The following is a 72,089-nucleotide window of genomic DNA, read 5'->3' on the forward strand; positions in this document are numbered from 1 at the left end:
TACATGACTAAGTCTACAATGCCAAAGGTAGGATTCACTGATATTATCTAATTTAGGGTGTTTACTGAGGGTGTACATTACACTAACATACCGTGATATTATATATATGCCATGTTTTAATTGTCCATGCATAATTATAGTATCATTCATAATGATATTACAAAAATTATTATTTATTATAAACTTGTAATCAATTTTGGCTAAAAGACCTACAGAGATAACATTCATCAAAAAAGAGAGACAATAATGACAATCATTTAACATGACACTACCAGACTCGAAGACAAGCTGCAAAGTTTTCAAGGCTAGAACTAGAACAAGATTTTCATCTCCAACGTTAAGGAACCGCTCGTCCTCTCAAAACTTTCTACTTACCTGCAATCCTTGCAATAAATTACATATATTAATAGAATTTTCAATATCCAATATCCAAATAGTAGTATCACAAATAGAGAAATTATAAGGTGTTATCATATAGGTATCTTGTGAAGCAACCACTTATTTTTTTCTCTTATTTTTAGGTCTATTTGGGTCAAGGGTGGCTATATAAGCAAGATAATTTCTTTTTCAATGACTCAGCTTCTTGCAGAAGAAGCACTCAGTCTGGCTCTTATCAACTTTTGACGGTTTGCTCTATTTAAGATCGATGGCAGAAGAATTTCTGCATCTTTTTCTTCTTTTCTCTCTTAGAGGATTGACGTCCTATAGATGAACCTCCCATTAAATTCACTGGCTCCTTCTGGAGCTGGTGATCATTCTCAAAAGTCTACAGTAATCTTAGTAAATCATGGTAGTTTATCGCAGGCTTCGTCATTCTATAATGACTGAGAAAGGATAGGTAGGATTTCAGTAGCAAATTGAGGATAGCATCTTTGTATAACTGTTCATGCAATGAAAAGTCAAATTTGTTAAGGTGTTCAACCTGCTCAATCATGTAGAATACATGATCGATGACTGAAGCCCCCTCTCGCATATGGACATTAAATACTGTACAAGAGATTTTATGTCTCTCCGCACCTTAGAAGTGCCGAAAGACTCATTCAACATTTGAATGATCTCCTCTAGCTGCGCATCTTCGAACTTATGACTAAATTCGTCATTCATGGCTGTCCTTATCATGCAACGCACAGTCGTACAGTCATTGAGCCACTTCATATAAGTGTCTCTCACGGCACGAGGAGTATTGATTGTAGGTTGTTCAGGTGCCTAATCTATAAGGACGTACAAAATCCTCTTGTGCTCCAAGATGATCTTTAACTTTTGATACCAGCTATCGAAGTTGGATCCGGTGAGTCTGTCGCTATCCAACAACATACGGAGGGATAGTGTGTTGGCCATAACTGAAAGAAAAAATATTAGCCTATTAGTATATGAATTATTTTTGATCTTGAAGATATGGACTTTAACCTAAAGGTCCTCCCACTATTTTTACGAATTGGTAACCTCTACCTCCAACTCGAAGAATTACACTAATTTCTTAGCTCAGCCAATCTTAATGCATCCATAGATAGTTTCATGACTAATTGTTTCTCCAAACAACTTCTAACAATAAGTTTTACCCCAAGCTTCCCTTCAACAGGCGTGTGGCGCCTCCACTAAAAATCCTGATTAAGTCCAACTATTAACATGACACATCAAGTGCATCCAACAAATGGATATCCAGATCCAAATGTGGCTCGACTAACCTAAGCATTGATCTGAAGGTACATCATGATGGTCATATGATGAATGACAATTTCAATATGTAATAGACACCGGACGTGTGGTGCCTCCAATACCTATTTGGAATATTGGACTCATTATCATGCACCTTAATAGGAGGTAATGATCAAGTTATCTCATAACTTTATTACTTTATGGATCTAATAATTTAGAAAATTTGATTTCATTGATCTGAGAATAAGAAAAGAAGTCGACCTGCAAGCTGCAAATCCTCTCACTGACTTCACCAAGTCATGTAAAGAATTAGACATAAGCTGATCTAAAGATATCTAAATCAGTCGCACTAATTCATATTAATGGCATGGGTCTGTACGAATCGATTAGTGACCTAATCAAAACATAATCTACCATGTTGGTCAGGTAAGTGAGATCAGTAGGAGGGATATGCCCTTAACTCACTGTAGACGCATCTAGGTGAATAGCTCCTAATTAAAAATTACTTGATCGAATCTATCAAACTTACTTTAGACACCAACTGATTAACTAGTTTCGATTTGGTTCACCAAAAAATTCAGACTCAATCGCGGAGCCATGATCATGGTCCATTTATTAGGATTAAACACATGGACTTGATCAAACTACAACTATTGAGATTGATTTAGAGAAATACTGACATAATCTAATTCAATACTTAATTAGATTTAATCAATTTCTCTACATGATCCATATGTATTTCTAACCCTAGGTCTACCCATTAGAAGGACCTAATTCATGCTAACCCTTTATCCATCATTTTATGTGGTGTCTTAATGATCTTCAATTCTCAAATCTAGATCATTCAAAACTTAATTCATAATTATGTGAAACGTGTGTTTCAGTCTGTAGAACTATTCTACAAGAGTTTCAAGTGAAGCATACCATATATTTTAATATATGAAAATAAATTTTCATAATATGTTTAACAATTAAACATACATAGGTATGATCTAAACTTTATACATACATCTCATGCATTATGACAATCTTTAGATCAATATCAATTACATCATATATAACATGTAATTCAGATCTAAAATATTTTTATATCTGAATTTTTTCTTATCATAAATTATTTTAGATTTAATCTAAACATATTTATGCTCAAAATAATACATAAAAATCTATTCACTTTTTTTCTTCATAAAATCGAATCACAATGACATCCCTACACGTCATAAGAGAACCCATCGAATAGATAAAAGAGAGATTAATCTCTTCAATCTCTGATGATCGGATAGTCTGGTGATCTCATCAATCTGAGTACTAAGCTACTAAGATCTAAAATCTAATTTCATATATAATTACATCAATATGTAATTATTGACAAAATTATTTTATGTCATGAATATATCCTTGCTCTTATTAATTATGTTCTTTATCTAATCTAATTAGACTTGATGCATCATATACATCATATCAGATCTAAAATATATCTTATACTGATTATAAAATATCAATTTCAGATTTAATATCATATAAAAAATTAATTAGATACAAATATGAATACATAAGGAATAAATTTATGATAAAATCTGTTTTCATGCAGTGCTGAATTCTGATAGAATTTAGATCTAAATATCTATCAAAACAGATCCAATTTAGATCTAAAATAAATTTCACTTCATAAGAGAAATAATAATATTAAAATTTTATTAAAATAAATTTAAAATAAATTTTAATTCATATTGTTATTCCATCAAAAATTCAGCAACAGCAGAATTATGTTATAACAAACCTATAACAACCTAAATCAACTATTGATTAGGTACCTCTAATCCAATCAAAATCAGATCAAAAATTTTATGTAAATAAATTTAAATCAAATTTAATATTTTATAAAAAATTTTAATTATATCTTATATAATTAATCTCAAAAAATTTTATTATGTATATATATATTTCAGACCTACTCTGATACCAATTGAAGGGAAAGAAACTATTTCTGTTCGGAAGGCCCAGGTTGCATCTAAAATTTTTTCTATTCATCTACATGATTAAGGATCAAATTTTTACTTGATCAGCAATGAAATTAGAGATCAAATCTTAAATTATCTGATATAAATCTTTGTGGAGGTCTGGATATACAGATCCTCTACTTCACATGCACGTCAGATGCTGTAGGAAAGCGGGATGAATTTTAATCCAATTATCTTCACAACTCAATCAATCAAGGAATTCGATGTGCTAGTGTGATATCTCACACCAGTAGGTGGGATGTCCAAGATGGATCCACGCCCAAGGGAAGAGGGGTAGCAACAAGAGGAGAGGGCAAGGGGAAAGAAGGGACCTCTCTCTCTTCTCACACCGCTCTCTCTCTTTCTCTCTTCTCTCGATCTGATTTGTTTGCTATGCATCCATTCGTAGAGACCCTCTCTATTTATAGATGATTCTCATGACCCAACAAGTATAGGAGTCTTAACTCAAATCTGATTTGAATCAGTCCAATACTCATTAAAGAAGGATTCCTACATGAGATATAATTGCTATCACATATGACAATCAATTTGCACCCATTCCCTCATCCACATAGGATGCCCTAAATGAGCAAAGCTCCAGGTGTTGGTCAGCCCATAATAGAGAAGAATCTCAGTACAAGTGGGAATACTCATATCTCATCAAAGTTGGATCCGATTCGAATCCAATTCGAAGCTGGTTCAAAATAATTTTGAAAGGCTGTCAATCTCCAACTCTTTAAGACTTTTATACCAAGTCTAACTTAAATTTTGAATCCAATTAAGTCTAATTAATTTAGATCTAATCTAAAATTAATTAGTACTTAAATCTAATCTTTCATATGCTCCATGGATTATAGGTCAGCAACTGTTCATCTCCGGGATCGAATCTGAACCTCATGTGTAGTGCTAGCTAGACATTATCAACTCTTCAATTTCGTTTGATCCATAACTTAATTCTTAAATAAGTTAGCTTATATATTCAATCAAGTCAACTACTTCCAAATTAGACATATAAACATAGATCAATTTCTTCTTATTTTGTCTGACTTGTATGCGTGACTCTATAGGTTCAAACACTAAGCCGGTAGCACAAAAATCAATTTCTGCACTAATCGAGATACTATCTAGCAATAGTTTTCGATATCCAGATAGGTCAAATTATTGTAAAAGATATTTCAGAATGCATACAAATGGTTACCGTATAATTCATCTTTTTTATCCTAAATGGTCTAGGATGGTCTAAAGTTAACTATCAATCGAGATTGCTTTATCTGTATTGTATTTCAACCTTTCAAATCCATCTCATGGATTATCTTGGTTAAGACTTTGCTAAATTAAAATACAGCGATACATCAACTTCAATAATCTGGAGGAGTCAATCCCATCTTGATCCACACACAAACTTCGTAAGTATTTGATAGTACCCAGTAGCCTTCTGTCACTGCATTAGAAATCCAGATAGTCCGATACCAAAGCACAGTGAGTTACTTACAAGTCACTATGATGATCTCAGGTCTGAAGGACTCTTATACCCATGTGTTATGTGAGTAGCTCTTGACAGTAGAATGTTCAGTAGGTGAGCTACTTATTCAGTGACGATGTACTCCTACATCTCACCTGTATGCCATACCAGTGTCACTACACTCCTTGATTAAGAGGATAACCAATTCATATGACACATAATGACCTCCACTCGATAATCGTCATCATCCTGTAATGATATATCATTTGATCGTGAATATGTTTAAGAACTATACGATAAATCTTCTCTTTATCGCACACTAGCATAGTTCTAAGGACTTCATCACAACACAAGAGTTCAAGAAAGATGTTACTTTGTGATGAAAAATATCAGAATAATTTTTATTCAATAGTCAATAATTCATATACAAGGATGAACTCAATCGTCATACGATTGATTTTAAGACATAATTTTTCATAATAAGAACTCCCGAAACACTACGCCGACCTCCTAGTCTGAGCCCGAAAACACACTCGGGCTGAGGAAGGCAAGACCCATCATCGGAGAGAAGAAGGAGAGAAAAATGATGAGAAAAAAAAGTCTTACAATGATGATTGTAGAAAACCGCATCAACTAATAGAAGTAACCTGACCTGGGGCCTATGCGTCAGAAACTTTCATCTACATTTGGCTTTCACAAACTTGGGACTCTGAGAGCCATTGGACGTACTACTGATAAGCAATGAAACACCTTGTGCTTTTATCATCAATAAAATGAGAAACCCGACCGTCAGGTTCAGCCAAATCGAGATTAATCATCAGAACAACACCGAAGACCTCTAGATGCCTCATGCAATTATATCTCATTCTTAGTCTATGGATGAGTCAAGTAGGGGTTGAAGATAACTTCGCATCGATCTCAGATGACACTTCAGAAGAGTCTTCCACAACAACATCGGGGTGACCACTCAAGGCACAAATAGAAAATAAAAGAATATTTTATTAAAAAAAAAATTGTTACAAGATGACTTCAACAGAATGAAGTCCATTGCAGTAAAAGAAGAAAAAAAAGTTAAATACAAAAATAGATCACCACCTTCTGCATCCTCGACCTCTTATTGTCATCTTTCGACGACCTCCTCTACCTTCAGGCTACTTGGCGGGTGACTTGATCCTTTCAGAACCTCGGCCTGTGCCCTTCACCATTGCCATGATCTTTTGTCTCTCCAACCTTTTTGATTTCCACACCAAGAGATGTGGTGGCCATGTGACTGTATGCATCTAGAGAAGCCTCCCAAGCCTTTTAACACAGTTGCTTGGTGTCAATATCTGTTAATGTCAGGAATGCTGTGTCGATGTTCGGAAAGGATTTTTTTATTTTTGCCATACACCTATTGAAGCTCATATCATACATCTAGAAGAAGAGGTCTGTTGCTCAAAATCTAGTTAGAATAGCAGTGAACTTCCTAATCTTATCTTCATTGCCAAAGTAGATGATGTTTCTACAATATAGGCAAGGCTTCTCCAATGTTTGCAAGCACAGGGTAAATGAAAAGGCAATGAAAATGAGTGAGGGACATGGAGAAGATTTTCTTAAGATGTACTTCATTTTCTTTCACAAATCTCTTGTTATAAAGTCTTTAACAAAAGAACGAAGAGAAAAACAAAAATTGGTACAAAAAGATGTCAAACTTTGGAGTCGACCTTTGGTTTGGGTTGGCCTTCTAACAAGTTGGTCCCAAAATCTTCGATCGAAGATGGTGGGATTTTGGCTGGAGTGGGAGAGGTTTCAGTTAGAGTAGAAGCATCGACATCGACAGGAGTGGCCTCAACCATGGCATTAGACCGAACCTCCTCTTCATGTGCCTGGTCGAGAGCAATGTCCACAATGACACTTATGATCGTTGCTTCGACAGTGGCCATGGCATTTGAAGGTTAGACCACCTCTTGTGGAGATACGGCTTCAGGAGCAACAGCATCGTTCTCTTCATCGCCGCTGTCCATCTGCTCACATAGCTTCGAGACAAGGCGACCAACATCAACCTCAAGGTGCAGCTCCTTCATCAAGTTTCGGCACTCTTTGAAGATGATATGGTACGAAGATGTTGTGCCTTCGACCACCTTAACCTTGAAGGTAGCCGATATCCTAAAATCCTCCACTGCCTGGACCCTCATGCACAAACCTTGCTTTCAACTGTGGTGAGGGCTTTGTCAATCTTTGTTTTGTATTGGAGGTGATCGGTCAGATCCCTTTTTTTCTCCTCCCACTTTGCGTTGAGGCTCTCCTCCAAAGACCTCGCTCTCTCTTGACCCTTGAGGTTGAACGCCAGTTGCATTTTGGTACTTTCGACTTCCTTGGAGATGATTTCAAGCTTCAGTTTGGTGGCCGATAGCGCCTCTTCAGCCTCCTTCTACTTCTCCTTCACGTCCTCAGCCTCTCCTTGAAAGATGCCTTAGCTCAACCTTGATCGACTAAGGCTTCCCTTATAACGTTAAGGGAGTTAATCATTTGTACAAGGAAAAAGATGATATAAAAATAAAAAGAAAGAAAGAAAGGTAAAAAAAAGAGAGGAAGAAAAAAGAACAAGAAAGGACAAAGGGGAAGAAGGGCTCACCGCAATGACACTAACAGAACTAGCTTCTAATGCACACTCGATGGTCAAATCCGTCTGTAGTTCTTGATCTGCAGGAAGGATTATGAAGTTGGTCAGCTCTTAAGTAAGCTGACCATTTATAATTGCTAACACATCCTTCTTCACCGTCTTCATCAAAGTGACCATCTCCTCCTACATGATAGGCTGAGGAAGGGGTCGAACAACTTCTGAAGAGGGCCTTAGAGCCACCGTCATTGGGATGATGACTTCAATCTCTTACATGGAGACCTCAAAAATCTTCGACCCTGGCTCTTTGGTGACTCCTCTACTTCGGAAGACTTTGATTGAGATCGGAGGTCGGATACCGTGATCTTCTTTCTCTTTGGGGGCTTGACATCTGGAGGCTAGCCCGATCTCTTTTTCTTCTTCAGTGGCATGGCCGCAAGATTATCAAAGTTGAGCTTCATTTCTACAATAACAAAGACAATGGGGACAAGTTAGCACTCTATGACAAAAAAAGAGAAGAAAGCAATCAAAAGTACAAAGAGAGTAACCTACGTTGGGGACCGACGAGGTTGATGTCCGCATCGAATAAACCCTGCTTGATCAAAAGATTCTTGAACTAGACGATTGGAATTCCAACCAGTTTATTATAATCATCTAAATCTACTTAAGAAGGATCTTTCCTAAAGTTCGACTCTAACAAAGGCTTACCCCAAGTGGTCTTAAAGCCTTAGGAATAGTCTGAAGAAACAAAAAAAAAATCTATTCTTCCAACCATGGATCGAAGATAGAAGATTGGCATGATCTTACACTTCGATCGAGGTGAGAAATATCATCAATCTTTATCATATGGATATATTTTTAAAGTAAAAAAAGATCGAAAAAGCAAACATCAAGAAGAAATCTTAATAATGTCGCAGATCAAGATAAAGGCTATTAAGCATTTAATCCCATTTGGAGTTATTTGGATGGGAAGAATCTTATAGTAGTCTAAGATATTATCGATAAAAGGATGCAAGAAAAATTGAAGACCGAAAAGAAGTGCTTCCTTATAAAAGGCAACACAACCTTCCAGAGGCCTCGAAACCCTATCATCCTTTCCTGAAATCACTAGTCTACACTTGGAAGAAATGAAATATTGAATTCGAAACTTTCTCAAGTCAGACTTAGTAAGATGGGACCCCTTGTGGTCGGGCCTAAGGGATGCCCGACCATGGGAGGAGCTCCATCAGAAGCCTTCGAAGGAGCTACCTTGGGAGGACTCAAAGACTCCAAACTATCATCTAACCTAAGCTTATAGTGAGCCATGGAGTCCAAAGAAAGAAGAACAAAAATTGAAAGAAGATGGAGGATAGGGACCTAAGGAGCTTAAAGAGTCGAAGAGCCTAAGAAGAAGAATGAGGAGCCACCTAGAAGGGGTTTCTTACTAAAAGATTTACCTAGGGAACACTCAAGGACTCTTTGGAAGGGAAGGCTCTGGTAGAGAAGTCTTAGGCAGAATAGTAGTAGCAATGACGAAAAATGAAGATAAGGCTCAGACAACCTAATAAATATGAAGGCCTCCGATGGCTAAGATATTTCCATTCTCATCCAGTACTTGAAAGGTGGGATCACCTGGTGGGCTAAGAAGACAAGCAGGAAATCGTTTCTTTTAAAATCATCATAATACCTCAAATCTTGCACTATCATCAATGGTAGAAAGGATGTGTCAGCCATTTTTTTCAAAATCAGACAGCATGCCATCTTTTCTGCCATGATCGACAATAACTGTAGGATGGCAGGTGACAGTTCTATAATGGAGATTATACCATCATGAGTTTCAAATGGTGGTCAGACCTAGGAGTGCCCGACGACCATATTTTCCAATCGAAGGCTCACCTCGATAGTAGCTTAAGATGAGATATTGTTAATCTGAGTCATCATGCAAACTCTCATCACATCGGAACATGTACAAGGTGGTGTTCAACCACTTCGGCCTCATCAACTAAGCATCACAATGATGGAAAAGCTCACCTTGATGCATAGCTTTGGAACTCGATCGATAAACAACTTTCTAGTATGAATACTTCAGACTGAAAAGTGGAGGATAAGTGTTGGATCATATTTTGTCCACCTGATGATGTATCCAATTTCGAAGACGTGGCAGACATCTGACATCACGATCTGATGATCTAAAACACGTGATTTGACATCACATGATCTGAATAGCATCACAAACATTGCTATCCAGCCGATTGCTTACAAGAGATCGATGGCCCGATGAGGTCTACATCGTCGGGTATCTACCAATCTTATACCACTTCCGCCTTAATTCCCTGCGAGCCATCCTCCAGTTTGGATGCTGCAAGGGGCTTTTTGGCATGTGAACCTGCTGAGTTGGCATGCTGTTACAATAGCCTACTACTTCTCTAAATATGGACGGTAGGCCTTATAACAACCTGCTGACGCCCACTACGGTTTCGATAGTCATTGTTTCAACTCTGATAGGTGTTAATAATCTAACAAACTTTTCTATAAAAGGAAAAGGATAAACGAAAAAAGGGAGATCTCTGAACTCGACTCTTGTTCTCACCATCTTCTTCTACTATTCTTCTTTTCCGACTGTCACTGACTTAAGCATCAGAGGATCCTCTGTCGGAAAATATCCACATTTATTTATGATATATGAACTTTTTTTGTAGGTAATCAGAGTTCCGACCTGATGCTTGTGACTCTAGTGGGGCATTCAATTCGAGCTGTTTGATCCAGCCACTCTACCACATCATCAGTCGGAGAGAAGCAGTAACACATACTATCTACTTTCACTCCGTAGCATTAGTGTTGTAGTCAAGCTTATTAGGAAACAATCAAAAAGAGTCATACATGATGCATAGGACTAAATAATTTTATCAAAATAACATCTTCATGATAGATGCAAATAATATGGTTTTAACCACTACTCTATGCTTTTCCCCTTTCTTCTTCTTTCTTTTCTCTCTCTCTCTCTCTCTCAAGAAAGAGGGAGGATGACCCCTCATCAATTTATTCGAAGTTACAAAGAACCATGGAAATAACAAGATTACAAAAGAACCTAAGCTACTTAGAATTATGTTACGCCTCAATGCAACTTAAGCCACATATAGTTAGCCTTAGAAACTTCTAACCAATATGGAAGAAGTTTTCTTATTTACAAATACCTAGTAATTTCTTTTTTCTCGATAAGTGTGGTTGATCCCAAACTTTTCTCATTTTTTTTCTTTTAAAAGCATATTTGGATTTTCCTATAAATAAAATCCTATAGTTATCAGGTTTGGCCCATCTAACATATATGTGTTAAACTCTTAGTACAAATTGTGTTTGATATTATAGAATATGATATCTAACATAGCTTACGTCAATTGAACTTCTTCCAGTCCATTCCTATAGGAAGAAATTTTTTTTTGATAAGATCATTTTTCTCCCTATGAGATTCGAGCCGATTTATTCTGAAAAATTCATGAATACTATAAAATGGACTTTATCTAGTCTATATTTTTGTGAATCTTATAGAATCGCACAAAATTATATCGATCAGACCCTAATTTTCTTCTTTTTCCATTCTCTCCGCTAGAAGGTAATTGTTGACGGTCTATCCATCCTACTTTTAATTATCCTCTAAAGGCTCCTTGCATGTTGATGGTGTATAAAAGGGAAAGCCTGCCATTAGATATTAAGCACATCTGCATGTTTTAAGATATATTAATTAGATAGATTTGGTTGTACTTAAATAGATCTCTATTTAAATCTAATTTGATCTAACTTGGATGATGGAGTCCCATATCAACGATCTAAATGATTTGATGTAATTTACTATATCAAATTTTTTTTATACTTAAAAAAATTATATGATTTATAGTTTTATAGGTCATGTATTATTTTGTGTGGTTTAGATTTTTTAAATTTTTTGAGTTGATCCATCATGTAAGATTTTTAAATCATATAATTTTTTTATATATAAATATTTTAATAGCAGTAAACTATATTTAATAGTTCAGATTATCTACCCTTCAATTGAGATTTAGACCAAATTCGGTTGGAGTAGTTCGAGATCTATTTGAGTGTAACCAAGTTTATGTAACTAAAGTTTCTCTACAAGGATATTAAAGAACTCTACCTGCACGTCCTGAACGGTCCGTGATGCACTGAAAACCAAATTTCACAGTTTTTATAAAATAATATATGCAAGCAATTTTTCTCCCAAACGCTTCAGAGGTCTGCAAACCCTGCTGCAGCGCCACAACGAACACTCGTTCCTTCCTCGGTCGCGCCGGAGCGGCAAAAGCGAACGGAGAAGAGAGAGAGAGAAGCGATGGAAATGGAAATATTGGGCATAAATTTCGGTTGCGTGCTGGCGTCGCTGACGGCGGGGAAGTTCCCGGAGAAGGACTGCCTCCTCCCCCTCATCTCCAAGATCCTCGGCTACTGCATCGTCGCCGCATCCACCACTGTCAAACTCCCCCAGGTCTTCTAACCCTAACCCTGATTCCGATCTCCTATTCTCTTGCCCCCTGTTCGGATTCTTTGGTTGCAATTGGGGATGCTCTTCTCCAGAATCGGAAGTTGTGTTCAAAAATATAATCTTGGCCGTCAGTTTCACGCTGCTGAAGATGTTCGGAAACGTGTTATTTTAGTTTTCTTGTCTTCTTTGATTTGATCTAATTTTCTTGCTGCAGAGAAGAAATTAGGTGTTTTTTAAATAAAGAATAACTTTCCAGTTTTGATTACGCTAAAACGCTCGTTCCAACAATGGAAGTGGATAGGAGAGTCCTCAAATTTGATCTGGTGTTAAATTAAAAAAAAAAAACATGAAAGATATGTTCTTTCCTTGAATTAAACGTTTCGTGAATGTATCTCGTGATCTTTTATTTTTATTTTTATTTTTTTGAATTAAAAGATCAAGGTATTGTAACCAATCCGGCTGCTTGTGGAAGAGCTTCAACAATCTATGGAGCATATATACTTTATAATCTCAGACCAGTGACATTGTTCTGTTGTGCGATCTGATGAACAGAATTCTGAACATGGCAAAACATTTGTTGAATTGAACTGTGTACAATTTGTAAATGAAGGTTTTCAATAATCTAATGCTCGTAGACTAACACTGATTTTAGAAGTAGCGCCATCCTTTTTTTTTTTTTTCACGGAGCTGTGTTTTTGTGGGGTTGAGTGGTTGAAATTCATAACTCGTCTTTGTGTTAGGTCCTTTGTTCTATACCGGTATTCAGGTGAGCTTCTTGGTAAAGCTCCAGTTTAAATGTACCAAACAATCATATTACTGCATCTGGAAGCCTTTTTGATCAAATTTGTTGAAGGGGGATCTCCAATTTGATCAAGAGGTTAGTTAATTTAGAATGTTTCAGATTTTCAATCCCACCTATGAAGCCAAATTCATATGATTCATCAGTGTAAGATGTAATCGGATCCCCATCATATGTTTTGGAGACCAAAATGGCTCCTTTTCTTGCTTCATTCTCAAGAATCTCTCCCTTTTTGGTAAAACTGTCTGTAGTTTATCTGAGCAACTTTACATTCAGGCTTGACAATCATATACTTTTAGTTCCAATGAACCTGCCTTTGCAAGTCATACCATTCCTTTTCCTGTCTTTTCTAGTTGATCAAATTAGGATCTGAGTTAATACCTTTAGCAAATCTAAAACAAACAGATTAGATGAATTTGCTCTGTTCATTTAGATCTAGGAATACTGAATGGACAGCTGAACTACAACCTTAGGCAATTTGTCTTTTTTGTGATAATTGCTTCTTTTTATTAATCAAAGGCCATATAATGTCTTGGTCAGCTATCTAGCATTTGCATGATAAAAGTAGATAATGAAGAACATCAACAAGAATCTCTATATCATTGATTTAAAGGAGCAAGATAAGATATAAAAATGAAAAAGAAATGCATTCATTAAAACAGAAATTCAGCTAGTCTTCTTGTCTTTGGCTATATTGGTGACAAGGAACATAACCTAGCTTAATAATTTCTTGAGTACTTCTGTTTTCCTTCAATGCCCCTACTACTTTGAAGATTATATGGAACAGAGACAGAGATAAGAATTAATAAAGAGATTGAAGGGGTTGAATGATGTATGGAGGAGGGTAGACATAAGCCATTATCTAGGATAACTGGTTTTCTGCTGAGGATAGCAAGATCTTCTCTGCATGCTCATGTCATTAAATTGCATAGTTACCTTTTATGAGCAATTGCAAACAACCTAAGTACTTGGTGTCTAGAGATGCAGTGAGACATGTACACCTGTTAAACGATGTCATAGCCATTTCAGTTTTCTACAATCATGAATGTGGTGCACAGTTGTGAGTGAGAAATATCAAATATATATTGAAGAATTCTGCATGTGGAATTTGAGCTTTATCATTGATGACTTGGTTCAATCATTGACTGTATAGTATTTTTTGTTGTGTTAGCAGTGTTTCAATCACCTCTGACTGAGCTGCTGGAGGGAATTTTGATATTTATGTTCGTTGATGTTTGCTATTATTGGTCTAGTGGCTTTTTGTACTTTTGGCTACAATTTTGGGCACTAGCATTCTGTCATTGTTTGTGCAAGACTGACAGAACATACAACTTTTCTTGCTCCCATTGCAGATGTACTTTTCCTGTAACATGATAGCGCATTATGGTCCTATAGATGATTTTTCTTTACCGCTAAATTGTAATTTTTAAAGGAGGTTGTGATCTTATCATATTGCAAATTTGTTTCATGATTATTCATGTATCTTCTGCAAAGTCAAGCTTCATTTTGTAGCTTTGTTGTTTGCATTGGTGACAGGAGTCAGGAATTGCTTTTGCTGTCCTAGTTAGGAAACTATCTTTTCAATGACCTGCTTCAGTTGTTGTGTAGGATGCTATAGTTAGATTTCTATCATGAGCTTACACTCAATCCTCCTTTTATTCTTGCAGATATTTATCATATTGAAGCACAAAAGTGTTAGAGGACTTAGTGTGCCGGCTTTTGAGCTTGAAGTAGTTGGTTATACAATTGCTTTGTCATATTGTGTTCACAAAGGGCTTCCATTTTCAGCTTATGGAGAGCTAGCCTTCCTCTTAGTTCAAGGTATACATTTTCTACTCATGCAAGAACGTTGGGTGGACAGATTCCATATAGTGTCTGACCTTTTTTTGTCTTCAAATTCTAATATTAATGTAATTTTGTTATGGACCTTAATAAATATCTATCTGGTTTTTGTTTGCAGCTATAATTTTAGTTGCGATTATCTACTATTATTCCCAGCCAGTTGGAACCAAAACATGGATCAAGGCTCTGCTGTATCCTACATAACTGATATTTAGATATCTGCATCACTGAAATTGCTTAGGAAGTGGCTGAAATATATTGGTATATCTCAGTACTTATAGCATGCATTGGCAACCAGGATCTGAATTCTCAAAATTCCAGTCTCTACTCTGGGAGATCATGGTGTTGTTACGAGCTTTCCTTAAGTAACGGTCTGTTAGATATTGTGCTCTAGCACCAACCGTGTTAGCTGGGCAAATTGACCCAATGCTTTTCGAAGCCCTATATGTGAGTTCCTACAACTGCTATACATCTCCAAGTTACATGTGTCTTGTGTACAGAACAAGCTCACATGCTAGTTTCATTTAGCTTTGTGTGCGTGTGTGTGCATGCGTGTGTTACTAGTTATTATGTCCTGTCTAATAAACATTCATTTGTTTGCAGGCTTCACAACATGCCATATTCTTCTTTGCTAGAGTTCCACAAATATGGGAAAACTATACTGTAAGTCTTTTTTTGTTTCACTTTTTTGTGGTTGGACTAGATGCAATGGTCAATCTATCTCTTGGCTATAATTACTCTTTAATATATTTGGAAAGATCTCAGCTTTTTCTTCCCCGCTAATCTTTTTGATAAATAATTATGGTTAGTGAAAAATGTTAAGTTTGCCTAGGAGTCAGCACTAGGTGAGTTGTACTAGGAAATAAAATGTGATGAAGATTTGAAGGGTTGGAGTAGAAACTTTTTGGGGTTTTGAACTGGCTGCATATCCTGTTTGAAGTGACCTAGGATGGGTTTTTCAAAAAACACAATGAAACGGGGGCGAACTCCTGTTTCAAACCTATGGTTGCCACAGGGCAATTTTGGGCTGTCCGGCGGCCACCTGGCGGCCCTCCAACGGCCTCCTGCCGCCTTCCACTCTCTCCTCTTTTTTCTATTCCCCTCTTTCTCTCCTTCTCTCTCTCTCTTCTTGCATTTTCTTTCGTGGAGGACTGCGGAGCCTGGGAGAGCGGCCGAGGCCTCGGTGGTCCTCCGATGGCCTTAGCAACCATCTAGTGGCACTGCCGGTGTCTCCATCAGCCTCTCTTTCCTTCCCTCCTTCTCCCTCTCCGCCCCTCGCTCTCTTTCTCTCTCTTTTTCTCTCCGGTTCATCCCTCATTTCCATGTTGGTTCGGGTCCGGCACGAGGGCATACCGACTCATACCGTCGGCCAATCGGCATGAGATCCGGTTTCAAGTCAACGATTATTGGTTTGTGATCTTTAAATCTCAGACGTTCATGCCAAATAAACTCACTAAATACTAAGTTAATAAGAAATAAAAGGAAAACAGAAAATAGGCAACTAATTGAAAGCAAATTTAGACGAGAAGAATCTTAAATCCCGTGGCCCTCTGCTGCATCTTGAGATGATCTTGGATCTGCATCAGATGATTTCTCACTTCTTCCATCATAAAAAGTTGCATGTATTAAATAATTTTGGAAAAGTGTAGATTCTAAAAGTCCATGAGCATCATGCCTTTGATTAAATAATAATTTATTAATTCTAAATCTTTAGTAGATTTAGACTTTAGTTAGATCATTCCATGTTTAAAATTTTTAGTGGTCAAGGTCGTTTATGCTTGTAATTAGAGCCAACAAAGTGTCCAACTTGCATGTTAAGATTGAAGGTATGTGGATCACTAATAACTTGTCCTAGTCTTCTGAACCTTTTATGAATTTGTGCATTCTATATGTCAGTTGACTCCGAGCATCGTTCGCTACGCCATCATTCTGCGTCATAGGTTCGTTAGTGTCATAGGTTCATTAGCACACACTAACAATGAAAGTTGGCATTGTAAAGGTAAAATGAAGAAATGCTAAAAAAACACTTAAGACTGTTGATAATCAGAATTGTTCAAGGAGAAGTCTCCTAAGCACCTTGTATTTATACATGAGGTTACATGGTTATAATAGGAAACGAATCAATTACAATAGAAAACAAATCAATGACAAATATTTCCTACTCTAAATATGGAAATAAATTACAATCCTGATTTGCAGACACAAATCAAGGGATATAGGGATATTAATCAACATCTTTGATTTGCAGACACAAATCAGGGGATATAGGGATATCAATCAACACTCCCCCTCAAGCTGGCGCGTATATGTCATATGCATCAAGCTTGTTACATATGTATGTTACCTTTGGACCCTGAAGTGATTTGGTGAAGATATCTGCTAGTTGATCGTTAGAATTCACAAACGAGGTAGTGATTTCTCTAAAGATGATCTTTTCTCGGATGAAATGGTAGTCAATCTCTATATGTTTAGTCCGCTCATGGAAGACTGGATTGGAAGCAATGTGCAAGGCCGCTTAATTATCACAAATGAGTTTCATAGAGCCTACCTTGCAAAACTTCAATTCTTGAAGCAATTGTCTCAACCATATAAGTTCACTAGTAAGGGCCATAGCTCGATATTCTGCTTCTGCACTTCATCTGGCAATTATATTCTGCTTTTTGCTTTTCCATGAGATGAGATTGCCTCCAATAAGAACATAGTACTCAGAAGTTGATCTTCAATCACAAGGGGATTCTGCTCAATTTGCATCTCTATATGCAATAATGTTTGTGTGGCCTCTATTTTCATAAATTAATTCTTTTTCAAGAGAACCCTTAATATATCTCAAGATCGAAACTACTGCATCCCAACGACTGTCACAAGGAGAGTTAAGAAACTGACTTAGAACACTAACAGTAAAGGATATGTCTAATCTGATCATGATGAGATAATTTAATTTTTCCATCAGTCTTCGATACCTATTTGGGTCTGAATAGGGCTCCTCCTGATTTGGTAGAAATTTCACATTTGGATCCACAGGGGTATCGATCGGTTTACAATCTAGCATCCCAATCTCTTTCAAAATGTCAAGGGCATACTTCCTTTGAGAGATGGCAATGCTTGTTTTTGATTGGACTACTTCAATCCCAAGGAAGTATTGCAACTGGCCCGAGTCCTTAGTTTGGAAGTGTTGAAACAAGTGCTGCTTTAGGTCTTTGATGCCGTCATGATCATCACCTATAATGACAATATCATCTATGTAGACCACAAGGTAGATGCATAGATTAGAGGACGAATGTTTATAAAACACAGAGTGATCTGCCTCACTATGGATCATGCCAAATTGCTGTATGACTTTACTAAATCTTTCAAACTATGTCCGGGGAGACTGCTTAAGGCCATATAGCGATTTGTGTAACTTGCAAACAAGATTCGCCTCCCATTGAGCAACAAACTCAGGTGGTTGCTCCATATAAACTTCCTCCTCCAAGTCATCATGTAGAAAGGCATTTTTGATGTCTAGCTGATATAGAGGCTGATGGTTCATGACAGTCATTGATAAGAAAAGTCAGACAGACGCCATCTCAGCAACAAGGGAGAATATGTCTCCATAATCAAGACTAAATATCTGAATATAGCCCTTAGCAACAAAACGTGCTTTCAAATGATCCACCTGTCCATCAGGGCACACTTTAATAGTAAAAATCCATTGACAACAAACTGTAGATTTTTCAGGAGGGGAAGGAACAAGAGTCCATGTGTTATTGGATTTCAAGGTTGCCATCTCATTAATCATCGTCTGACGTCATCCTGGATGGGAAAGTACTTTCTGGACAGTATTAGGAATAAAAATGAAAGATAAGGCAGAAATAAAGATATAATGGGAAGAAGATAAACGATAATAGCTCAAGAAATTATAAATAGGATGAGGATTATGGATAGAGCGTATATCTTTACAGAGAGCTACAGACTAGTCAGTGGAATGCTTAGGTAGGCGCCCAGGATAGGTGGAGGCGCTGGAGCAGGAAATGAATTATCTGAATCTTGAGTGGAAATAGTCTCCGAGATCTCAGATTGTGGTCGATGCTGATAAGTGATAAATGGGTGTGGTAAAGAATGTATCCGCTGAGCAGGCGGAACAGGAAGTTCGGACACATATGAAGCTGGAGAAACATAGACTGACAGATCAAAATAGAAAATCGGTAAGAGCTAAGAGATGGATTCAGGTTCCACTGGTGAGCTGAAATAAGGTGTGTCCTCAAAGAAGGTAACATTTGCAGACATGTAAAATTGATGTGTGGAAGGAGAATAACATCGATATCCTTTCTGAATCCGAGAGTAACCAAGGAAAATACATTTAATAGCACGAACAGACAGTTTGTCAAGGTCTGGAGAAAGATCATGCGCAAAATAGGTAGAACCAAAAATACGAGGAAGAATAATGTAAAGAGGATCTTTAGGAAACAAAAGAGAATGAGGTACTTGATTATTTGAAACAGATGATGGCATTCGATTTATCAAGTAACCAGTGGTGAGGATAGCATCATCCCAAAACTTTAAAGATGCATTAGTATGTAACAAAAGAGTACGAGCTGTCTCAATAATATAATGATGTTTTCTTTCTGTTATGCCATTTGCTGTGGAGTATGTGGATAGATGGACTGATGAATCATGCCATGAGATGCTATGAAAGAATTAAAGGGAGAAAAAAACTCTTTTGCATTATCACTACGCAAAATAGAGTGTCCAAACTGAGTTTGAATTTTATTACAAAAGTTTTGAAAAATAGTAAACAACTCTGAACGATCTGTCATTAAGAATATCCAAGTACATCTTGAAAAATTATTAATGAAAATAACAAGGTACCTATATCCTAAGATAAAACTGACGTGACTAGGATCCTAAACATCAGAATGAACAATGTCAAAAGGAGACTGCTCGATTATTTACCTTGCTTGAAAAGGATGTCCGAACATATTTTTCAAGCTGAGACGACTCACACTTTAAAGACTGTAAATGAGAGAGATGAGGGATCATCTTTCTCAGCTTATTTAGACTCAGATGATCTAAATGACGGTGAAGGAGACTAGGGATACTGTGACAGCACATATGGTAGAGGATGGAGGCTGGAGATAATAAAGTCTTTGTGATTTAGATCTTACACCAATCGTCTGTCCCGTACTCCGATCTTGTATAAGAAAAGAATCAACAAAAAAGGTTATAGAGTAATCAAGAGTGCGAGTAAGTTGACTAATAGAAATTAAACTAAAGAGACAACTTGGTATAAAAAAAAAATAGAATTTAAGGATAAAGAGGGGAGAGGTGTAGCTTGACCAATGCCAGTAACTTTAGCTTTAGAGCCATCGGCGAGGGTGATGTAATGTGGTGTCTTGAGAGATGATAATTTTGAGAAAAGGAAAGGATTACCAGCCATGTGATCAGAAGCATCAGAATCCAAAATCTAAGATCCATCGGACGAAGAATGAGAGAGGCAAATTGTAGAATTATCAGTATGGACTACAGTAACTGAAAATGAAGCTTGTTGGGCTACTTTAAATTGAAGATACTCCTTGCATTCACTGTCTAATAAAACATTCTGGTTGTCACTCCCAATATCCGATGCTTGAGATTGTATCATATTAGCTGATTTCTTTGAAAAATCATGCAAAGAATAGCACCAGTCTCGAGTATGGCCCAAGCAATTATAAAAGAAACATTGAGGGCGATTACCAGATCCATGGCCACCTCTACCACCACCACCACCACAGCCTCGGCCTCCACGGTCAGCCATATTAGATACAAAGGCTGAAGATTTTGAGATTGTTTGGAAGCCAACTCCAGATGCTGTTTCTGGAGGAGGAATTCGTAGCAAACGATCAATGAGATCCTCTATAGGAATATTAAGATTTGTCAGAACTTGATTCCGAACAGAGTCAAAATCTTTATGAAGACCATGGAGAACGAACACCATATACATGTTGTCAAGCTTGTCTAGCATCTTCTGAAGGTTATCACTGGTCAGTATCAACTTGATTCCTTCAATGGTGGATTGAGCTTTGTTTAGATATGAGGGTAGGTCATGATCCGTCATTTTGAGTGTCGTCAGATTATGGACAGAATCATACAAATATTGTATATCATTGGAATAGATGCTCCGAGCTTTCTTCCATATGTCATAGCATATTTTATATGAGCGAAAGTGCACTAACAGCATTGGATCAATGGACTGCCATAACAAGGACACCAACTGATAATCAGCCTTCTTCCATTGGTCCCTCTCATCAGCATCGATATCTTCTGCTCTCTTGATTAGATGCTCAGAGAGTCCTTGATCTAAAAATCATACATCAACAGCAGTATACCAATCCAGAAATTTTTACCATTGAGTTTCTCTGATGTTATGGTAGGAGTGCCAGAGAAAGTGAAGGAAACAAGGCCCTTCTTCGAGTCTGATGCGGAAGCCATGAGAGAATGATTTTACTGAACTGATCTGACGACGAGATGATGACCAAAAACAGGGGCAGAATGGGATAACTAAAACAGGGGTAGAAACGTAAGGAGGGGATAGAGATAGTGTTGTCGGGGCTTTGTTGGAAAGATACACGGCAAGGAGATCCGGCTGACTAGAAGCTTTTCCACAGAGGATAGTGGGTCCATCGGATTTTGACAAAGGCTCTGATACCAACTTAAGATTGTTGATAATCAGAATTGCTTAAGGACAAGTCTCCTAAGCACCTTGTATTTATATATGAGGTTACATGGTTACAATAGGAAACGAATCAATTACAATGGGAAACAAATCAATGACAAATATCTCCTACTCTAGATATGGAAATAAATTACAATCCCTAATTTGCAGACACAAATCAAAGGATATAGGGATATCAATCAACATCCTTGATTTGCAGACACAAATCAAGGGATAGAGGGATATCAATCAACAAAAACATAAAACTTTGTAGTTAATACTTGTATCATTTGTGAGCTAGACTATATTTGATGGTTTTATTGAGGATCAGCATCTGAATACTTGATTCCAAACCTTTCTGTTATCTAATTGAATCTTATGCTTTAATTATTTAAAAAAATCCATACCCTAGTTGTGAAACATAACTGAAGCAAATATATCAAACCATATTTTGATGACTTGAATTCATAATAAGCATCAAAAAGACCATACAAAATTCAACAAAATTATTTACTCTCTAGAATTCAGCCTTTAAGGTATTAATAAACCTTGAATCCCTCAAGATGTTTATCATACACACTCTTTGCATGGCACAACATTTGCATACACAATAGCATTTCATACTTATGAGTGCAATTTCATATACTTTTTCACTAAACTTTTGAGTTATCAAAATCTGATACAATTATAACCTCATTATCACTTTCTTTTCATAAAATTTTTCATATGACAGATCACTTCACACATTTTTGATTAATGACAATCTGGTGCTTGCAATCAAATAAATCACTGCTTTCATATGTGAGAACTTTTACTTATTTTGCCTTAAGTTATGAACTTTGTCTTATGGTTATGTTGCATTTATGAATCTTTGCTTATTCTCTAGAAGAATATTTCTTTCTCATAGTTTGTGACATGACTTAATTTGTTGCAGAACAAGAGCACCGGGGAACTAAGCTTCTTAACATCGTTCATGAACTTTGGTGGTTCTATTGGTTAGTACATCAAAATTTGATAAGCAAAACAACTTGATATTATCATATCTTTGCAAAAGCATACATTTTTTAAGACCAATTAAATTTGCACACAACAAATGCATCTAATTTTTCTTGAGATGTCTCTATAGGCTGTTTTTTAGAGCTTTTAACCTTAAAATTATGTTCTTGTGATTTTGATTAATTTTTAATACTTTTAAATTGTGATAGTTGAGATTTTTTAGGTGTGTGTTTGTTGCAAAGAGGAAATTTCAGAAAAATAGAAAAAGTGTAAGATGATGAGGGGAGAAATGCATGAATTGAAAGTTCTTGTCAAAGAAAATTTAGACTTTCATGATTTTGGGTCTTTTCTGAAATTGTATAGCATAGTTATACACCCAACATTATAAAATTGTAATTTGTAATTTCAATTAAATTGCTCAGAAAAATTCATGAATTTTCAGTGCACTCAAACACACCCAAATTCTTCTTTTTTGTATAAACTATATTTAATTTCTTTTACACGGCTTACTCTTTCTTTGGTTGCTAAGAAAAGGAAGGAAAGAAAGAGAATTTAAGTTTGATTTGGAAAAAAGGAAAAGAATATGAGAAGTTTATCTTGTCTAGTCTAATTGATAAATTGCAGACTAAATTGTACAGCGGATATAAAAAAGAATTTGACCTTCATTTTCTCCCTATTGTTGTCCATTGAAACTTTTTTCCAAGCAAATGAAAATAAGATTTCCCTACTTTCTTTCCTTGTACTTCTAAAGCAACCAGAGAAGGAACCTTTACTTCTTATCCAAAATGTTCCAACATATTCTTAAATTTCTCTTGAATATTTTTCCAAATAACTTATTTGAACCCTTGTTATTGTCATATTAATCCCAAGTCTTAACTGAAGCACAGTCTGTTTCCATTTTACACTGCTGCACAAGTCAATAAACTTCTAATCCACATTGTTTGGTCTCTGGACTTAATACTCTGTTTGTTAATTTGCAGTACGAGTTTTTACTAGCATTCAGGAAAAGGCTCCATTAAGTGGTATCCTTTTTTTTTCCACTTCATAATTTTCACTTATTTCTCTTATTCTTAGCTTTTTGATATGTGATTTCTGGATCACCTTCAACCTACCTAATTGATCTTTAATGATGTTTCTTTGATGTTCATTTTGTTTCTGCACTTGCACAGCATTCTTTATTTATTCTCTTTGCGACATGACAATAATTTTCTTGCTGTTTTGCTGCATGTTTATATCCATAATGCAAAGTGCTTGATATCGAATAATGTTTTGGGAAGCACCTGACAAAATGTTGACTAATGGATCCATGCTCTAAAAGATTTTGTCTTTCATCTTCTACGGACACAATGTTTTTTTATTAATCTAGCAGCAAGAAGGTTTCAGATCTGCACAGCAGAGAAAGAGAACAGAAAGGAAGAAAGAAATAAGAGAAAGAAAAGAGAAGAAAATAACTCCAGGTCGTCCCTCCTCCTTGCACCCTCTTTTTCTTTATTGTGTTAGGGTGTACACATAACAACTTGATAAAAATATCCCTGCAGTAAGAGACCAGTCTAATCGGTTGCAAAGTTGGTCCATAAACAAAGCCCATAATAACCAATAAAACACTATAATATCAACATAAGATAACTTTAACACTCCCCCTCAAGTTGGAGCATATATATCTCCCATGCTCAGCTTGGAACAAATAGTGTAATGCTGAGAATACCGAAGAGACTCTAAGAATATCAACAACTGAGTAACAGGCTGCTATTCCTCCACCTTTTCTCTGATAAAATGTCAATCCACTTCAATATGCTTTGTTCACTCATGAAAGACAGGATTACTTGTAATACGAATCGCTGCCTAGTTATCAAAATATATTTTCACGGGTTTGTTAATAACAAGCCCAGTTTTTCAAAGTTTTCAACCACATAGGTTCACAAGCTTTATTAGCCATTTGCTCTGTATCTGCTCAGCACTTGATTTATCCACAACTCCTTGCTTCTATTTATCCAAAGCAGCAAGTTTCCTTCGATAAAAGTAAAATACCCTGTGTGTACCTTCTATCTCAAGGAGATCTTGCCCAATCAGTATCAGAAAAACGTTCAATAAAGATATTTCCTATGGGTTTATGAATGACTTATTTTCCTGGTGATCCTTTCAAGTACCTCAATATACGAACAACTGCCGCCCAGCATGAGGTTTGAGGAAAGTGCATAAATTGGTTGACCAGTTAACTGCAAATGTATTGCTTGGTCTTCCGATAGTTAAGTAAATAAGCTTGCCTACTAATCTTCTATATATCCTAGTGTAAAGTAACAAAACTTCTTGATCCAGTATAAGTTTTATGCTTGGATCTAGGGGTGGCAATTAGGTTGGATCGGGTTGGATATAGGTCAGGTCAGAAAATCGTCAATCCAAATCCAACCTGTTTATTAGACAGATCAAAAATTCAGATTTGAATCTGACCTGTTTATTAAACAGGTAATCCGATCCGACGCACTCAATCTGTTTATTAAACAAGTCAAATTAGGTTAAATGGATTAAATAGGCTAAACAGATCAGGTTAAATGGGTCAGAAACAGATTAAGCAAATTTTAAACAAGTTAAATAGATTTTAAATGAATTAAATAGATTAAACAAGTTATCTGACTCAATCCGATATGAATATTAAACAGGTTAAATGGGTTAAACGGGTTAGACATCTGAAATCCAAATTCAATCCAAATATTAAATGGGTTGATCTGTTTATGACCCAAATCCGTTTAGCCTCAACCCAAATCTGTGTATGGTGGGTCAAATATGGGTCGGATTGGTGGGTCGAGTCATATTTTGCTGGCTCTACTTAGATTGATTGGATTATCCACCAATCGTGCACCAAACACTCTAGTCTCAATCAAAGATCCAAATCATATTGTCTATGACACAAACTATTGCTAGCTTTGGATCTTTCCATCTCAATATCCAAAAAATATTTTAGATATCCTAAATCCTTGGTACAAATCTTTCTGAACATGCTTCTTTACCTTTTCAATCCTTTCTTTACCCTCTCTTAATGGATTTGGGAGATTTAACAATTTAGGGCCTATTTGGAAACAATAGGAATGGCCCAGTCTATAGGATCTCTGGATCCTAGGGATAAAAAGACTATTACCATTCCTTTTTCCTATTTGGCTAGTTGAACCATAGGATAACAAAATCCTATAGGAAAAAAAATCTCCTTGAAAGGTCCTTTCTTTCCTACGATTATCAGACTCTCCCTTCGTGGCCCCATCTCATTTGCAACAGATTTTCTGAGCACGATAGAGCGAGCAAGTGAGCGGCACATGATGGCGAAGCCCCTCGTTTTTGGCCATCGGACTTGATCCAAAGGGGCAGACACTGCCACCATAGAGCACCTCAAGGCCTTCCGTAGCTCCTGCGGCCACTGCCCAGAGGCCGATGGTGGTTTTCAGATCAAGATGGAGGAGCCCATCTATGATGCCGTCACTAAGGATTATGCCACTCTTGTTGACCACTACGGGGAGGCCTCCCGCATTTTTATCGTTGATGATGATGACCTCAGCTACAAGGATGAGGGCCAGGAGGACTTTTCCCTCCCTAGCTTCCTTGAGTCCGATGAGGTGCCCTCCAACGGCGACAAAGATTCCACCTCAGAAGGCACTCTCAGATTGCAAGGGACATCCACCTCGCCTAGTTTGATCTTTATGACTCTTTTATCCAATCTCAGATGGAGCACTTCATTGTCCCTTTGTCTCACCTGATCTCTGCCTTCCAGAAGAGCTTACTCTCTATTTTTTTTAAAAAAAATATCAGAAGAGAAACAAAAGTGAAGGCTTTTCGAAGCATGAAATGCATGGTTTAATGGAGCTAAACTGGCTTTCTAGTCTCATACATCCTCCTCCCTTTATTATTTTTTAAATTGTTAATGCTGTCTGTTTAAATATTTGACACACTTAAGATATATAAGAATTTATTATAGTGGAGGTGGAAAGGGGAGTTCAGGACTTTTTTTTTTTTAGTTCGTTGAAGATGGGGGGGGGGATGTGGGGAGGAGAAGAAGGATGGGGAATAATTAATAATGATGATGAGAATCTCAGCACCATTCATAAGGTTTCATTAATCCGATGATTCAGATTGGCCGATTATGGAGGTGGAAGTCACTTTCTCTTTGAAGTCAAAGGTGGTCTGGGTTATAGCTGGATATTCCTGTAAAAGGAGAAGGAGATGGACTAGAGCTAGGGCTGAAATCGGATTAGATGCGGATTGGATGCCACCATATCCATATCCATATTTGTTTCATCTGACGAATACAAATATGGATACGGATATTATTCATATGCAAAAATTTATATTCATATTTGTTTTAAATGGATACGGGTACAATTCGGATTCTAGAAGTATGGATATAATTACAAATATGACTTAGATAATTAGACTTTATGACTACAGAATCAAAAATATTACTAAATAAATGATAAATCAAGTTAATAACATGTTTATATAGTGGCATATTTTTCTTAAAAATTAATTAGAATCATATAAAATTATATAAGATTAGATATAGATTCGGATATTCAGATATGGATCGGGTAGTTGTCTATCCAGATTCATATCCATTTTTCTTTGATAGATATAGATACAAATATGGATATTAGTCGAATTTTTAAATTTCTATCAACATCCAGATTGATTCGGATACGAAAAAGGATCCGGACGTATAATATCCATACCACTTTCACCCCTAACTAAAGCCTATATTAGACCCATCAAGATCTAGGATGGACCTTAGTAGCTATTCATGGGTCCTGGGGTCTTGCTGCCCCATTGCTAGATTCATAATAACAGAAAAGTAAGAGGTCATATTCATAATAGAAAGTAAAAATAAGGGGTTGAGAGAGAAAGGGGAAGAGGAGGGAGGGAGGGGAAAGAAATCCTAATTTGTTATCCAAACATAGGAAGGATTAGTTACATGGGATTTTTCTTTCAATAGGATTTTATGTATAATCCTATAAGATCAAAACCTATATTCCATCATGAATTTTTATCCTAAAGTTATAAATTCTAGGCACCCAAATGGGTCCTTAAGGGTATGGTAAGAGTAAACAGTGAAGGATTCATAATAAGGTTTGTCATACTAGTCGGTACCATATCATAACTAAGCATACCATACCGGTACCGAATCGCTATGTGGTACCATACTGTACCGACACTTAGTATGCAAAACCCATTACCATACCGTACCATATATCAATACTGTAATAGGATGGTAGCAATATGGGATCTAGTATCCAGATGGTGAACCTTATTCATCTTCTATCAAAAAGAAGGATTCATAAGATTGACCCGAATAGGTGGAGACAAGTCAATTGGTTATGGTTTTACTTGCATGCATCTTCGATTTGTATCAACTTAATAAGTGGGTAATTAGTATTAAAGGTTTCATAGAGATGTCTATATTAAAATGAATTCATGATGTTGAGTTGGAATATTGGCCAAAGGGAGCTGATAGAGCGAGTGTGGGTCATATTGTTCCCATCTTGACCATAAGGTAGGAAATGCATAATAGTCTCTACTCTCTACCCTATTTTTGATTTTATCCTCTGAGTGACACAACATGATTTGAAGCAGTCAGTTAATTCATTTTGTACTTGCTATTGAAGACAAACTTGTTCCCCAAAAAAATGCTTCATAGGCACTGGGTATCCCTACCCCATTCTTTGCCTCAGGGCAACAAAACATGATTTGAAGCGGTCAATTTAATCATTTTGTACTTGTCATTCAAGACAAACTTGTTACCCAAAAAATGTTTAATGAGCACTAAGTATGATGGTCCATGTATTTTGTTCATATAGGGATTTTATCTCTTCAGTCATGGAAATGATTTACATAGAATAATTTCTTTACAAGAGCATATAAGTGTTGCCTCTTTGTTGGACAGTGGCTAAATCAACATATGTAACACAAGTGGAATTTTGGTTGGATAAATGGGTTATATAAGTATTGGAGCAGTTTAACAATTTGGAGAAGCTAATTTGTTGATCTGATTCTTATCAGCATTGGCTAGTATAAGATTTTCAGGGAAAGAAATGACGAGCTACCTGTTATTGCTAAAACTAACAGACCTGCGGGTAATGTGTGGTGCTGCTTTTTGTTAGAATTGACGTTGTGAGAGATGCAATGCACTATTCCATTATTTCTAGCTGTAAAAACATGTACAAGGTGGAAAATATGAGAGAAGACAAGCAGAGATGTGGAGGACAAAGGTTGACATAGGAAGAGCCAGATCTGCTGCTTCCTTAGACCTGGAAAGAAGGAATGAAAACATACAGAGGAACTTAGGAATTGAATGTCCTTGCATCTCACCACCTATATTTTGCTCTCTTGTTCTTTTATGGGTACCAAGGCTCAATTATCGTATCACCAATGTCCAGAGTTGTTCTAGTTGAAATTGCTTGCCAAATATCTACTCATGTGAACTTTGATCTGCTTGTACATGTGCCTTTTTGATTGAGATCCTCACCAGTATGTATGCCCAAGGATACAGCATTTTGTTTTCTTTACCTATCCTTTCTCTAACTAGTACTTATTCATTATAAATCTCTATTTGCCGGTCATTATTCCTCATTCCATTGTACACTGCTTTTCCATTTCAATAGAGTTTTCGCCTCAACCCCAATATGATTATGCTTTTCATGATTACTGCTAGCTTGAACTAGATCACTTGAGCTCCATGGGAGGCTTAAAGTGTTGTATCGAGTGTCATAACGTGGTTGTGAGCATTACCTAGTATTCAAGATTTTGACACTTGCAAACTTCATGCACCACCATTACGCCGCATGAGGTAATGGACAAAGAAATGAGTTCAAGAATCAATTGAAGCTTGAATGCTGAAGCTAAAGACAAGATATGTTTGAGAAGCTCTCTTGTTACTTGTACCTATGCTTATTTGTTGCCAAACCTCCTAAGCCTTGAATGTATAGATCTTGGTTCCACCTCTAGCCATCAAGTTAACGCATGCTATGCAACGTCCACGAAACTGGAATTGGGATCTATGCCGGCCGGCTGGCGGTAAGAGTTGGTAAAGATCCGTATCGGATTGGACCGGTGCAAACTGACACAAAAGAGAAGAAACAAAGCGAGGAGGCAAAAAGAGAAAGAGGGGAGGGGGAGGGAGGGAAGAGGGTGGTTGGACAAGACACCGGCGGTGGCCACAGATGGGCCGTGGGCGAGCTCGGAGGGCTGCCGAGGCTTCTGCTTCCTTTGCTAAATCTCGATCGAGAGAGAGAGGAGGGGAGGGAAAGAAAAGAAGGGAGGGAAAGCCAGTAGAGAAGCCGTCGGAGGGCCTCTGGCTGGCTGTCGAACGGTGAAATCGCAGTCTGTAGCTCCACAAGTACGAAACAGGGATGATCGCTCATGTTTCACAGAATTTTTTTTAAAAAACTCCAATTACAGTGAAGCCGATAATGGGTTTGCCGGTTTTACTTAAGTGAAACCGGCAAACCCCAACAAATCCATTGCCGGCTTCACTGTTTCTCTGATTTTTTAAAGTGAAGCCAGCAAGCCAGCAAATACGTTGCTGACTTCACTGTTCATCATTATTTTTAGAAAAATGCAATGAACAGGATTGGTCACCCCTGTTTAACGGCCGTGGCTCCGCTTGCACCTTTTTCGCCATCCAGTGGCCAAGGCGGCCACCCGACATCCTTCGACGGGCTCTCCGCAAGCCGTGCCTCCCTTCGGTATCATCGCTTCCTCTTTCTCTCTATCTCTCTTGATTAGATGTCCTAACGGGCGACATCGAGCCGCGGAGGCCTCTGTAGCCCTCCGGCAGCGGCGTTTCTTCTTTCCCTCATCTCTCTCTCTTCCTCTCTTTCTCTCATTTGTTCGGTGTTCCGAATTGGCTGGCTGAACCGTCTCGGTTTACAGCCAGTATGGCTCGGAACACCCTGAACTACCCGGTTTGGGCCACTATTTTTAGTCTTCTAGTTAAAAGCCTTGAACTTTTTGCTGATACTTGACAATAAGTAACCTTCTATAGAAACTCGAGAAAATTATTTGAAAGTGTTGAATTGCATATAAGCACGATGAGATGTTGATATGGAATCAATATTAATAATTAAAGAACTGATATGAGGTGCATAATTTCTTTTCTTAAAGCAATAGGGAAACTTCTAAGCAGAATTTGCTGATTTGCAAACAAAAGGCAGACGTCAAGATGAAGGTTCCTACTGTTTCTCATGTTGGATATGAATTTAAGAGGAGGCTTGCTTTGACATTCTGTTGAAGATATTGTTTAAGATTTCCATAAAGAGTAGGATTTACAATGTTATTAGAGAAACTAGCTAGGCTGGGTCCCATTTTTGGTCTTGAAGCCTTAGTTTCCCTCTTCCAAATGTTTCTTCACTTTCTGTTGCTCAAATTGGATTGCTGTTGCTGTATTGACCAAATTTAAATGGCGTATTCACATTTTCATTATTGCCCCATTTCAATTTGAATGTTAATCTTTTGTAAGGAAAAAAAGATCTCTCCATCATCTCAATGATGTCAGGGGGACTTGCCCTCCCTTTTCTCTTAAAAGGAGGGTATTGCATAAGATATTTTATTGTGCTGAATTGCTTTTCTCCATGCTATCATTTCCTACATTGTGCTGGTAATCTAATTTGCAGTCTTTTGCACAATTATCTTTTGTTATTACTGGTTGCTCTGAGAACCTATATCATTTTTTTAACCGCTTAATCAAATATCTGTCTTTTATTGCACCATTTTTTTAAATTTTCTTATAAGCTTTGAAATTTTCAGTTCTATTTAGCTTTTTGTAATGCCTGTTTTGATAGATATAAATATGTATATACATGACAATATGTTTGTGTTCTTTCAACCTAATAGTTAAATTCATGCACAAAATATGCTTCCCTGCATGTACCTTTTTTGCTACTGGATCTGCATTTGACATTTGTGCTTGTTGCCCTTAATTTGTTCAAAGTGGTTTTGGGTTCTGTGATCGGCATTGTGATGAATGGCACCATATTAAGTCAGATACTTACGTATCAAAAGCCGCCCACAAAGAAAGAGAAGAAAGTACAGTGAATCATCAGATTTTGTAAGCTTGGTGCTGCAATATCATCCTTTGTTTTAATGCAAAGTCTCAGGAATGTAGTCCACATGTCTTCACCCTTGCATTTTTCATCTCAGCCGTTTGTATTTGGTGGCTGTGGGGATTCTCAAGAAGGCTCTCAGATTGGATGTTTTCTTCATTCCCCTTTCTCTGTACCCTTTTTATATAAATACACTCTCTTAATAACTTTAGAATGAATGAAAATGTAAAGGAAATACATGATCTCAGAACAGAGAGCATATTTGTCAGATCTACTTCAGACTATTTTTATTGCCAGGATCTTGGTCCTCCATCAAATGTTCGATTTGAGTAAATCATGGGCATTGTATGTTCCATGTACCATGCTTTCTAGCCTATCCTCCACTGGAGCTACTGGGCAGGCTTAATGTGTTACTAAATCAGGGAAGATTTTTTTTCTTTTTTTCTTTTTTTAATTTTAATTCTATATAGATGTAGTTTCTCTTAAGTTGCTTCATGACATGTACTACAATACATCATGTAGTTCTTTGCAATTTATAAGTAATGTATCCTTTTGAATTTAATTGGCTTTTGAGTATTCTAAAACACATTCATTATAGAATGTGTAGCCTTCGTTTCCCTCTAGTATCTTATCAATGTTGCAGAACTAAACACTTCTTCCATTGAGACTCAGATGTGGAATAATACAAAGGCTTAGAGGTTTTCCGAGGACATGTTCGGTGGTGCTTTTACTTTCTAAAAAGTCATTCTCAAAAGTCATATATCATTAAATTCTTAAATGAAAATACTATTTAAAGTTTGACATTATGTAACCATACTATATTTGGATGATATAGATCAATCTCACAAAAGTAGTAAGCAGCTGAGTTTTTCTTGCTTTTAAAAATATTTTTAAGTCTTTACAATTGTAGGAATACTACTAAAATGATATTACCAAACATTTGACTTGTGTAAGTAGTAATTTTTTACTTCAAAAGATGAAAAATTTTTTTCCTTCTTGAAGCAACATGAAACGTGAGGTTATCCGACCTCATGGACTACCGATAGGGGAAATTAGGAAGGGAAAATCACGAGTGCAAAAGTTATGAAGTTTTCTATTCAAGAATCAGTTTCTATTACATGCAAGAAACTTTTCTCATGATATTCCAAACATCTAAAAAAAAGTCTAAACAGAATTTATTTGAAAAAATGTATAAAGCATAAATATAGTTGTAATTAAGGTCTTCAAGCTGCTCTTATGAAACCATACAATATAACTCTGCTAGAAGCCAATAGATTTTAATATTTTAGAACACATGATCACATTAAAATGTAAAAAACTTCTCATTATATATTTGTATGCTCAAAAATCAACCTCAGTTGGGTCGATATGTCTCGAGCAAACAGGTTCCTGGTAGGATTCCACAAAGACTTGTTCTCATTTATCTCCGACATTCATGGCGAAGAGCTTTTTGTTTGTAGATCTATCTTATAACGCATATAAGAATTTTCTTTTCTTATGAGGGAGAGAGAAAGGAAGAAGACCCACCAATATTATAATTGTCTATACTCAAACAATTGGGAATACGCTAACCAAGACTTGAACCAAGAATCTCTAGTTGCTAAGAAGTGTAACCACCAGGGAAAGTCTTTGTTTACACAATTTTGTTGTAATCACCCTCTGAGACAAGGGAAATTCCAACTACTACACTGTTAGTAAGTTCCAACGGGAAATTAAATCAAAATGTGTACCCAACCCAGCTTTGTCAATGCTTGCTCCTTCTTTCTCTGCATTGTGTAAACAAGGGCAAATACCCAATGTAAATTAATTTATATGTAAATCATTATATTATCATTTTTTTATGTATTTCTTAACATACATATGATCTTGTGCTGATAAAATATTATGGGTTCTTCTAGAGAAAAAAGTCAGAGAAGGGGATTTGAGCCTTTAGCTCAGTGACTCTTCTGTTAAGACTGCGCAGTGTTTCAATATGAGGCTCATCTTCCTCCACAGCAATTATTTTGGCAAAATCACCCTCACCAAGGTAGTCTATCACCCTGTTAGCAGCTTCCAGTCCTGTCACATATGCTTTCTCCTGCCAAAGATAACAAATGACATGTCTTTCATGTGTTGTTGGTATAAAGATGAAGTATCTACTCATACTGAGTTTTCGTTTGCTCACCTGTGACCAGGACCCATGTCGAGTGACTATCCAATTGCCGGCCATAAACAAATTTGGAAAGGTAGTTGAACCCCGCAACATGTACTTATAAGAACCTGCGAACTCACGATCGATGAGAAGATTCGAGATTACATAGATTTTCTCTATAACCAAGCTCGAATTCTCTCTATTTTAGTTGATCATATTGGCTTCTATAAAAACAATAAAAAAACATGTGTTTTTTGTAGTCTCGCCACTGGTTATCAGGCATCAGTTAGAGAATGACAGTGAGGAAGATCATCTGGAGCAGAAGTGATGAGATACTTTGAGGTGTCGAAATCTTGCACCCATGAGTGTTTTTTTAGTTTCGTTATTTTATCACTGGTTCTGTTTTCTTCAGGGATTTTGTGTTGTACAGCCTGGGCTTAGTCCCTGGTTGGATGTTGCTTGATGTTGTTATCCTTTACAAATGGGATATGGGTTTCTATGGCTCTTCTCCACCAGCTCTGTCATCCAGTGGACTGAGGCAGTGGAGAAGGCTGATCTACATGAGAGAGAGAGAGAGAGAGAGAGAGAGAGAGAGAGAAAGAGACTGTTAAATATAGCTAGTATTAGTCAGGTAATGTGGATTTCATCTCATGACATCCCAGCCACATAAGTCAGTCCTGATTGAGTTATGGACCTAAACTTGACCTAAATACCCGTGACTTATGTGGCCATGAACAAGTCCTCAAATCCTAGACTCCCTTTTCAGCTATCATAGTTGGTTCTTAGATTTTCCCACACTGGACCTATTCCAAAAGTTTGTCCTTCTGTTGCCTAAATCTTGTTCCCAAGTTTAGAACAATACCCAGACTTCTTATTCTCGAAATAAATGTTGTAGCAGTAGGAATATTTCAAAAATTAGTACATTACAGAAAGCTATAAGAAAATTGGTTTGTTGGTATGATACATGCAAAATGTACGTAAGACACAAGCTTGCCAGCTTGACGAGAAAGAGGTTGGACATATGATGCACATAAGAATAAACTTGTGTAAGCATGAGATGTCAATGGTATTATCGATGATGAGATTCTCAAATGTATTGATTGGTTATCTAGCCATAAATTTGCCCCTAGCGATGCAGCTACAGTTTATGAGCTAAGGCTATTGTTCTATAGTATCTGGTGCAAGTTTCACTTACCAAACAACAGAAACTGCAAAACACTCATCAGAAGTTAACTAGAGTTAAGCTATAAGAATGTTACCTGGAAAAAAATGAGTTGCGGATTTGGGGAATCTGACAACAGTATGCTGCAGTACTATGGCTTCTTGAAATTCTTTTATGCATATCGAAAGGTATGACACCACTTTCGCAACAATCTGCTCATCACTTAGAAGCAAAACCCGAGTGGCATTATACTGCAGTGAAGGAAACATACACATGCAAGACGTCAAAAAATTAATGCATTTTTGTTTCTATTTCTACCAATAAACTGTAAATGAATTATTGCTGGCAGTCAAAGATTGTCAGTTTCAATAGGATTGGAACTCACAAACTCAGCCTCCAACACTGTTGCTGGTTCTTCTTTATATTCATCATAAATTGAGTTCAAGACGAAGAAAGTCCATCCAGTTGAATCATCAAAACCAAAGCAAACATTGGCTTCCTTTGGAATCTCAACCTAATAGTATTTGGAGTGAATACTTTGGTTTTACTTGAAAAATGCCTGTTTCCTAAGAAAAGAAGCATCATATTTTGCAAACCTTCCTATCAAACCATAGTTTAACGGAGAGTACATCAATTGTATCCAGGCTAAGAACATTCAGAAACTCCTGCCGTGATTGTAGTGCAGAACTACAGGGAAACCACTAATCAGAGATCTGAAATTATGATATATCGCGTATTATAAAGAGAGGTTCCACTACAATGGCACATAAGCAGAAATTACTATTGCAGGCTTTACAATAACAGGACATTGGGACTTCAGAGGATAGTTTACCTCGTAATACTAGGTGGTAGCCTAACTGAAACACGACCAGTGATCACAAAAGGAAAAAAAAAAAAAAAGCTAAAATTGGGGCAACTGAAACTTTCTGGAAGATGATATGAACTAAGTGATACCTGCTGATTACGGTGGACTGAAGAGTAGAAACTCCTACAGCCAGAATAAATGCATCGGCCTCATAAATCTCCTGCCCACATACAACTCCTGAAATGCATCCAGTATCCTCATTTACCATAAAATCTGTCACCATTTTGTTGTCATGAAATTTTAAGCCATTTACTTTCATTGACTCCAGCCATGGCAAAAAAATTTTTTCCTCAACTTTACCACGACACCAAACAACATCAAAGTTTTGCTGTACAAGGACAAAGAAGATAGACATCTCTCAAGACTTTAGATGATAAAAGCATGGAAAAGAATATCTAGTATACCAATTGTCAACATAAAATATACTACTGCAAGAAGATCTGAAAATATCATCACATTCTTCCCATTTTATTTAGAGCCTAGATATAAATATCATAATCAATACTGCTAAGTAAATAAATCTAACCTGATGGGACAGTATGTAATAGTACAGCATTCCCAAGGTTGCAGCAGCACTGCATTGTTCTGCTGGACCAAATAGGCCAACCTGAAGTAGGGGTTCAAAAGCCTTTTGGTAGAGACTTGCTGAGCAACCATATTGTTTAAAAAGTTCCCTTGCAGTCACTATCATGGAAATTTTCCTGGTTAGTCTGAAGAATTCTTTATTCCACAGGCGATCTAGATATTTACTCACTTGAATCATATTTTCTCCAGGCAGCATCAGTGTTGTCAAAGTCAATGACTGCATGCCATTAGCGCATATTAGATGGGTAAAACTTCAGGAGAAACTGTTATTAACCATAATTGCAAACCACAGAACTATTGTGCTTTCATAGGGATTGGCCCTTAAGTAACAAAAAAAAGCCTTGAATCTGTACCTGCAACCATAAGAGGAACTGATGTCAACCGATCCACCAAAGGAAGCTGAAAAAACTGTGCCAAAAGAATAAAGGCCTTATATATCCAAGAGGAAACATTGATACAGAAAGAACTCCAGCCTGGTTCTCAACAATATTAGCAGAAAAGATGAAGGTATTGTATAACATACTTGGGGGTATACAAGGGCTCCAAAAGGAGTTGGTAATCGAGGCATATCTTGAAATATAGGAAATTCAGCCTGCATGTTGGTGATACAAATCCAGTTTTTGTACAGGTATTAGGTCCAGCAAAATATAAATGCCAGATATATGCCATGTCATAAAGCAAATAACTTGTTTCACTGAACGTATCCAGAGCAGGAAACACTTCTGACAGGAATGACAATGACCTTGTAGTTGATGAAAACCAACAATATTGTTGAAGATACAAATGGAGCATTGATATGCAAGGAGTTTTCTTTGTTCTCTTTTTAGTTTTTACAGTAGAATTCATGATTACCAAAGGTTGGAACACATAAACCATGCTTTTGTCATTACATGAGAAAGAAATAGGAAATAAGCCTGAGACTATTTAGAGAAACAACTAACAAGTGACTAATCTAAGAGGACCTAAATCAAAATCAAGAAAATACCTCTAACAACCTTTACGAGGAAAAATGTGGCATGTCCACCCTGATCCATTTCACAAAATGTAAAAGAAACAAGCACAACAGGGAGAACAGAGGGTAGCACATATAGAGGAAAAGAAAACAGCTATCTCAGCAAGCTACATAAAGCCAAAAATAACTACATTAAAAAAAAATAACAATCAAAGGGATGGAACTCAAATCCAAATACATGATGAAACACCAGACTGGTTATGATCCACAACATTTAGAATATGCAATGGATCTTAGCTGTTCCATGAGGAAACACCACCAAGATACTCCACTTATTTTTAGATAAGATATCTTTAGAATATTCATTACAATGAGAATGTTAATTAAGGACTCATTTGGTTCGCAAGAAGAATTTTCTCTCATTGGAATATTTTTCCTAGGAAGCTGAGGCCTGGGTACATGATGCTTCAGAAATTGATTTTTGTATGTTTAGTTGACCACGAAAAAGTGGTACATTCTAAAGTGGCTTATGTTTGGTTGAGCATCTACTTTCCTGAGAAAGTTGTGTAAAAAATCTGTTAATTATTATGCTTTTAATGAAGGAAATGATCTTAGGGTTTTGCTATAGTGCTCCAAAGGATAATTTTGTCTTTTTATGATTGACCTATTTCTGGCTGTCGGATTAAAGATAGATGGCTTAGATTTCTCAATCAACAACCAGTTGGAGCACCAATGTGTATGGTTGGTGTGGTAAATATCTTAAAGATTAGGGTTATTTGCACATTGAAATGGATGACAAGTCCCATATTAAATTGAATGTCAGGGTTTTTTTGTCAAAAGACTTCACTCCATCCCTCCTGTCCCAAACTGCAATTTCTCGATGGGGGTGGATGGCAGAGTTGAGGAAGGCCCAAGGAGGGGGGTGCATTGAGGGCGGAGGAGTGAGGTGGTGGGGTCGTCACCAAGAGCAGAGGAAGTGGAGAGGGAGGAGGAGAGAGGGGGGTTTAGGGGTGAGGTGGGGGGGGGGGGGTTGGGGTGTTCTAACCACCACAGAGGAGGAAGAGGAGGAGGGGGAGCTTGGGTCTTTGCCGAGGGCGGAGGAGAAGGAAGGGGGCGGTGTGTAGCGGCGGAAAGACGAGTGGCAGAGAGGTGGGCGAAGGAGGAGGAAAGGGGCGGAGTGCGGCAACGGAGAGGCAAGTAGTGGGCCCAAGCGGCAGAGTGGTCAGCAGAGGAAGGGGGCAGCGTGCGGTGGCAGGCCTAAGCAATGGAGAGATAGACGGAGGAGGAAGAAGGGGTTGGCATGTGGCGGTAGAGAGGCGAGCAATGGAGAGGTGGGCTAAGGAGGGGGGCGTTGTGCAGTGGTGGGAATGCGAGCGGTAGAGAGATGGGCAAAGGAGGAAGGGGCGGCGTGCGGCGGCGGGGGGAGGCAGGTACCAGAGAGGAGAAGTTACGCAGAAGAAGGATTAAAAAATAATAAAATATTATTTTCAAAAAAAAATATAAAAAAAGATGGTAGGATAATATCTTAAATGCCCTTTATAATAAAATACTATAAAGGAGCGCTATAGCAAACATACTCCATTCTATATAAAAGCTTAAGGGCACTTTTGAAAAAAATTATCCCAATTTCTAGCTAGTGGGAATTTAATTTCCCATGTCTCACATAGATTTTTCTTTCCCATAAAATGTGAAAAATCTTATTCCCATGGACAAGCTATTTTTCCATCTCTCTCCTTTAAAAACTCCAACTGAATATGAGGTATTTTTCTATTTTTCCATTGACCACACTCCCCCCACTCTCTTCCTGTAAACCAAGAGTTCTAAAAGAAAATAGATTAACAAAATATCTGACTTATAATTAGAAATGATAAATTTTGCAGTTTCCATGAATAGTCTAGTAGTTATAACCTAGGGTCTGAATACATTGTCATCTTCAAGCATGAAGTTCAGACCATGAGAAGTAAAGAGACAAGTCGTTGATATATACTCCACTTCCAGATTAAGTTCCCTTTGATTTCATGTATACAGAGAACCCTTGAAAACAAGTCTAGAAGTAAGCGATCTGAAATAGGTGCAAGTATCTCGAGTGGGTTATGGTAGGGAGTAGAGAAGCAGTATTTTAACAAAGTAAATGAGGATGTGTGAATGTCCAAGTCTTTGGTACCAAAAGTGAGTGTGGGTGTGGGAGTAGATTTGGGTGTGGGTGGGGGAAAATAGATCTCTTAATTCTTTTATAATAAGGATGTGAGTGTCTAGATAAGTTCCCAAAGATATTTTGAAACAAGTGTGGCACTCGACGCAGAAGATTCCCACTACCTAGAAGCATCTATGTGTTATAATATTAAATGTTACACATATTTTTAGTTCACTTATTTTTGTTGGTTGCTGACTTCCATATTCTTAAGTATTTAGTGTTTGTGTTTTAGAACAGAATACAAGTTTCTTGGTCTCTGACAATGAAAAATAATAACTAGCATGATCAAGAAAATATATATATTACTCGAGGTTTACCAACTTAGAACCGGATCCCATGCTGGCTAACCAACGATACACCTCCATACTGGATCATACCGGACCCAAACCAACATAGAAAGGATGGAGAATTAGGGAGGAAAAGAGAGAGAGGGGGAAGCAAGGAGAAAGAGCGAAGGAAAGGGAGGTCGATGGAGATGCTAGTGGTGGGACCGAAGGGCCGCGGAGTCCCTCAAAGGGCCACCGAGGACTCTGGGGCTCCACGGTCCTCCGTGAGAGATTAGAAAGAAAGAGAGAGGAGGGAAGGGAGAGGAATGGAGGGAAAGGCGGCGGAGAGACCACCAAAAGGTGGAAATCCATCTGCAGCATCCGCGGTTTTGAAATAGGGGCGGGTGGCTCATGTTTCATCGCATTTTTTTTAACTCGATTCACATTTTGAAGCCGGCTCCAACAAACTCCTCACCACCTTCCCATCCCTCCATTCCTCTCCCTCCCCCCTCTCTCTATGTCTCTCTCTTTAATCTCTAAGACGGAGGATCTGGAGGCCTCGACGGCCCTCCGACAGCCTCAGAGGGCCACCACCGGTCTTTCCATCTCTTTTCCCTCCCTCTTTTTTCTCTCTTCTTCTCTTTCCTTCTCCCTCGCTCCATTTTTGCTGGTGTTCCAAATTGAACGGCTGAATCACACCGGTTGGCCACCAGTACAATCCAGCATGCTCCGAACCACCCGATTCAGGGCGATTGGCATTCCATGGTATTGCTACTTAGTGATGGCAATTTGAGATGCTTGATTAAAGAGATTTTAGAAATGTTAGAAAATGGATGCATAGAAGGAGCAAGATTTTAGATCAAGTACCACCCATCAAGTAGAAGATCGTAGACACTAGAGCCCAAACACAATCTTATTTGACTTCTATCTCATGTACCATAATAAGAATAAAATCTGTGGCTCTATTGAAACTTGCTACTCAGAGCAATGCTCAGATTTTCACACAAGCAAAAAATCTATAACATTATCGATTAGCACAGTCCAATACAAGGCTTTACGTCCCAAAGGGATGAACATTTTGGCTATCCCATCCACTCCTATGAGAAAATGGGATTGGGACGAGTTCAAAACTCTGAAACTCATTCACACAAGGAGAGAAGAAGAAAGAGAAAAGAAAGAAAGGAAGAAAAGATGAAGAAAAGAAAAAAAAGAAAGAAGAAGAAAAATGAGAAAAAAAGAAAAGAAGGGACAAGAAAAAAGAAAAAGAAAAAGAAAGAAAAGAAGGTGGAAGAAAAGAAAGAAAAGAAAGAAGGAAAGAAAAAAAGAAAAAGTAAGAACGAAAGAAAAAAAAGAGAGAAAAAAAAGGAGAAGAGAGATGGAGGATATCTATCGGGATGCATGATCGGGATTGATGTTGGGATAGGACGGGATAGCAGAGCATCCCGTTCTATGGAGAAACTAGGATATTTTTATCCCACAGATTTAAAACCTTAGTCCAATATACTGTCTGTTGGCATGGTACTATATCCATACTTTATTGATCTGGTACCTAACTAATATGGTGCCCAATCCTGATACATCAAACCTTGCTAGACTTGAAGCAAGAAGCTGCCTCTCTTATTCAGTTTAGGATTCAGAATTCATAAATATCGAGCTAGGATTGGGTATATCTAAGGTTAAATAAAAAGCATTTAAAATATGTAAAACTGAAAGCAAAGGATAGCAGTATTTTGGATGGAGAAAAATTTAGGGAATTTATTGCTATCAGAAAAAGCTAATAGAGCGGTGGATCAAATGCAAGCAAGATAAAAGATCAAGAGTAATTGAGTTAAAGAGATCTTAGAAGATAGATTTAGATAATTTAGCAAAAATCAAAGAAAATAGAATAGGCAAATAAACCAACTGAAAATTTTACAATAAAACAAGTGGATTTGATGCTCATCGCCAGTCTGAATAAAGAATCATCACAAAGGATTTGAGGAACTTATCAACTTCACGCATTGAGTCACAAAATATATATATATAGAGAGAGAGAGAGAGAGATTGATTATAAATTTCTAATTTGTCTCATCTGTTGTATTTCATATTCAACCCAAGAATTCTATAAATAGTTCCTAGAAAGATTTCAAATATTGAGCATGTCGGCCATATAGGCTAAAACCAGTGCCTAGCACCCCTAATGGAGATTCCTAACTCTATCCTGAGTTAACACGAGCCACAGCCCAAGCCAATGCTCAATATGAAGCTTGAAGTCATTCTTACACCTCTTTTTTGTTTCGATATTGGCTGAAATGCTGTGTCAATACTATATCTACCAAACTAGCCAGTGAGTGTTATGGGGTTGTACCTAGATTTTGAAATCTTGGTTCCTTCATAAAACTAAATGACTATCAAATCACTCAAAGCAAGGTTCCACAAAAAAGGCACATGATAAGTAAAATGTCCTAGAAATGAAAATAGTTGCATGACTTATCTGCCCCAAATTTTTAGTTAAAAGAAAAAAAAATAAAAAGATAAGTACTAAATTCATTAAAAGGCTCATAAGTATACATATGCAACTAGCATAGCTCCAATGATATAGCAATAACACCAAAAGGAAGAAAAGAAAGAAGGGAATTATGAAAGCAAGAACCACTATTTTTATTTTCCACAAAAATGAGTCACTTTTTTGTTTTGACAGAAATAATCCATTTTGAACTTTATTAAACTACTATGCCCTGCCTCAACAATTATAATAATATATTTGCATGTGTATTTATGAGTATTTTGTATGCATCCATTACAAACAAGTAGTTGAAGTGTCAGTTCTGGTATATGTACCAATACCATACTGGCAACTTGGCAGTATGCCATGGTGCCATATCAATGTTGGTACGCAGTATGCTCTTGGTACTGGCATGGCACAAGTAAGATGACATATCATGTGTCAGTAAAAACCAACAAGGAACAACTGGTATGAACTGGTCTTCACAGGCATTTAAATCCTCAGTCATTAGTATGTTGGCATAAACTAATGCATCTACGGGCTTAATGCATGCATTTATTTGAGGTTCGGGACTGAACAGTCAAGTCAAGTTCAAAATGGAACATTAGCAAAATAAAGTAATAAAAATCAACAAATATAAATGATCCTTTGTTAAAATGAAAATAAAATGGGTTTTCTCTGCAAAATTTTGGAGAAAGAGAAACATTCACTTGCATGGAGTATATACAAATGAACAGTACCTCCATGCCCTCTGGGGAGTAATATGCTGATCTGGTCCACTTGGTGAATGGCTGGATGCCAAGCTCATCAGCCAAAGAAAATATATTTCGATAAGGATACCAAAATCCTGCAGATGGCATAAAGGGTTAAGATCAATTAAGAATGAAAATTTAAAAGCAAAACTACAAACTCTATTCTTTACTCTAGGATAAAAATTGAAATCTCTCAAAATGTGAAACACATACATGCAAATGCCAAAAGATTTTTTTTCTGAAATGATTGGGCAACCACTCATTTCCAGCATTATCTACCAGAGATGCAACTCAACAACGCTGTCTTTGCAAAATTAGTTTTATATGCACCATCCCCTTAATCATCTCGTTCAAAAGTCTTTCTTCAACCATCATTTGCATGCAGGTGTCCAACAATATTTACAAGACGACCACCTAGCCTTGATTTACTAGAAAGATTAATATGCTATAATAGCTATAAGAGGGCAAATATGAATGGTTTGCCTTTAAGCTTGTATATGTGCCTTTACCAGACTTAGCATGTAGCCATAAAATGGTTTGACATAAAGTTACATATTGAGAATCCTCAGATTCCCTTCCCTACATTGTAGATTGCAGTCCCAAGAAGAAGATTGATATGGTAGAGTCAGGAAAACAAGTTTTGATTATTTTTCTTCTTTCTCTAGGAAATAGGAGTGACTTTTTAAGTCCATCGAGAAATGAAGAGCAAAGAGGAAAAGAGCAAAAGGAAATATACAAAGAAATCCTCTTAGTCTTTATTCTCAGAATAATGAAATTCCTCCTAGAAACCAAGATTGCTAAGTCTTGAATCTTCTTTGTAACTCAATCAACTCCTCTTTTTATTTTCTCAAAACCTCTTCTATTTTACTCTTTCCAGTCTTACAGCATATTAATTGCAGAATAGTATCAGAAGTTAGGAGCCTTCTTTGCTGTTCAAATTTTAAGGTTGACTTAATGTTTAGGATTGAAATGATGCTTCTTTCTTATTTAAATAAAAAGGTCAAAAAACTGATTAATGCAACATCAGAGTCTGTTTTCAAGAGATCTATGGCCCTTGCATGAATCCTGACTGTGAAGACCTTCATCAAAACTTGTGAAATCATCATCTCAGGGGGGAGAAAATATGTGACAGGAAAACAAGCAAGGAATGGACATCCTTAATGACTCTCTTGATTGGATCTCAAATGTGGTGAGGTTTTCAAGCACACGGAAGTTTGAAAAATGAGAAAATTAACTGAGGATGCAAAGCTAGAAGGATATGCATTGTATGGTGGGTACAACTGAAGTCCAACAAATTTGAGGCAGCAAGAAAAATATTGTTCATGGCCAAAGAGCTTGAATTCGACTTCTGGAGAGAAGGACTCAAATTTATCAAGACTTTTTGTCTCATTATCAACAGGAAGTGTTCTAACTATTCTTACTCTCGCTATTATAAATCAGTGATCAATTCGTTAGATAGATGTTAAAGATGTATTTGCATGGTTACCTTGAAGAGCCAGTTTTCATGGAGCAAATGCCAGGTTTTCCAGACTCAACAAGGCCCATATATGTCTGCTACATTAAGCAGGGTTTTCATATGGGCTTAAACAGATCCACACACCTAATTTGACTGTTTCAGTTCTTTCTCTTGAGGTTAGGCTTCTTCTGCAACACTGCCAATAACTTACCTTTTAAATTTTGATTGTCCTCATGTATGCTAAATTGATTATTCTACAACTTTTTGTGGACAAAATTATCTAACAGGTGATAATACAGACTTTCTTGATTCATTTATTTCTCACCAGGGTGAAGAATTTGCCATGGGAGACCTTGGGCTACTTCATAGTCTTCATTATCTTCTTGGAATCCAAGAGCATTAATCTCTAATGTTGTTCCTGACGCAAGCTACATATATTTGTGATCTTGCTCCTGCACAGTTGGACTCTTGCAATCTTATCTCCATATTAGTGGGGACTAAGTCTGCAGCCCTTCTGCCAGATTATACCATTCATTATTGCAGTGTTCTGTGCTCTTCAGTACTTAACCCTGAATTGGTTTTTTTTTTGCCTAAAAAGACCCTTAACCATGACTAGACCTGACTTCTGTTCAGTAAGTCATGCTTGTCAGCCCATGGCGTTCCCTACAATAGTAGACTATCAACAAGTGTACAGAATTTTGTCAGATCTCAGATGTACTTCAGACACTCACTTGTGCCATTCATTTTATGGCCAATAATACATTGGATCTATATGCATTCCTAGATGCTGACTGGGCTTGCCATCCATCCACACAATGCTCCACCATAGGAATGTGTAGCTTCTTAGGAGTGAATTGCAATGCCAGATGTTTGCAATGTGAAGTTCTGTTCATGTATACAACAAGGTGATGAAGACGCGATGCTTAGGAGTTAGGACAGTGCAGTTATATATAGGCAACCATCTAGGGTCATTTTTGCCATGGTGACACATGCAGTTTCCCCTAGGAGTTTCTTAAAGGGAGCTATAGATGACAGGACAAGTGGATTCAAGTAGGGCTTGGGTTCATAGGAAGCTAGAGGGAGCTAGTTACCCTAGAGAGAAGGGTTGTTGTCTGAGAGATGGTGGATGGAGGTTTCTGATTATTGTCTTGACTAGCTTGGCAATTGAAGCCAAGCTAGGGCATGTTGAGAATTGGGGCTTCTTTGCCACATATAACTTAGATTAGCATCTCTTCAGTTCCTACTTTAAGAAGAATAGAGGTTGGGGACCTTTAGTATATAATGTGGGATTTGGGCATCCTTTGGGTGCAGTGAAACACCACTTTTGAGGCGTGGTTGGCGGTGAGTGGAAAGAGACCAAAAAGCAAGGAAAGAAGAGAAATCCAAGAAGAGCGAAAAAAAGAGAGATGAGGAAAAACAAAATTATTTTCTTGGTGGTTTATCTCAGGTCTTGACATTTGGTGGCCTCGCAATGGTGTGCTTCTTCTATAAAGCTTCCTCAGCAAGATCTTCGCTTCCTGGACTATCTTCTCTTTGTTAGCTTTTGTAAGAAGCCCTGGACTTTATAGGGGATCTCTTGCTTCCCTGGTGAATGCAGCCCGGATGTTGGGGGAACCACATAAAATCTTGGTGTGTCATTCCAATTTTATTATTTATTAATTTTCTATTATTTTGTTCAGCTGTTCCTGGGGTTGTAATTGGTCTAGCATTGAGGCTATGGATCGAGCCATAACTTCCACTGCCACTAAATTGAATTGACTTTCTTTCATTTTCAAAGGCATTGGCATTACTTTATCCAAGCTAGATACATTAATTTGTGATAAACTGGATGCTCTTCACATGATTGGTACCTCTATTACATTAAACATATTGAGGTTGATGATCACTTGTTCATGAGAAGTGGTGCTTGGCTTGCTTATGACATGATTTATTGCCACTCACCATCAACATTTTAACATCTTCAGAAAACCTATGTCCTGAGAAGCATTATATTTGGTAGCAACCCTATCCAAATCATCTGATGGCCGGGAGGACATTCAAATGATATAAATAGACATCTTGACAAGTCCATTCAAAATTGTAATGATCAATCAGAAAATCTTGAGATCCTACAGAAATCATGAGAATCAACCAACAATAGGCGCTATCAGGAAAAATGGTTCTATTAAAAATGTTCTATAAAATTTCAACTGTATCAAGATATAGTGTCATCAAGGATTCATAGACCAAGTTAATGACCATGATTGGATCTCTATGAAATTTTTTATATATTTCTAAATTCTTGCAAACATTTTGATACTTTCCTTGTAGATCACCAAAGAAATTTATAAATACCCAAGAAACACCATCACTCGCATATTCCTCAAATACTTTACATTCGGTCAATAGCTCGCCTTCTACATTTTATAACAAAGCCTAAATTTTGTTGGCTCATGATTTGGTCCATAAAGTCAGACCAAAAGAATTGACAATGTTTGTTAGTAAAGGTTATGGTCAAGGTCAATATATCTTGACCATATGAGTTTAAAGATATATGCCTAAAAGTGGTTGTGAAGAAAACTCAATTTTAGATGATCAAATTTTATCTACTACATGAATTTTAGAATTCTTCCTTTGGAAGCATTAAAGGTAAACCTCATCTCTTTAGGCAAGATGCATTGATAATGTCATGAAAAGGAGTTCTCAAACTACATTAATAACTCAATAAAACTAAGTCAATTATTAAAATTCTTAGAAGATATATGCTTGTTGATGATGAACGATTCTAAGAGGATTACAATGATATTCAAGCATGCATAGCAATTGTAATTAGAAGAAAAAGATACCGTGCATCATTATTCTTACTTCTTTGGCTTGAATCCTAGAGCAGCCTTTCTCTTTCAACTTTTTTGATGATATGTATTGTCCCTTCAAGACATCAAGTGGATGCACATGGATATCATGTTAGGTACTCAAAAATAATTCCTAAAAATATCTTTTTTAGACATGTTCATCCATGGAATGATGCAAACAGCCAACTTCCCTCATCTTTTCTAGTTTTATAGTTTAGCATTTGTTGCCTACCTTGATATCCCACTTTCTGTATCAGTAGCACAAACAGGCAGCTTTCTCTCCTCCAACATAGTTGCAAACTTATGTTGTTAATAACTACCATATGTTCTCCACTGCTAAACAATGACTGAATTCCTTTTCACATGCACACTTGCTCAGAATTTTTTTCTAGGGCATCAGGGTAGATATCAGCATTTATCTCCCACAATGTCACAGACTATAACATGTCTTGCCCAGAGACCACCACTACCTTTGTTGAAAAACCAAACCACACATTTCATTTTCTTTTCTTGATGTTTGGAAATTGGAAAAGGAAAAGAAAACCCAAAAATAAAAAAGCCAACCCTAGTTTTCCAGAAGTATCCCTGATATTACCTTTAGTTGTCCAAAGAATTTTGGTGCAATTCAAAAGGTAAGGTTTTATGGACTTTTATAACAAAAAATGGAAAAAATTTTCTGAAAAGAAAACTACTTTCGAAGACCTTTTTCCTTGCAAAAAAGAAAATCTTCTTTCCCCTCATTTCATTAACTATGTCCTACATGCCTAATAGAACAACTACTCATACCATGGTCCTACCTGGTTAATTGCAGTGATAAGTGAGGAAGTAGATTATGGAACGGCAACCTCTCTTTTGCAGCACGCCTGATTAAATTTTCTATGACAGCAACTTTGCACATCCACTTAAATTTAAAAGATAAAAGAACTATGTTTGCTGCTAGTATCACCTCAGCCAGAGGACCAGGATGAAGGGTCACAGGAGGGTTTTCCTTCAGTGTGAAAAAAGCTAGAATGCTATGACTCCCCAACCACATCTTGCAATCATAAGAGATAAAACTTTTAAAGCTTTCCTTCCATCAATTTGAGATTAGAAAACGTTCTTTTGCCTGAAAAACCGAGCAGATGCCAAATTTTTGCTTAATTCCCTAGATCAAATCCTATAAGATCAAAAAATTTAATTAAAAAACCAACAAAATAAGGAAGCTAATTCATGTGGACACTTTGGGTCGAAAAAAAGGATGCAAAAAAAAAAATCCACCAAGTTGATGCAAGGAATGCGTAATTTCAGCTTAATTCCTAACCATCAATAAGTTTTAAATTTTCAGAAGAAAATCAACAAAATAATGAAGCAAAAATATTCATATTGATAATTATTAAAAGAAAACACTAGAGTAACATCCAGCTTACCTCTCACTCCGACTTCCTCAGCAGGGCCACTGCCAGCTTCAAGGAGGGTAACATCAAAACCCTGAAGCCAAGTTATCATCGTAAAAGCCATGAAGAAGACTAGAAAACTTAATGAAAGGATCCTCTCGATCTAGTTTTCCAAATTGGATTAACAAAAGCTAGTGCCCAGAGAGAGAGAGAGAGTACCTGCTTGGAGAGGTGGTGAGCGGAAGCGAGGCCGGCCCAGCCGGCGCCGACGACGACCACCTTCTTCCGGTTGGGGTGGGGATCGGAGGAGGCTTCGGCTCGGCAACGGTAGCCATCCCGGATGAGGAGACGCGGGAAGCGTGCGGCGACGACCCCGGAGAAGGCAGCACCGGTCACAGCCCACATCGCGCCAACGGCTACCACCAGCCCCCCCCCCCCCTCCTCTACCTTCTCAACTTGAACAACTAAAAATTATTATTTTTAGTTGTGCTTTTTGGGTGGAACTCACACAAGCTGTCATCCTTCCATGTATCATGTGATTGTCCAATTTTTGAGCGAGGATAACATAGTTAATTGATTAAATATCATCTAATAAAAATGAAGGTGCATGCACATAATCCTACTAGTGCAAGGGGCATGGTTATCAAAACTGGATCAGACTGATAGATTGGATTGACCTAAATCTAACTGGGTCTAATGTTTTGACCAAATTGATTTCGCATGCTGAAACTTGCTAGTCCCGATTTGCTTGGGCTCAACCTGGGATAGTTTTCAATAAATGAGGTGATCTGATTCTCTTTGAATAAATATGTTAGTCTAATGATTAGTTAACCTGTAGTTAGACTAGTGTACCATCATTTAGCCTCTAACCGAGTCGATGTCGATTTGGTTTTGATGGTTATGGCAAGGGGTGCCAAATTATCAAATCAGCCGAGAATACTATTGTTGGTTAGATATGGTAATTTGTGGAACCTGTGATTGTGATGTCAACGAGTCATGGTAGATTCAAAGTTGTTGGCCTCATTGCCCACTTAGACTCTTATTTGAAATGCTGGTTAAAACACAATCATGGGCTTCGCGCTGAATTCGATGAAAGTTCTACGGTCAAAGTATTTTTTTCCCAATTTATAGACCAATATTGGGACGTCATTTGGCCCAAAATAGATCTTTCCTTCCATCCTCTCTCTACGAAGGCTAGATTACCTCTCTCTCTCTCTCTCTGCTTTTGGTGGGTTAAATAAACAAAGACCTCATCTAAAAAGGTTAGTCCAAAAATATCTCTTGAGTTCTTTGATTCTGTATAAATATCCAAGATCTATCTATTGTATAGACAATATTAGACCAATCATATAACCGTACAAGTCTTCATAGATATAGTTGGTTGGGGGTATTCTGGAGACTAAGCCTTTAAGAGCTAAAATTAACAGAAGACATACAATCTCAAGCACTCGGGAGCCTAACAACATCCTGATAAATTTGTAATAACTCAAGATATTGAGAACTGAGGAAAGAACACTGCTGGTCCTACACAAACATGTAAACAGAAGCCATCTAAATCGTGGCACGAATCACATGGGCCTATCACTCGTGGTGTCTCGGAGTCCAACTCACACAAGGCCCACACGACTTACATGTAGATACTAACATTCTAGTGTAAGTTTCACATTTTTACTTGAGCGCATATATTTAGTTGCAAAGAAAATTGTGCGAAAAACTTGTTTCCGTTGAAAGAACTAGTTTTTTTTTTTTTTTGTTGAATGGAGAGAAAAGAAAGAACCTAGTTTTTCATTTGTTTATTTCAATGAAAAATAGAAAAATTTGGAAACTTTTCCTCTACATTTCTCTTCCTAGCAATCAAAATTCCATGCTAAAGACTAAGCTTCAATAGTCAAGTAATCCAGGTTGTGGCGGAAATTTTAGATTTTGAGCTGGCTCCAAGCCTAAATAGTTTTCTCTGGCTCTAGCCCGAGTTTAACCTGAACCAGCCTGACCAAGCTCGATTGAATTTGAAGGCTTGGTGCAACACAAATTAGCTTGATTGGGACAAAATGCTTGGTCCCACCAGAATAACACACTTGTTTCGAGTTAAATAAAACCTCTTTAAGATGATCCAATCATCCACAAATATTCACAAAAAAAAAAAAAAACTAATTCCTCAGATAAACTATAGGGAGAAGTGACCCAAACTTAAATGGATGGAGACAAAATTTTACGTCATGATATGGAACTGGAATAATGTAGACAAATCATGCAAAATCAATAGAAATAGCTAAGCCACGCTGGTCCAGTTGATTTTAGACCCAAGCGTTGGGCCTAGAATTGAACCAAGCCAAAGCCCAACCTGATGCCGGTCCAGCCTAATGGGCCTTGGACTGGGCCAAACTCAATATCAGCCATATGAGTGTGGCTGTCAATAGGTTAGTTCAAGGCGAAATTCTTTGTGCACCGTGGGCGGTATAGAAAATTCAATGTAGAGTGTACCATCGTATCCGATTGATTCACATAATTACTATTTTCCAATATGCATTTAATGTCTGTAGGTCGGTTTTTTTGTTTAAAAATTTTGTATGATGAAATACTTTTGTTCTTTTAAAAAATTATGATATTCTATGTCCATTTTATAATATCCTGTGTCCATAATATGCACAGGATGTCATAATTTTTTCTAAAAAATAGAGACATTTTCATCATTCAAAATTTTCAAATGAAAAAGTCACAACCTGCAGACATTAAATGAACATTGAAAAGTAATTGGACAAAAGTACCCCTTTCATATTATGATATCTTAGACCATATTATGACATCTTGAACTATATTACGCCACATGATATCATAATTTTTTTTAAAATATGGAAGTATTTTTGTCATACAAAATTTTTAAACGTACAGATACTAAATGCACGTTGAATAGTGATTTATATGGATCAATCAAATAAGATGGTGCACTCCACATCGAATTTTCTACACTGCCCGCGGTACATAAAGAATCTCTCTTAGTTCAAGATAGGTTGGGCCTAGGCCTGACGCAAGCCCAGACCTTAGAGCCCAAGCCCAAAGACCCAGGCTTGACAGAAGCCCGAGGGTACCAAGCCCACGCCCACCCGACTAGGCCTGAGTTAGGCCCAATTCATTATAAGCTAAAATTTCAGCCTAAGGCCCCAAAAATTGAGACTCAATTTTTGAGCGAAATTGAGCTTCCAAGGTGAGAGTCTAAACCCGAACCCGGTTTCTACTGGCCAGGTCATTAGGCTAATCAACCCTCCTAACCCATTGACAACCCCACCTGTAAGCAATGGGTTACGAAATCAGGTATAGGTCCTTCTATTCTTAAACTCGTTTAAATTTGAAACTAAACGATTTAGATTTTTTCCCTCCGGTTTTGCTTGGGTTTTGCTCTGCTTGTTGATATTAAAACTATTTCTACTAGAAGCCAAATGTTTTCTTAAATGAAACAAGTTGATGCTGGTTGGAGGGTCCAGTGCAAGATTTAGATTCTAAGGAAAACTACAACAAGCAATGACTACCAACTTTGTGCCTCATTTTCAAGAGGGACTCATCAACTTCAAAGACTCCACCAACTAATGGCTTCGAAATGCTCCATGACTAAGAAACCCACCAACTAGCCATGTTACCGTTCCTCAGGATCCACCAAGGTGGTAAAGAGCCCACAACATAAGTAGAGAACACAAGACTATACCCAGCAAAAAGACAAGCTTATTAATTTTTTCAATGATCAAACTGAGAACAAGAGAGGCTATTTATAAGCTTTGGGAACCCTTTACAAAGCTAGGGATGTTTTGATGCCCTCGAGTTCCAAAAGAACAAGAAAAACAATTCGTAAGCTAACCTAACCTATGACATCACTTTCGGCCTAACAGAAGAAAATTCGTTCCGGCAGTGACCTACCACTAATGGTTGACTTCAAACACCAATTATGATGCCATAAGCTTCCAAGAGTAGAAACTAGAGTCAAACTCTTGTCGCCATCATCCACAAACAGCATCCAAATATAAAAATAAATGCTTTTCTTCTTCTTCCAGCGACCAAATATGGCTGGAATTTGTTGCCATAGTCTGAATTTGTTCAGCTAGTAATTCCAACCAGAAATCTGGTGATCAAAACCATAAGCTTGTGAGAGAAGAAATCGGAGTTGAACTTTTGTTTCCTTGATCAACAATGCATCATTTCAATAAAAGCCGGATGGCAGCTGCTCTGCTTCCCTTTTGATCAAAAAAAAAAAAAAAAAAATCAACAATGCAGCATCCAAAAGTATCTTGATAATTGCTTTTCTTCTGGTCCCAAGCCATGAAATATCTGGTACCAGTAGCAATGATTTGTGCCATTATAATACATTTATTTAGAATGAAACTTAGACTTCAACAGCACTCACAGTGCTCATTACATATCAATGCCACAGAATGATCATTACAACCTGATTTATACCATATACCCTTCAAATACCTCTTGGTCTCCAATGTAGCTTTATCAACTGTTTTCCAAATAACACAAACACCAACCCCTCAAGTTTGGGAATTCAAACAACTCCCAGAGGATGCGCCTGCATGCAGCTCTGACACGCTCAGACACAAAGCTTTCTACCCTCCAATAAACACTACAATCCTTTCAACTAAAATAAAACTATGTAAGGAGAATTATAAACTATAAAACCGAAGGGGACATATTTCTGAAGGAACCCAAAATGTTACAACCTTTTAACTTTGCCTGACATCCTTTCCCATTAATTGCACTCAGTAGGATGACTGCTTCTTTTTCTGACTCCCAAGCAAACAACTCAAAAACAGAGGCTTCTTGAAGCATCCCAATTCAGAATATGGTTCAAAAATCCTTTAAAGAAATCAACCGAGACGCAACAAAAACAGGCACAAAGAAAAGATAAAACCAGCACAAAACATTACGCTAAGAAAAACTCCACTAATTCTTTAATTAATAAAAGAAATTACAAAGAAATTCCTATATCGCAACACATAATTAGAACCTAAATACGAATGTGGAAGAACAACAAACATACGGGGTAAGCTAGAGTGCTTTTATTTTATTTTGTTTTAAGTGATCTAATGATTGAAAGGGAATAATATTGGAATCAAGAAGGAGGAGGAGAAGTGACTTGGGTTTGAGGTTGGGGTTGAGAGGGAGGAGGTAGGAGGCGAGCCCTACAGAGGGGGCAGGCTGGGTGGGCTTGGAGCCATGCGTCGGCGCAGGGACGGTGGAAGGTGTGGCGGCACCCCGGCATCACCCGCGCCACCTGCCCTTCCGCCATCTCCTCCAGGCACACCGCGCACTCCGCCCCAACCCCCGCCCCCACCTTCCCCTCCTCCAGCTTCTCCAGCTCCTCCTCCGTCAAACCGCTCTTCCTCCCCTTCTTCTCCGCCGCTTCCGCCGCCGCCGCCGACGCTTCCTCCCGGAGCCCCGCGTACCACAGCATCAACACGTACACGGAGAACACCACGCCCATCCCCAAGCACACCAGAAACACACCCAAGACCACAACCCAAATCATCTCCTCTGTCTCCCTCTTGGCCCTGCTTCCGTTCTTGGGTTCTTCGGAGTGGAGAGGGGTGGCGCTTCCTCACTATTTGTTTCTGACAGGTGGCACCACGGAAACGAAGAAGGACCGTCTGATGGGCCAGGGACGGCACAAGTGAACGGTCCGTGGGGGTGCTCCGACACTGTATCTAGAAGATTGGCGTCCACCTGGCTCTTGGAAAATATTTACTACTTCTTTTTATAAGAATATTTACCACTTTTGGGGAATCCTAATGTGGAACGTACAAGACTTGTACTAACTATCGATTGGCAGCGTCCAGACTCCAGCGTATCTCGCTCGGCTACCGCGGCAGGTTGGGGCGGTATCTTTCGCGCGATGGCATGAACATCACCAAACCCTCTCCACATCTATGCGGACAGACGTACGTTGATTGTCGGAGTTCGGAGCGCTTTATGCGGATGGTGATCCAACGGTGGTTTCCAACGGGGAGAAACTATTGGTTTCCAACGGGGAGAAATTATTGCCTGGACCACGCCCAAGTAGAAAAGCGTAAATCTCGGAGCACGTGTACGGTAGAAAACGTGCAATTGGGAATTCGTGACATGCAAAGGTTAATGTGGCGTGTTATTCACCGTGGGATTTGGGTGGTCTACCCGAGCGGGGTCCAGGCAACAATTGCTCCGAACGTGGACGAGGCGGCACCGGGGAATTCCTTTGCGTGGGACGCCAACTGCGAGGCGTCAGCGGACCAACATTTTATGCCAACCATGGCTGCAGGCTTGCAGCTGAGAACGCTGGAGCTTCAGGTGGAAACCAAGTTACCAAAAATAAAAATCCCCAAACATAAAAGCCCAAGTCACAAGCATCTGGTAAGGGCCGTGCCAGGACAATATATATATATATATATATATATATATATATATATATATATAATAAATTATATCTTTAATTTTTAAATTATATTAATTTTTTAAAATAATTTTTAAATTATAAAATCATAATTTTTGATTTTGATCATTTTGAATCACCTTAATATCGTCCTTCGATCGATTTTCGATGACTTCCTCTCACCGATTTAGTTGTTTTTCACTGAACCGATACTTATATGATCATTTTTTTTGAAGAAATGGCACCAGCGCGCTTATAAAATAAAATACGAATCATAAAATAAATAAATAAATAAATAAATAAAGAACGAAGAAGACTCAGGAGTTTTCTCCTTACTCCCAACCAACCTTACTGGTTGCACCCCCATCGTACCCCAGTCCGCTCCGACATTGATGGGTTGTGCGTTGGTGCCTCTGCCCCACCCTGTGTGCCCCACGCTTCTACTCCCCGGCACACCCCACCCCACCTTCAGCTCGTCATTGTCGGTGGGTTCTGCGCCCCTTCCATCGGCTCAATAGGATGGGAGGTTTGGAGCGACGGAGCAGAAAAACTTAGACGACATCGGAGGAACAAGGAAGCTTTTTTTTTATATATATTTTTTTATTTTTGAGAGGTTGGTGACGGCGAAAAGGGGGCTCGGTGGGAGGCAAAGAAGGAGAAAGGGGGGCGATAGTGGAGGGCGAGGGGCGGCCGATCTGGAGGCGGGGCGGGGCGGGGCGGGGCGAGGCGAGGGAGGGGGTGGCGGCTACGACGAAGAGGGACGGCAGGGGGCGAAGAGGGGCACTGGAGGTGGGGAGGGGGGTGGGGGCTATGACGGAGAGGGATGGCAGTGGGACCAGAGATGGGTGCCGGTGGTTGAGGGGTGGGGGCGATGGTATTAACCTAAGAATAACATAGCCACAATTGTTGAATCCATGGCTACACTCAACAATTGTGGGGAGTGGGTGGGGCACGAGTGCCGATTGGGAAGGGGGGTGCAGGTGCTGGGGGGCTATGGCAAAGAGGGACGGCAGGGGTGATGGAGATGGGCACCGGTGATGGGGAGGGGAGTGGGGGTTGCAATGGAGAGGGGCGACAAAGGGGGCGTGGGGCGGCACTAGCACGGGGTGGGGGATGGCTGGGGGGGCTACAGCGGAGAAGGGCAGTAGTGCGGTCGCGGGAGAGAAGGGGGGTGGTGAGGGAGAGATAGAGAGAGATTTTTTATGTTTTTATTCCAGATCAGCGCTGGTGACTGCCACATAAGATTTTCGGTGCAAGAAAGGCATCGGAAATAGATGAAGGATAATATTAAAATGGTTTAAAAAGTTTAGGGACCAAAGATTACAGTTTTGTAGTTTAGGAACATTAAAAAAAATCTGATATAGTTTAAGAACTAGAGATATAATTTATCTTTTTTTTTTGTAGTAACTAGAATAATATTTTTCAAGAGTTATGCAATACAGCCTTAGATTTTTTTTAAAATGATATTTTTTTAATAAAATATTTTTAAACTATCATGGATTAAAAATTATTTTTATTTTATCGTATCACATGAAATCGTAGGTTCAACCTACGATTTCAACATCATCTTAGTTGAAATCGTGGATTGAACCTATAATGTCAAGTGGATCAAAAAAATTTGAAATCATGGGCTTAACCCACGATTTTACTGAAGTTATGGGGGGAGCCCATGATTCTATTTTCATTTTTTTTCATCGTTTCTCCTCCCTCTCAATCCACGCCCCTCCCGCACCCGTCACCACCACCCCCGCCTCTACCTCCAGCACCGTATGCCATAAAAAAAGAAATCTCCCACAATCCTCTGCCTACTCCGCTCCACTCTCTTCTTTGATTTCCCCACTCTCTTCTTCTTCTTCTTTTGCATAATGAGGGTGGAGGACTTGCGGGCACTAGAGGGGGGAGGGGATGGTGGGGTGCGGCTCCTTCAAATGCACGAGTTTCCGTGACCATTGCCACCACCGTCGCCCTCCTCCCCACCCTCTCTATCCACCACAAAAAAAAAAAAATCTCCTCCCACACCCTGCATCCACTTTGCTCGTGCCCCCCACCCCCCACGGTGCCCCTCCGCCCCACCCCGCCGATCAGTGCCCGTCACCACCACCCCCGCCTCTGCCCTCACAACCGTTCGTCACAAAAAAATTAAAAAAAATAAAAATCTCCCCCACTCCCTGCATGCCGGCTCCGCTCACACCCTCCACCCCTCGCAGCACCCCTCCGCCCCACCCCGTGGATCCACGCCTGTCACCACCACCCCCACATTCGTCCACCTCAAAAAAGAAAAGAAAAATCTCGCACCCGCTCCCCTTATCCCCCGTGGCGTCCGTCACCACCGCCCCCCAACCCTACCCCACCTCCCTCAGGCTCAAATCGTGCCAACCACCTCCCTCTCTTTCCTCCCTGTCCGGACACCAACCCCAACACACATCCCCCCTCCCCACCCTCTCTATCTCCATCGTGCGCACCCCCAACCCCTATCTCCCTCCGACATCCGTGCGGCTCCTCAATGCTCGTCCATCCAAAAAAATAAAAAATTATGAATAAAATCTATGATTTTTGATTTAGTTAGAGCCATAAATTCAACTCATGATTTCAACAGCGCCATGTCAGCTATCAAGATGGCTATGTCAACCACAATTTCATTGGGCATGGTAAAATGAGAAATATTTTCTAGACGACCATAAATTTAGAATATTTTATTAAAAAATATTATTTAAAAAAAAATTTGCACAGCCTCGGCAACTTGTGCATGTCAGTCTGGTAGTACTCATTTTAATTTATTTCAAAAACAAGTGATGTGGATACCATGGACTTGGCTAATATGTTCTTGAACCAATAAATGTGGAATATTAACGAAATGAATAAAAACTGTGGTATTAGATTCGATCCTAAGTGAACGGTGGCATACAGTCATGAATTACATATCTTCCCATGAGATGGCATAGTTGATTTTATATGGAATATTTTTATTACTTACCTTTTTTTGCAAGAAATAAATGTGGTACGTTATAGGAAAGTTCAAGAGATCCTACAACAATAAATGGAAATGTCTAGCCACTATAAAGAGTATTTTGCATCCACTAAAGTTTCTAGTGCTGTTCTCTAATATTTATGGGAGTTCTTTCTTGCTACTTCTTCCTTCTATCTTGTAACTCCATTTCAGAAACAGAGAAAGATCATCATGTGCACTAACAAGTTATTGTTTTTACTAATATAAAGTGAAAAAAAAATAAAGTTAAAATTATAAAATAATTTATTTTTTCAATTCTCTTGGATCTTACGATTAATAATTACTCTAGCCAGCGCAAATCTTGGTGTCTCAAAAGTGGACTTTGGATTGTAGGCTACGGAGTTCAAGTTATAAGGCTAGCCAAGCCCATTAATATAATGCAACCCCAGTAATTCCTCTCATTTCTTGCACACTCAACCTCCTCTTACCTATCATGTCTGACAAAGTTATATTTTTAGCCACAGCTCTTCTAGCTCATGCATAAAGCACAACCAATACCGCTATACCTAAGATATTATTTTTGTATTGATATCGTTTTTGAAATATCTTATATGTTTATGGAGAGAGTTCTTCATAAGTATGCGATGGTTGCTGCAATCTCTGGCTCGCAATCTCGGATCGGAGGCATGAAAATATCCCTCATACAACTTTTTGTTTATCATTCTTCAATTTATTAATTCAAAAATAGAGTAATTATGATATAAAACTAGTGATTATTTTGAGCACCACATAATTAATCACTCTAGTCTACTGGCTATATGCGCCAATTGAATTGCCCACAAAGGCATGGGTTTCTTGGTTTGGCTATTGCTGATCTCGCTCTCATGCTTCAGTGTATTGCAAACTGGGCTACCTGGGTGCTGATATATTTCTGTGCTCAGCTTGTTAGGCTGCCTACTTATGAGGTATTTGATCTTTTAGTAACTATCTTTTTGCTCTCTCATATTCTTCCATGTACAGAAATGCATTATGACTGGACTACTCTGTCAATGGGATGTCAGTTTCATTGCACACAAAACAAGAGTTTGAAAGTTGCAGCATCTTTGTTACAGCTCATAAAGCCATCTCATAGTATCAAATGTTTTAACTCCATTCCACTGAAGGTTTCATTGTATTATCCCTTTCTTATGGATCTTGCTAGCCCTATATATTTCTACAACAGGTTGATAATTGGCATTGCAAACAGAGGACAAGATTCCCCAAATCAACTGTTCCTCTAATGATCTTAGAAGTAAGTTCCCTTGTATCTTCTGATATGGAGCAATTTGAGTCTTCCTGGAACCACCATTTAGTCCAAAGAATCTTGAGGATGCATTATGTGGAAGAGGATGCACTGTTCTCCTTACTTTATAATGGAAGACCTTTGTTATATTTCAAACCTCTTATGGCTACTTCCAGATGGAGGCTAAGATACAGCAATCGATTACAGATCGAAAAAGATCCAGGCTGGTGTTACCATATTGAAGTTTTTCTGCAGGACATATCGTTATATTTGCTGAAGAGAAACATTGGACCTCTACAGATTCCCATGTCAAGCCCCAACTATTGTGACCCAGGTCATGGATCAGTCTTCAACTTACAATGCAGTTGCACACAGGAATATGTATCTATGCATGCCTACTCTAGGATCTTTATACTCTCCTAGCTATTTGTTCATGTGTATCAATGCTCACACAGAGTTACTTGGGCTCAGATGTATCTACAATGTCCCTCTTTGTGTTTTGGATTTTCAGCCTGCAGGATTGTCTTGTGATGCAGGTGGTAGCTTTTTGGGTCTATTGTAGTACTTTAAATATAATGAAGCATTGCTCATTATAACAAAAAAAAGGGGACCAAGTCCACATCTTGACTCAAATCAACATACTAAAGTGGCCAGCAAAAAAGACTTGTGAGACTGCCTTCTGGATGTTTTAACCTGCACGCATGCAGTAGATTAGACAATCCTCCCTGGTTCTATGCATCAAGAGGGGCTACTTCAGGCGAAACAAGAATAATAATGCTTCTAGATGTGATCAGAGTGCCCTTCCCTTATTATGTGAGATTCTGTGAAGAGTGGTGCTCAATATCATCCTAGCATTAATTTGATACAAATTTATCGAGCTGGCTAATTGTGCCAATCAGAGCGAACTAAGCTATTGACAACTCTACTTGTAAGCAACGGGTTGCCAAGTTAGGTATAGATCCTTAAAATTTTTTAAACTCATTTAAATTTGAAACTAAAGGACTTTTTCTTTTTTTCTTTTTTTCTTTTTTTTTTTTTTTTTTTTTTTGTTTTTGTTTTGTGGGTTGGGATTTTTCTGTGCTTATTGAACCTCTTTCTACTAGAATCCAAATGTTTTATTAAATGAACAAGTTCATGCAGCCTGGAGGCCCCAGCGCAAGTTTCAGAGTTTCCGGTGGACATTTAAAGTAAACTATGTAAGAAAAAAAAAATAAAACTTAAGCATATAATTTGGAAGTAATGATCAATTTGGAACTGAAGACTAAGGATTTAGATGTTAAGAAAGGAACTAGAATAAGGGATAATCAATAACTTTGTGTCTTATTTTCAAGAGTGCCTCATCGTCTCCAGAGCCCCCACCAACTGATACCTTTGCTTCATGACTAGAAAACCCACCAACTAGCTGCGTTACCCTTCCTCAGGATCCACCAAGGTTGTATAGAATCAACCACATAAAAAGGAGAATACAAAAGAATAACTAGCGAAAGAGAACTTAATTAAATTTTCAATGAACAAAACAAGAGAGCCTATTTATAGGCTAAGGGGCCTTTTAGAAAGAGATGGATGTGTTGATGCCCTTAGAGTTCGAAAAGAATAAGACAACAACCTCCAAGTTAACCAATCTAAGCTATATCATCAAGCATGTTTGATTTTCTAGGAGAAAATTCATTCAGATAGCAATCTATTTGTAGTTAATTGCCTTCCAACACCAATTACGCCATAAGCTTCTAAGGGAGCTTTTGGATGGGAGGAGTTGGGGCCTGGAATAAGAATGGGAATGGATGACTCCCATCCAAATTATTTAATTGGAGAGAGTTCTATTCCAATTTCAATTCTGGGACGAAATGAGAATAGCTGAATCCTTTAAAATAGAGTCTTGATCTTTTCCTAAAGATTCAAAAATCTTCATTCTAATTTCGATTCCGAACATGAACCAAATACTTCAGGGGATATAGCTATTCTAATTCTCATTCAAATTTATTCCGATTTCAATCTTGATTTGAATTCAGATCACGGACCAAACTCTTATTGTCTTAATCAACAATTGCGGCATCCAAAGATGTCTTCACAGATGCTTTTCCTCTGCTTCCAGCGATGAAATATGGTTGGAATTTGTCAAAGTTCGAATCAGTTGAGCTAGCAATTCAAAACCAGAACTTTGGTAATCAAAACCATAAGCCTCTGAGACTAGAAATTAGAGTCGACCTTTTGTTGCCTTAATCAACAATGCAGCATCCCAATGTATATCTTGATAATTGCTAAATATCTGTTACGAGAAGCAATTATTGGTGCCATTGAGCACTCACAGCCCTCACAATGGTTGAAATTAGGCATTTAAACTGGCTTCAATCATAACACATATATCAATACACAGAAAGATCATTACAGCTTGATTTATAGCACATGCGCTTCAAATGCCTCTCGTTCTCCTTTGCAGCTAGCTTTATCCACGGTTTTCCAAATCAGCCAACTCAACAGCACAAACACCAACCGCTCAAGTTTGGGAATCTGAACTACTCCCACGGGATGTTTCTGCATGCAGCCTGACACTCTAAGAAACAAAGCTCTCTTCCCTCCGATAAATATTTTGGAGGTGTTTGATTCGTAATCGAAATCGAAATAGAAATAAGAATCGAAATAGTTTGGAATCGGAGTCGGAATGATCAAATTCTCTGAAGTATTAGGTTCGTAACTAGAATCAAAATCGGAATCGGAATTCGAATAGAAATTTGAATTCACACGGGAGAGTAAGGATTGAGTTCTATATAAGTTGAGTCGTTTCATTCTACTCTGAAATCGAAATCGAAATGAGATTTCTTCCAACTAAATGGTTAGAATGAGAATCATCCATTCTGATTTTGATTTTAGATCTCCACCTTCTCAAACCAAATACTCTCTTCAATTCTTTTAACTCAAAAAATATTACGTAAGGAGAAGTATAAACCATGAAACCGAAGAGGATCCATATTTCTCCAGGAACCCAAAATATCACAACCCCCGGTTGCACTCAGTATGACTTGTTGCCCAACTTCCATCCTCCACAGAGAATGGAAAATATATATAACAAATCATTCAACTAAGGAAAACTCCTCCACTAATTCTCCAATTAATAATTATAACAAATATACATCGGTAATCTAGTGTTTTTTTTTTTTAGTTGGAGGTAAGTGGTCTAGTGATTGAAAGAGAATTAACATTGGAAACAAGAAGAAGAAGAAGAAGGGAGTTGAAGTTGGGATTTGGGTTGAGAGAGAAGAGGGAGGAGGCGAGCTCTGCAGAGGGGGCAGGCGGAGCGGAGTCGGAGCCAGTTGTCGACGCAGGGGCCGTGGAAGGCGTGGCGGCACCCCGGCAGCACCCGCGCCACCTCCCCTTCCACCATCTCCTCCAGGCACACCGCGCACTCCGCCCCGTCCGCCGCCCCAACCTTCCCCTCCTCCAGCTCCTTCACCTCCTCCTCCGTCAAACCTCTCACCTCCTCCCACACACCATCGCCCAACAGCAGCCGCAAGTGCACGCAGAACACCACACCAATCCCCGCGCACAACACCATCAGACCCAAGAACACTACCTCAAACCAATCGATCATCTCCTCCCCACCTCTCTCCGTCTCTCTCGCAGCTTTGCTTACGTTCGTCGATTCTGTTGCCGTCTATTTCCGGATGGCCGTGCCACGGAAACGAACAAGGACCGTCGGATGGTGCTCGCGAACGGTGTAGACCTGGCTTCTGGCAAATATTTCCTAATTTCGGGAAGCCTAATATTGGAACGTACCAGAGTTGTATTAACTATTAATCGGCGGCGTCCGGCGTTACGTAGCTGGGCATGCCGCGTTACGTACGTGATTTCTGCGATACTACGGAGGCCAGGCGGGTTGGGTTTGTATCTTTTCGCGCGAAATGCGGAGGATTCACCTCTCATCGAGCTGATCCACCGTTGGATCACCCACGGGTCAACTTTGTGATCTGTGCAGCTGGTGATCCAATGGTGGATTCGCACATCCTTCTTTCCCTATCCAAGCATAGCTTTGCCATTGACACCCCCTGCTGAGCTCGTAGCGTGCGGCAAAATGTCGGAAAATTATAGGTTGGACCAGGTTCATGGTGGATTATGAATAATTCAATCATTTTTCCAATTCTTAACAACATGCCGACCATGTATTTAACGTCTTTTTCCTCCTTCTAACTAATGAATTATGTATGGTCCACCATGAATCATGTCCAACCAATAATTTTTCCAAAATGTCATGGTCAAAACTACAGACAACTCAATAAGGTAGGAGTTGGATTTATAATTAAAAACCATACGGGCTATGTTTTATTTGTTGGAGCAAAGAGATTCTTAGCATCTTCTGTCTTAGAAGCTAAATTTAGAGCAACTTGGGAAGGGATACTTATGTCCAAGAACAATATGATTAACTAATTACTCTAGCTAGCTCATTGAGTTCAAGTAACAAGGATAGGCAAGCCCATTGGTACAGTTCATGTCTAACTTGCCAAGCTATATTTTCTAGCCCTAACTCTTTCAGCCCACGCATAGAGCACAACCAACGCCTCTATATATGGAATAATGTGCCAGAGAGGGTACTTGTGTGGTTATTGATTTTGAATCAGAACCTTCAACAATTTCTGCTAAAAGAAAAACTAAGCTATTTAAATGATAAATTCTAGTATTCAGTATGCTTTTGGCTTGCTAAATAAAGTACAACTTTAATGTCTCCTGCTTATCTGTTACTTGATTCATATTCTATTTCCTACATTTTGTTTCTCCATTCTCTATGACTTTTTAGAATCCAATTGATAGGCCTAAGAAAGGCTTCAAGTCCAAAACACCAGGGAGAATACAAAATTATGCAATAAACCAAAATGATATTAGAGACAAGAAGAACAAGACATGATTTAAAGTCATGAGGCTCCCAATTAACAGCAAAGTAATATTAATAGGAGACAAAAAAGTACTATGATGTTATATTTTTATAATTATTAAACCATAACTTAATGTACGCTTCTTTCGTGGCTAATGAAAAATAATTATTTTTAAAGAATAATATTTGCATGAAAAATAACATATAACTTTTGAAGTTCCATATGTTTTGGAATAGAAGACAATCATTTGAGATGTTTTAAGATTATATAGTAAAAAGACATTTCTTATTTTATAGCATTCTGATAATACTAGAAAAATAATCTATTTACCAAAAATTCTATGATAATAAAAGAAGATATATGGATTACCTTAAAGTTTGAAGAGAGAGAGAGAGAGTCCATGATGATTTTATATAGGTGTGTGTAAGACAAAGAATATAAGATGTCAAGACTTGTCAATTTTTTTGGGAGGACAAATTAGTTAAATTTAAGATTTGTCTTGCAACGTGGACTCTTATATCCGGATCTTTAAAATTTGCCAAATTACATATTAGAACATAGTCACGGAGATCTCGTCCGGTCAACTAACATTAAGATGAGTCATAGATCTTATTAAGAGGCATATTATAAAGAATATACTTTTTTCCTCATTTGCAAGAAATAAATATGGATATATTTGTAGAAACTTCAAGGGATCGATCTAACAACAATAAATAAGAATCTCTAGACACTGTAAAGAGTATTTAGAATTTATTGAAATTTTTAGTTCATTCTTCAATATTTATGAGAGTGCTTGTTGATTCTTCCTCCTATCTAACAACTTCATTATTTAAAAATCTTCTTTTTCAGGTAGAAAGATTACTATATCATGTACTAATTAAGTTATTATTTCTATCAACATAAAATAAAAAAGAAAAAAAATAAAAATTATAAAAAAATTATTTTTCTAGCTTTTGTAGACTTTACAATTAATTAATTACTCAAGCTAGCCTAAATTTGGGTGTCTCAAAAATAAGCTTTGGATTATAGACCCATGAGTTCAAGTTACTAGCTAGTACAATGAAACCTATTAAAACAATGCAATGCAATCTCAATAATCCCTCTCATTTCTTATATCCTCAACCTCATTTTGCCAATCATGTCTAACTTGTCAATTTATATTTCTAGCCCTAATTCTTCTAGCCCACACATGGAATACAACCAACACCCCTATATGTGAGATAATGTGTCGGGGTGGGTGCTCATATAGTTATTGATTTTGAATCAAAACTTTCAACAATTTCTGCTTAAAGAAAAATCAAGCTATTTAAATGGTAAATTCTAGTATCGAATATACTTTTAGCCTGCTAAATAAAATGGCTCTTTTGATATCCCTTGCTTATCTCTTCCTTGATTCATATTCTATTTCCTACATTTTATTTCTTGATTCTTTATGACTTTTAAGAGTCCAATTGATAGGCCTAAGAAAGACTTCAAGTCCAAAACAATGGGAAGAATACAAAATTATGCAACAAAACAAAATGATGCAAGAGACAAGAAGAAAAAGATATGATCTGATGCCATGAGGCTCCCAGTTAATAGTAAAATAATATCAATATGAGAAAAAAGTATGCTGTGATGTTATATTTTATAATAACCCAAAACGAAAGCTTCTTTCGTCACTAAAAAAAAGTAATTATTTTTAGTAATAATACTTGCATGAGAAATAACTTATAACTTTTGAAGTTTCATATGTTTTAGAATTGAAAACGATTATTTAAGATTTTATTAAGATTATATAGTAAAAAAAATATTTCTTTTTTGTAGCATTCTACTATTATTAGAAAAAATCCATTTATCAAAAATTCTATGATAATAAAAGAAAATGTATGGATTACCTTAAAGTTTGAATATATATATATATATATATATATATATATATATATATATATAGAGAGAGAGAGAGAGAGAGAGTCTAGGATAATTTTATAGAGAGAGAGAGAGAACATAAGATGTTAAGACTTGTCTATTTTCTAGAGAGGGCAAATTATTTAAGTCTAAGTCTTGTCTTATAATATGGCCTCTCATATTTGGGCCTCTTAAAATTTACCAAATTACGTATTAAAAAATAATCATAGTGATTTTATCCGGTAATCTAACATCAAGTGGAGTTATAGATCTTATCAAGAGGTATATTTATAAAGAATAATCCTTTTAATTATTTACAATAAAAGAAAATATGAATATATTTGTAGAAAGGTTTAAGGGATCTGATAATGATAAATGAGTGCGTCTAGCCATTGTAAAGGGTATTTCGAATTTATTAAAATTTCTTCCTCCTATGCTGCAAATCCATAAATATTGAGAAAATCCCCTTTTTCAAGAAGGCAGACCACCATGTGTACTAAAAAATTATTATTTCTATTCAAATAAAGTAAAAAGAAAAAATGTTAGAACTATAATATAATGTATTTTTCTAGCTTTTGTGGACTTTACATTTAATTAATTACTCTAGCCAGCCTAAGTTTGGGTTTCTCAAAAATTAGCTTTGGATTATAAGCTAATGAGTTCAAGTTACTAGGATAAGCAGGTCTATTCAAACAATGCAATCCCAATGACCCCTTTCACTTCTTGCATCTGAAACTTCCTCTTGCTAAGTATGTCTAACTTTCCAAGTTATATTTCTATCCCTAGCTCTTCTAGCCCATGCATAGAGCATAGCCAACACCTGTATACTTGGGGTAATGCGTTGGAGATGATGCTTGTATAGTTATTAATTTTGAGTTAAAATCATCAACAACTTCCACTAAAAGAAAAACTGAGCTATTTAAATGATGGATTCCAATATCCAATGTACTTCTGGCCTGCTAAATAAAGTACCTCTTTAATACCACCTGCTTATCTCTTCCCTAATTCACATTCTATTTCCTATAGTTTATTGCTCCATTCTCTATAATTTTTAAGAATTGAACTGGTAGGCCTCAGAAAGACTTCGAGTTCAAAACATGAGGGAGAATACAAAATTATGCAATAAATTACTAAAATGATACAAGAGACAAGAAGAAGACGACATGATTTGATGTCATGAAGCTCCCAATAAATAGTAAAATAATCAAAAGAAAGAAGAAAAGCATACCATTCTCATTGTTAGAGGATTGCTTTCTTTCTAATAGATTACATGAAAATGAGCGTTCCCTTCCCTGGTCCCTATGAACCCTCCATTCTAATCACATTTACAGAATGTAGCTCTTGTCCAATAACCAGATTTCAGTTTACCACTTTATTTCCTCTTTGGCCTATCATTCCTCAGTTTTTAATTCAAAGATAGCATAATTAGGATATAAAAGTAGTGATTACTTTGATCACCACATAGTTAATTACTCTAGTCTACTGGCTTATGTGCCGTCCTAGGAAGGGACCGAGTCTACATCTTGACTCTAATCAACGTACTCAAATGGCCAGCAACGACCTGTGACACTGCCTTCTGGATGCTTTCACCATGCAATAGATTAGACACTCTTCCCTGGTTCCTTGTGTTCCACCACCATTCTCCTGCTTCTTATTCTCTAATTACTCCAAAGAAGGATAGAAACAAAGTCAACAATGGAAAAATTTGAAGGAATATTGAGGGAAAAGATGAGAACAGGGTGCCATCAACATCTCATGAAGGGCACCATGACACTTCACTACTTGTCTCCCATGGCTTCACCCCTGCCGGCCTTCTCAAATGTTGCCCAAGGCACAGCTAGATTTCCTAGTATTCAACTGTGGGTGGCATTTGTTGCAGGTGTAGCAGTTTTATTAACTGGCTTTTGTGTATACTTCTGCAACAAGAGGTGCTACTTCAAGCGAAACAAGAAGAATAATGCTTCTAGATGTGATGAGGGTATCCCTCCCTTATTATTTGACATTGTATGAAGAGTGGTAGTGCTTAATATCATCCTTATGTTAATTTGATACAAATTTTTGCAGATGGTAGCCAGGAAAAGGTACAACTAAGGCGGTTCCATCTTGTCGAACTAGAGAAGGCCACCAAGTCATTTAGTGATGAGTGCTTGATTGGATCGGGTGCCTTCGGGGATGTGTACAAGGGCATTTTTGATGCTGAAGGAGCTCTTGCTGTCAAGAAACCACATGCTGATTCATATCAAAGTATTCAAGAATTCAGAAATGGTATTGTAGTTCCATTTATGTCTTGGAAAACTGAATGCAAGTAGGATAAATTTATTGTCGATCTTTAATTTCAACGATAATATTCTGCTGATAAAGAGATATGTCATTGGAACAGAGGTGGAGCTGCTTTCAAGAGTAAAGCACAGGAATCTTGTTGGTTTGGTTGGCTATTGTGAAGAAGCAGGTACGAACTGAAGCCTGCAAGTAAACTAGATCTCAATAAGGTTACCTGCAGATTTTGTTAAAGATATAGCGCTCAGTTTTCAATATCTCCTCAGACATCAAAGTTAGAATTTCTTCCTTTCAATTTTTGGTGAAGGCAAAAGTTTCCAATCAAATCTTAGCCAATTGATATGCCACACATCATTCCAACCAAAAACTGATGTACCAATTTTATTTTTTCTCTACTCCAATCAAAACTTTTGAAACTAAAGAGTACACAGTTGGCACTTGAAATCATAAAGCCTTTAGAAGCTCAAAACCATAAAGCTTACCAAATTCTTTTGTATTCCTTCCTCAGCTAAAAGCTTTCTGTGCCCCTACTCTATTTCCATCATGCAGATCAAAAGATAGTGGTTTATGAATATGTTCCCCATGGTTCTCTACTTGAATATATAGCTGGTGAGATTGTGTTTGCTTTCATTTCTCATTTGGAAAATCATAAATATTTTGGTTTTCACACTTCAAAGTACTCATGTGAAGAAACCAATGACTTTTGTAGGAAGGAGAAGGAAGATGTTGACTTGGAGGCAAAGAGTGAACATAGCCATTGGAGCAGCAAAAGGTAGGTCATATAAGCTCTGAGATACCAATCACCAATCACCATTTATTTGATAGGTAAAGGGAGGAAAATGGTCTTGATAGGCATAGCTCATCTTCATGAAGGCGTCCATCCGAGCATAATTCACAGGGACATCAAGCCAAGCAACATATTGGTGGATGATGGGTTTGAAGCCAAGGTTTCAGATTTCGGGTTGGTGAAATCAGGCCCGGACGGCGATGAATCCCATGTTAGCAGCCAGATCAAGGGAACACCTGGCTACCTTGATCCAGCCTACTGCTCCAGCTTTCACTTGACTCCTTCTAGTGATGTCTATGGCTTTGGAGTCATACTCTTGCAACTTGTGGCTGCAAGACCTGCAGTTGATCTCTCAAGGCCACAATCTCAATATCATATCATTGATTGGGTGAGTGATCTCAAAGTTTATATCCTGCATATATAGACCAAGCATAAGATTGTGATAGATAACAAGATTGCTGTGTCTAAAACAGCATTTCCTTTTAACTGTAGGAAAAAAAAAAAAAGGATGAACTTATTCTTTTAAAATGATATGCAAACTTCTAATTTGTTATTGCTCTTTATTACATAGGCAAGGCCTAGCATAGAGAGAGGTAATGTTCAAGAGATAATAGATACCAATTTACTACTCGAAGCATGCAGCATGGAGATGATGCTCAAGATGGGTCAATTAGGCCTCAGATGTGTCATCGATGAGCCCAAGGATCGACCTACCATGAGCCAAGTTGTGCGAGAGCTAGAGGAGGCACTAGGTTCCACATCCTTGGCTCAAAATCAACCATCAGGGGGTCCATCTAGATCGATAGCAAGCGGAGAATCCAATAGTTTTAGCATTGATGGTGTTCGGTTGCAAAGATTTCATTTAGAGACAGATGATCTGACAATCCATAGTGCAAGTATGAGGTGCCTCGACATCAATAGCATCAGCTTGGATGCTTAGAAGGGTGAATTGGCAGGGATTTATGAGGAACAAACTGATGGAATCTGTGCAACTGCAACAGCCGGCTGATTGTTATTGTAAGAAGAACACTGTCAAACTACTAAACTTGTATCATTTCATATCTACAGTATGTATGTATATGAGAAGCTATTCCTCTCGCAAACTTGTTAAGAGCTTTGAGAGCAAGGACTGAAAACATTGTGTCACGCCCCCGACCCGAGATTGTGAATCGAGGATCATGGCAACTGCCGCATACTTATGAAGAACTCTCTCCATAAGCATGCAAGGCATCTCATCACGATATCAATGCATCACAGCGGAATAAATTCAAATAATTATTATTCAACTGTAATTCAATATAATTAAATCAAATGTCTTACATCCAATAAAATTTTTGCTAAAAATAAAATATTAGATCTAAGTTCAATGAAGTTGACAATGCTAAATCTCGCCTCTAAAAGCTCTGTCCCAATATTTCTTCCCACGCTCGAAATTAATTATCTGAATCTGAAAAATAGAAGGAAAGTTAATGAGCTAGACAGCCCAGTAAGTAACAAATATCTCTACCAGATATTTTTTAATTTTCAAGAATAATGCTGCAATTAAACATAAAAATATATTTCATGCTGATTTAATGCAAATCCAATATTTTCAAATATTCACATATAATATAATCATAAATCCGATTCGATTCAAAACACTCGTAACTCAACAGCCTTGACTATGACCAACGTTTAACCCCCATTGGCGGGGTCCACATGATACCAGCGCACAACCCCCACTGGCAGGGTCCACAAATACCAGCGCACAACCCCCACTGGCAGGGTCCACAAACACCAGCGCACAACCCCCACTGGCAGGGTCCACAAATACCAACGTATAATCTCCATTGGCGGGGCCCACTGAAACATAGTTAAGCTGAGAGCATAAATCCGATCTGTATCAAAACACTTTATATCATAAATATTTCACTGAACATGTGCATTAATCGACATACCAAAATATTTCAAAAGCACTTTTCTTTCAAAACATAATTTCATAAATCATGCATAATTTCAGAGAATAATTATTTATTTTCAGAATGAATATGGAATATCTCGAGAAGATTATTCATTACTTACCTTTCACGGAGCACTGAACGAATAGATCGACTAACTTCTAGTAGATTCTTCCGCGCCTATTATCCAAAATTATATTTTTACATTAATTTAATTCAAAATTAAATCTAACAAATTCCAAAATTAAAATCTCGCTTAAAATCAGACTCGTCTCTAAACTCGATCAGAATCATCAGATGAAGCCTTCCCCTATGCTAATCTTAGAAGGATAACTTTAGAGAGAGAAATCCATCAAGAGAGAGAAAAACAAGCTAGAGAGAGAAAATAGAGAGAGAAAGTCCAATTTCAGAGAGAGAAAGTCAGGGTTCAGACTGAGAGAAGAGAGAGAAACTCTCTCTCTCATCAATTTCAATTTTTATTTATTTATTTATTTATTTATTTATTTATTTATTTGTTCATACATATATATATATAAATAAATATATATATATATATTATTTTTATTTTTTATTTTTTATTTTATTTTATTTTATTTTCTTTTCTTTTTCTTCTTTTCTTTTTCTTCTTTTTTTTTTCTTTTTTTTCTTTCCTTTTCTTTTTCTCTTTTTCCTTCTTTCTCTTTTCTTTTTCTTCTTTTTCTTTTTCTTCTTTTTCTTCTTTTTCTTTTTGTTCTTTTTCTTCTTTTTCTTCTTTTCTTGGTTCTTCCCGTGCCGGAACAGAGGACTCTTGGTCCTCCGGCCTTGATCGGCCGTTTGGGCCATGGCCGCCGCGGCGGAGGCCGACGGCCGACGGGGGCCACTCCCCCGGTCACGGAGGAGACATGGCCGGCGATCACTTCCGATCGCCGGTGCCGGAAAATCCAAGGAAAAAGGCCCAAAAACAGGGCATCTTTCCCGACCGAAAGATCGGCGATACTCATCGCCGGCAGCCGTGCATAGGAGCATGGGAGAAAGGAGAAGAAGGAGGGAAAGAAGAAGGAGACTCACCTCAGCCTCCGGAGACCTCGCCGGCAAGCAATTACGGCGAGA

The 72,089-nt window shown here is 37.8% G+C and overlaps 5 protein-coding genes across 10 annotated transcripts; 2 read left to right on the forward strand and 3 right to left on the reverse strand.

The window, feature by feature from the left end:
* The first annotated feature begins 11,888 nt into the window (after nt 1-11,888).
* LOC105042556 (mannose-P-dolichol utilization defect 1 protein homolog 2) lies at nt 11,889-31,843 on the forward strand. Its single transcript, XM_010919829.3, has 8 exons — nt 11,889-12,194; nt 14,658-14,811; nt 14,951-15,023; nt 15,213-15,279; nt 15,436-15,495; nt 22,437-22,497; nt 23,479-23,520; nt 31,464-31,843. The coding sequence occupies exons 1-8, from the start codon at nt 12,042-12,044 to the stop codon at nt 31,565-31,567; spliced, it is 714 nt and encodes a 237-aa protein (XP_010918131.1). The 5' UTR covers nt 11,889-12,041; the 3' UTR covers nt 31,568-31,843.
* Nucleotides 31,844-33,374: 1,531 nt separating this feature from the next.
* Nucleotides 33,375-49,108, reverse strand: LOC105042554 (uncharacterized). Of its 6 annotated transcripts, none has more exons than XM_073256828.1 (15): nt 48,847-48,924; nt 48,661-48,721; nt 48,201-48,359; nt 47,249-47,330; nt 42,956-43,062; nt 36,842-36,910; nt 36,672-36,726; nt 36,488-36,535; nt 36,260-36,417; nt 35,823-36,061; nt 35,465-35,555; nt 35,254-35,382; nt 34,966-35,119; nt 33,740-33,834; nt 33,375-33,652 (listed from the first exon to the last, which is right to left on the reverse strand). In XM_073256828.1, exons 3-15 carry the CDS (start codon nt 48,285-48,287, stop codon nt 33,470-33,472), a joined length of 1,497 nt encoding a protein of 498 aa, XP_073112929.1. In that variant the 5' UTR covers nt 48,288-48,359; nt 48,661-48,721; nt 48,847-48,924; the 3' UTR covers nt 33,375-33,469. The 6 variants fall into 6 exon arrangements, with proteins under 6 accessions (XP_073112929.1, XP_073112930.1, XP_073112931.1 ...); XM_073256829.1 differs by having other exon boundaries at nt 48,201-48,410; nt 48,847-48,922; XM_073256830.1 differs by lacking the exon at nt 48,201-48,359 and having other exon boundaries at nt 48,847-48,911.
* Nucleotides 49,109-53,545: 4,437 nt separating this feature from the next.
* LOC105042611 (E3 ubiquitin-protein ligase ATL23) lies at nt 53,546-54,342 on the reverse strand. Its single transcript, XM_010919896.4, has one exon. The coding sequence runs from the start codon at nt 54,143-54,145 to the stop codon at nt 53,729-53,731; it is 417 nt and encodes a 138-aa protein (XP_010918198.1). The 5' UTR covers nt 54,146-54,342; the 3' UTR covers nt 53,546-53,728.
* Nucleotides 54,343-62,440: 8,098 nt separating this feature from the next.
* LOC105042610 (E3 ubiquitin-protein ligase ATL23-like) lies at nt 62,441-62,800 on the reverse strand. Its single transcript, XM_010919895.4, has one exon. The coding sequence runs from the start codon at nt 62,798-62,800 to the stop codon at nt 62,441-62,443; it is 360 nt and encodes a 119-aa protein (XP_010918197.2).
* A 4,804-nt stretch (nt 62,801-67,604) lies between these two features.
* Nucleotides 67,605-70,198, forward strand: LOC105042609 (probable serine/threonine-protein kinase PBL25). Its single transcript, XM_073255234.1, has 7 exons — nt 67,605-67,977; nt 68,064-68,264; nt 68,380-68,448; nt 68,826-68,885; nt 68,986-69,048; nt 69,129-69,451; nt 69,635-70,198. Exons 1-7 carry the CDS (start codon nt 67,695-67,697, stop codon nt 70,001-70,003), a joined length of 1,368 nt encoding a protein of 455 aa, XP_073111335.1. The 5' UTR covers nt 67,605-67,694; the 3' UTR covers nt 70,004-70,198.
* Nucleotides 70,199-72,089: the final 1,891 nt, after the last annotated feature.

Source organism: Elaeis guineensis, chromosome 4 (assembly GCF_000442705.2).
Source record: "Elaeis guineensis isolate ETL-2024a chromosome 4, EG11, whole genome shotgun sequence".
NCBI classification, from domain to species: domain Eukaryota; kingdom Viridiplantae; phylum Streptophyta; class Magnoliopsida; order Arecales; family Arecaceae; genus Elaeis; species Elaeis guineensis.

Excerpts from the sequence above, each read along its gene's own strand:
- LOC105042556 (XM_010919829.3), top strand. The coding sequence starts at position 12,042 with ATGGAAATGGAAATATTGGGCATAAATTTCGGTTGCGTGCTGGCGTCG. Across the intron at positions 12,195-14,657 it reads CCACTGTCAAACTCCCCCAG|ATATTTATCATATTGAAGCA; the intron begins GTCTTCTAACCC and ends TTATTCTTGCAG. Across the intron at positions 22,498-23,478 it reads GAACTTTGGTGGTTCTATTG|TACGAGTTTTTACTAGCATT; the intron begins GTTAGTACATCA and ends GTTAATTTGCAG.
- LOC105042554 (XM_010919823.4), bottom strand. The coding sequence starts at position 49,032 with ATGTGGGCTGTGACCGGTGCTGCCTTCTCCGGGGTCGTCGCCGCACGC. Across the intron at positions 36,062-36,259 it reads ATTACATACTGTCCCATCAG|CAAAACTTTGATGTTGTTTG; the intron begins GTTAGATTTATT and ends GTCCTTGTACAG. Across the intron at positions 33,653-33,739 it reads GACATGGGTCCTGGTCACAG|GAGAAAGCATATGTGACAGG; the intron begins GTGAGCAAACGA and ends TATCTTTGGCAG.
- LOC105042611 (XM_010919896.4), bottom strand. The coding sequence starts at position 54,145 with ATGATTTGGGTTGTGGTCTTGGGTGTGTTTCTGGTGTGCTTGGGGATG.
- LOC105042610 (XM_010919895.4), bottom strand. The coding sequence starts at position 62,800 with ATGGTGTTGTGCGCGGGGATTGGTGTGGTGTTCTGCGTGCACTTGCGG.
- LOC105042609 (XM_073255234.1), top strand. The coding sequence starts at position 67,695 with ATGGAAAAATTTGAAGGAATATTGAGGGAAAAGATGAGAACAGGGTGC. Across the intron at positions 67,978-68,063 it reads TGCTTCTAGATGTGATGAGG|ATGGTAGCCAGGAAAAGGTA; the intron begins GTATCCCTCCCT and ends AAATTTTTGCAG. Across the intron at positions 69,452-69,634 it reads AATATCATATCATTGATTGG|GCAAGGCCTAGCATAGAGAG; the intron begins GTGAGTGATCTC and ends TTTATTACATAG.